Here is a 60948-nt window from a genome sequence, read left to right on the forward strand (position 1 = left end):
TCATTCAATAGGGTTTGTACATCAGAGAATGAAGTTTACAAAATTGCAGGCTGGACCAGGTTGCTTCTTTGTTTTCCTTATATGCGCCATCTCCCCTCCTTCCATCTGCGATAGGTCACATACCTAACAAGAGCTTGTCGCAACTTTACAAGAGGCGCATATTGATGGCGTGTGTCATTCCGCTGAGCTTTGGTTTCAACTCTTGCATGTAACACTTACGTGCCAAGGCTTGTTCTCTACGAATCTCCCTTATCCCGTGGGCAATCAGAAATTTTACCTTCAAATGGTAGGTGGAGGTGGTTGCCTTCAACTTGTTGAGAGTCGGACAACCGATGATGGAGTTGTAAGAGGAAGGGGTCTTCACTACCTAAAAGTCGACCATAACAAGAGTTGTGTAAGGAGCGTTGCCTGCCAAGACAAATCGGGAAATCGTCTCAACTAGCTGGAGTGTTTCTCCAGAGAAGCCTTTGAGTGGCATTGGGGCTAGTTGGAGTTGGGTGTTGTCTATCCTCATGAGGATGAACACTTTCCAGAAAAGGATGTCAGCCGAGCTACATTCATCGATAAGAATTCTTCTCGTGGTGAAGTTGGTGATCTACATAGTCACCACTGGCATGTCATCATGCGAGAAGAGAACACCCTCTTCATCAGCCTCCCCAATGAAGATCACGAAGGCAGGTTCGTCGCTCCTGTACTTGGTGGGCGGTATGTGGCTAAGTAGACTTCTCTGTAGCGACCTTTCTAGATGGTGTGCCTTTCTTCGGGACGAGGTCACTCCTCTACTAGCAAAACCCCCTACCATCATTTTGATTTCTCCCATTGGAGGTATCTTCCAGTGTGGCTGCTGAGGGGACCGCACAGAGGTTCTCTCTCAACCTTCCTTCTCCTCGTGCTTTCTGCTCTCCTTTGTAGGCAGCGTCTATCGAGGCTTCTTTCTCAAGACCATCCCCGCCATGCTTGCTTGCTCTTCTTGTCGAAATGTGGGATACCTTGGCATCGTTTAGTCTACCTGGTGTGAACGACACTCCCTGGTGTTGTGGGTGATTGACTGGTGATAGGTACAATAACAACATGTCATTGGGTCGTCCTCTTGAGTGTGCCAGTGCTCATCCCTCTAGATGGTGAATGCCGAGCGGTTGTGCCAATATGCCGCATTCCTAAACAGAGGCTCCTCATTTCTTGTTTCGTGTGGCTTCCGATAAGCTTTTTTTGCCAAATGGGCCTTTAGCCGGTGCTTTCCCCTTTTGGTCCACTCGCTATATATAGTTCCTTTTTCCTTGGTTCGGTAAGGCGCAGAGTGTGTCCTTGTTATTAATGAAGTTATAAGCCTGGTCCATGAACTCCTACAGGATTGTGGGGGTTCTCTTTGCCAACTCTGCCATGAACATGGACCGGGGCTACACTCCCCCTAGAAACGCTGCTAGGGTAATCTTTTTGTCCTACTCCTCTGTCGTCATGCATTCTTTGTTAAACCTGGCTAGGTAGGCTTTCAAGCTTTCGTTTTCCCTTTGCTTGATGATGAGGAGGAACACCACAGGGTGCCTTCTCCTTCTACTAGCCATGAAGTGGGTGAGAAACAGGCGGGCCAATTCTTCAAAATTTTCTATGGAGATAGGTGTCAAGAAACTAAACCACACCCTTGCTGGTCCTTTTAAAGTTAATGGAAAGGCCCTGCAAGCTACCTCCCTGGGGAACCCATGTAGGGTCATATACGCCTTAAAAGTTTCAAAATGCTCCACTGAGTCTCAGGTCCTGTCATACACCTCTATGGGTGGAGCCCAAAACTTTGGTAGCAATGGAACTCCCATCACCTTTGTGTTGTACGACAAACCCATACTAACAAGCAACTGGTCTATTGAAGATGAACTGCCCATCTTCTTCATCATTTCCTCATACTTCCCTTTAAGGTTATATAGTTTGTCTTGCATGTTCTTCCTCTCTTTTTGCTCATTGTTGTCTCCCTCCTCCTGCCTAGATTCCTTGTGCTCACTGGCGCTAGGATCTCTATCATGCACTGAGTCTTGATTGTTGCCATCGAGGGTCTTGTTTTCTTTGCGGAGGACATTCATCTCGTTAGTCAACCTTTCTATGAGTTGCTCCATCGCTGCTACTCTGGCCTTCATGTTGCTTCTTCATGGTCCTGAACTAACTGAGAACAGGTTGACATAAGCTACAAAGGACACATTAAATTTTTTCATATTCATAGACGGCACCATTGTTGACATCGTGTTTTGCATGCCTATAAGCCGAGCTCTTAGCAGTCCAGGTCTTCAATTTGGGTGGCCTGTAATCACATAAAAGAGATTGGCAGAGGGTGGCCCTATGGTGGCTGGGGAAGCCTTCGATGCCTAAGTCAACAAAGAATCCCTAGATAATTCCAGTAAAATGAAATTCAAGCGAGAGAGCTTCCAACCATCCAGATCGGTCCCCTTTACTTGATACATGAGGGTCCTTTATATACCTTGCCTTAAGGGCCAGGCGGCCATGCCCTACAACTGGGGGAGGGGTGTTCTCCTGGAGTCCCCTTCACCATGCTTTCTTTAATGCGGTGTGGCCCTCTAGGGAAGTAATTAGTGCAGCATGATTTTCTAGTGAGAGCTTTTAAGGCAATGTGATCCCCTGATGCTGCTTTCGAGTTCCATCCTGTCGATATGGAGTGTTTGCTTTCCCTTTCGTTGGTGTAGTTTTCCGCACCCCTCGGAAGCTCATGCCCAGTTTATGTGGGTCGGAAGTCCCCCATCGGGTTACCAATGGGCTTGACGGGCCTAGGCCTTTGGACTCTGGGCTTGGCATTTCGGACCCCTTTGGGATGGGAAAGACCCCCCTAACTTTTGGTCTAGGCCTGTTCTCTTGGCCCTGGAAAAAATCTCCTAACAATTAGGTTTGTGATTATGGTGTATGTTTATGGTGGAGGTTGGTTGAGATGTTTGTTATTTATTAAAAAGTTTTTTGAGTAGAATATTATAGACTTCTTTGGACAGTTTTTATGCTTTGATAAAAACTATGTAACTTTGTTGGTTCAGTCATGGTTGTTTTTATGGATTATTGCGTTTGTGATTATTATGGCGTGTGTTTATGGAGGATTTTGCTTTCCTAGACAATTTATGTGTGAGGAAGTTGTAACCCAAAGAAAAATATTCGAGTTATATTTCTTGGATAAATATGTTTAAGCAGAGGGGCATTTAAGAAAACATATTTTAGAAGCAAGATTCTGGTATGTGTGGTAAAGTGAAATGTTACATTTTGGACTATGAATAAATATTTAGATGGAATTAGAAATTACTATGTATAATGTTGTTGTCCGCTTGTTATATTTCTTTATTCTTAATGCATTTATTAAAATGGTTGACCAAATAAATGGATATTATTGGTTGTGAATTATGATGTACTTAAATCATCCATAGCCTTGAATTATACTTGTGTGGTGGTTTTGTCCATTTTGGTTTCCTAATCTATGAGCTAGAATTCATATATTTTTAATTCATAAATAATTGAAAATTGTTTATCTTGTCAAATAAAGGCTAAGAACAGCTAGCAATGCACTTACTTGCTATGGGGGGTTTTTCATTTATTTTTAATTTGGTGGTTTTTCTTATTGATAATTTGCTATAGGTAGGTTGGGTTGAAAGTTGTTGTATTTATTGAGGGTGGCGAAAGAAGTACCGAACCTAACTGGGTTTTGAAGCAACTCAACTTGCCCAGCAATGCTTGTCTATATTATCGAAAGATCATAAGTGTGAATTCAATTAGTGCTAAACAAACTCTTACCTAATCCAGCCCATTATGTACTTCAATAAATTCAACCTTTGAACTTTGGCTTGCACAAATTGGCTGAAATTAGTTCACTATTATTGCTCTTAGACTTGTTTTTTCACACTTTTTCGCTATGTTTTTAGGTGAATGCTATTATTTCTAAATTGTGATCAGTTTGATCAAAAGCCTATATACTCCCAAAAGTTTACTAGAAACGATTGTGGGATGATAGATCAGGTAGTTTTTAGCTGTCGAGAGGGATAGGGAAGCGATGATTTCAGATGATCAGTAATACTACTCATATTGAGATCATTCTCTCATAATCCCATGATGTAATATTAAATTATTAAAGACTATTTATTATATTTCATTTGTGAATCTATCATCTAATACCACATCATGGCCGGGATGATAAGAGGATGATTAAAAAATAAATGATAAATAGATTCTTTTCTTTTCAAATAAAAAAATGATAATTATAGTCGTGAATGTGCAAATGTCACGTAATCATTATAAAAAAAGTTAGTAAATATAGGATCCACATGAAAAAAAAATAATTTTTTAATAATAGACTTACTTTTTTTCAGAATGACTGAACGACGCTTGTGTACTTTACAACTATATGTAACATTGATATAGGGTGTTTGGATTATATATTACATAACATTATACGTAACATGGATCAAGGGTCCTTTAAGTTTAGACCAACAGTACAAGGGTCCATTAGATGCCCTCTGACCTCTTTATGTTTAGACTTCGTATGGTAAGGGTAGAAACTTTCGAGAGCATTTGGGTTGGGGCTCCATTCGAGGCCATTTGACCTCTCCAAGTTCAAACTTTGTATGGGAGGACTAGTGGCATTCAGAGTTTAGTTAAGGAAGATATATTTTGCTGGTAACGTTGGGAAACAATAAAATTGCAATCAACATCTATTGGTTGGATTATGGCTTAGAAAAAAGCTATAGGCAGTTGGCTTGTGCAAGCGCGGGGCAAACGAGATGACTCTCCCTCCTTCCTCTGTGTTTCTCTCCCTTGAAAATTGATTCTATGTTTCTCTCCCTCGACCCCCATTTCCCCAGATCAGATGGTGGATAGTAAAAGAATGACAGCTGAAACATAAACCCCTACAAAAAAAAAAAAAGTTGTGTTCTTCTTCTTGGGTCCTAGTAGTGATGGTAGAGAAGAGAGATCAAGGGTTGCTGCTTGCCCGTTGATCTTGAAGCTCCAGCCCAAGATGTTGTGTGAGCTAGCGAGTAAACCCGTTGAAGCAGAAAAACCAACAAACATATATTCTTGAAGGATTTGCGAGAGATCTACTTTAAGTGACAAGAGTGGCTTGCTGGGTTTTGAAGAAATGGCGAAACCGAAACGTTGAGGATATTTTCAGCTGAATTGTAGTTGATCCAAGCTAGAATAGCACTCCCGCTCTTGAGGTTAAGATCTTGTTTGGTTGAATCACTAGTGAAATTTGTTGCGGTGGTGAAAGCGTTGGATTCTAAGCTATTGATGTTGACACCAACATGGTTGTTGTTTATGTCTTCGAACCCCAGGTCTTTGACAGCAAATAGATGATTAGAGAAATTCTCGATGTCGCTAGTATTAAATAGTAAGCACTGCTCAGAAATCAAATTGGAGTAAATTCTAGACTGAACTCGATGGCATGAGTAGTGAAGCGGGATCAACAGAGCTTCAAAATAGAGTTTCAAGCATCCAATACTCTAATCATATCTCTTCTCCATTTGTAAAAACAGAGCTTCAAAAATTAACTAAGCTCTTGCCAGTTTGCTTACAGACCCACACAAAGAACAAGACGACCCACACGAAGCTCTTACCAGTTTACTTACAGACGACGATGCCGAAGACTGCAATGCAAAGATCCAGTTTTTCTTACTTTATTTCAAAGCACAATGTGAACCTCACGAACGAGGAAGACGACCACACACAATGTGAACAAGTCAAGCCAATTTTTATTTCGTAGAAACTTGAAGAAAAGCCAAGCCAAACCCACATTTCATCCTTCCCACTTTTCGTCTATTTTTATTTTTTATTTTTATTGAATATAATGGCTGACGTAGCATAATGCCTACAATGATTGTAAGGGCTGACTGCGCCTAGAAGAATTGTATAGTTTATGATCCTTTACAATGATTAGTAGACATCGGAAATGAGATTATTGGAAAGGGCTTTGCTACATGTAGTCGGGAAATGCAGTTGGCGTGCAGTCGGCTGTACGGAATGAATAAAAAAAATTATAAAAAAATTATTTTATATTCAGGGAGACCTGCATGAATTATAAAAAGCTATAAAAATAATTTTTTTTTTTCATGTAGGTCCTGTATTAATTTTTTTTTTTACAGCCGACTGCACGTCGACTGCATTTCCCGACTGCACAAATCATTTCTCTATTGGAAAAGTAGCAATTAGCAACGACATGGAAGTTGAATATATATTTTATTTGCAACGAAAGGAGTGAATTCGTTGCAAAAAAATGACGAAAGGATTTATCGTTGGGAGTGAAAATTTATGAATAATAAAATATGGGAAATAATAGTGCGCCGACTCAAGTGTATCGTTATATTGTACCGCTCATCAATTTGTTTTTTAATGATTAAAGAAGTAATTTTTAGTGTATTGTTGTATATTTTTATTTTTTTAAAATATTTAAATATATTAAAAATTATATAAAGAAAAAGAATAAAAAAATTCAAATTGTACTAAACGGCACACTCAGCTGGCAATGCTGGGCAAAAGCCTAGCATGACCCATAAAATATAATAGATAACTCATTTATATTCATAAACATTTTCAAAAATGAGAAAAAAAGAAAAAAAAAAACTTTATATAATATTAGGGCACAAGTAAATTTGTAGCAACTAATTAAATGCATTCACCTCTAATTGACAACTAGTGAACAAGATAATATTCTTTAAAAAACTTTATATTTGATTATTTAAAATTTTAGAAAATTTATATATTATGAAGAAGCTGTAGATGCTCTCAAAAAAAGTTTACCAATCGAGACAGCCGTCGAAACTATGCAAAAACATATTGATCACTGCATGACATCTAGTAAATAGTTTTCTCTAAACAATATTATTAAAAATAAATGAAGAAAAAAAAAGTAAAAAAGTAATCCTTAGGTTTTGAAACCTCGTTTGTTTTTGCAAATAAGATGAATTGAGATGAAAATTAAAAGTTGAATAAAATATTACTAAAATATATATTTTTTAATATTATTTTTATTTTGATATATGAAAAAAATTGAATTATTTATTTTATTTGACATAAAAATTAAAAAAATATATAATAACTAAATAAAATAAGTTGAGAAGAGTTCTAAAAACAAGGAAACTTATCGTAGGTGAATCTTGTAATAAGAAAAAGTGAGCATCGAATCTAAGTAGGTTAGACTATCTCCAATCTTACTTTTTTTTTTTTCTTTTATTTATTTATTTTTTAATTCTTGAATATGGATAGACAACAAAAACTACTTTTTGACCAAAGATACACTTAGTGTGTGACGCCCTCAAATTCCGTTTGGGATCGGACGGACATTTGAAGCGTCGAGACATGCAACACAAGGTTACCTGCCCCCGTTCATGACATATAAGATGCAATAATCCTAACATGCATCTAACATTATGCAATATTCGCAGCGGATAATTTTTTTTTCTTTAGCAATACTATGCACCAAACTGAAAATATCTCAATACTTAAAACATACTTCATACATAAAGATCCATTGAATAACTAAGATCACAGCACTATTCCAAAATAGTTATGATCCAAAAGTACTGGAGATGCAACTCCATCGTACAAGTAGTAATTTAACTACTATATTAACATTAACGACGCACCGTCGTTCAGTCGACTGTGTCTAGTTGGTCAGCTCCTGGTCCTCCTTCAAGTCCTGTAACAAGATCTACTATTCGGGAGGAATGGTAGTTGGGACTACCACAGTGAGATTTGATTACAAATCTCAGCAAGTTAACAAAAAACTTCCACACAGACTAATGATGCATGGATGACAGTAAAAGCATAAATGCATAATCAAATTCATAAGTAATTAAAGAATAACTTAGCATACAACATAGCATAATTGACATAACTTAAATTGAAACATGAACTTGATCTGAAACTTGACTTGGCATGAACTTGCTCTGAAACTTGAATTAACATGAAAAATACATACTCCACAGTTGTTGTGGCCCCATGTATTCTACGTGTAAATACATACTCCACAGTTGTTGCGGCCCCATGTATTCTATACAAACTTGACTTAACATTAAAAATACATACTCCACAGTTGTTGTGGCCCCATGTATTCTACACAAACTTGACTTAACATGAAAAATACATACTCCACAGTTGTTGTGGCCCCATGTATTTTACGCATCACAATTGTAGTTAAATACATACTCCACAGTTGTTGTGGCCCCATGTATTCTACACAAACTTGACTTAACATGAAAAATACATACTCCACAGTTGTTGTGGCCCCATGTATTTTACGCATCACAATTGTAGTTAAATACATACTCCACAGTTGTTATGGCCCCATGTATTCTACACAAACTTGACTTAACATTAAAAATACATACTCCACAGTTGTTGTGGCCCCATGTATTCTACACATCATAATGTACTCAAGATGAAATGTGACTGGAATACGAAAGGACTGAAGCCCTGACGTAACATAACGTGACTTGAACATAATTTGAATTACATAACCAACTTGAGATAGTAACATTTCGTAACATGGCATAACATATAACAGACAACATATTTAACATGACATATTTGTAATGTATAGTAATACATGACAGAATATATTGTGTAACAGATAAAAATTGATGACAGAATAAATTCTGTATAATAGACAATTACATGATAACTTGGCATGGCATGACATATGTGATAACATACATACATACACTGTAATTCTTTTACTTAGCACACATACACAGTAGACTGCTAGTAAGTTAAAAGCTAACTTACCTCGATCTCCGCGTTTCTTATAAAACTTCAAGTGCGATCACGAGGAACTGTAATTAGTGATTCTAAAAGTTAGAACTAAATCACTAATAATTTGAAATATGGAAAATACTAACTTAAAGAGTAAAATTTTCATTTTACTCTCTACATGTGGGAAAATGACCGTTTTACCCATAACTTAAGGATTTTGCATACTAACTCCAAAAGTTTCCAAAATTTACATTCCTCATGTAAATTTTGTCCTAAACTTAAATATCAACTCAGAAAAATTTAAAACAAAACACAACTATGAAGAACACATTATGGCCGAAACATCCATAGGCCATTTCCCTTGATTTTTGTTGCAATTCCTTCCAATTTCAAAACTCATGCTTAAACCAAAATTTTGCAACAAACATCTTCCAATCCTAAGTTCAAAATCATACTTAAAACATCCATTTAGAAAAAGCTAATAATTAACACCAAACTTTTTTGTAAAAAGATCCAAGTACTTGAATCACAAGTTTTGACCTTAAATCAAAACATCTCCAAGAATTTCAAAAATCAAATCTTACTTCTAACATATTAATAATATCATCCTAACATCAACCATGATTTAAATCATCGAACTAAAGTCACCAAAATCACAAAATAACATTTGGAGTTTTTGGTTTTACACTTAGTCCAAAAACATAAACTTTTTCCTCAACTAGTTTTGATAAATCTCTTGATCTATGACTTATATTTATATGATCTTCAAACCAAACCATCACATGGTTTAAAAAGATGTCCTAAAACATATATAAGCTTCTAATTCAAATCACATGGTTAGAAATTAATCAAAACATAAATTTAGCCAAGAATATCCACACTTTGGCTTATCTGAATATCTCTTTGCATAAAATTTCATATCTTTGAAACTAACATCAAATATCTTCAAAATAATAATATAACATGTATATAAGATGTTTAGGATCCTCCAATAAAATTATTAAAGTCATTAGAATAGGTTTAGACCACCAAAGAGTTAAACTTTCTCAAAACAGAAACTGTTTTTCCTCTTCCAGTTTCTAAGTTTCTAAATCTAAGAAAATCTTTCATCAAAACCTTTAATCATGCAAAAATCCTCAACCAATAGTCATATATACATGTTAAAAATACTCCATAAAAATTTCGGACCAATATCTATCCATTAGCTTGGTCAAAAACTCCAAACTATAACATACTCTCCAGATTCACGCCCAGAATGACCTTTCTATGGTTAAAAATACTTTTGACCGACCAAATGACCATGGAATGATACGAAAAATACATCTACGGAAACTAGACTCAAAGAGGAACAACTTATATGAAGAAGACTTTATGATAAAACACTTACAAAAGCTTCGAAATGGGTGTGCAAAAGAACTCCTAAAAGCTGTCCGAGAGAGAGTGTTTGGTATTCTTTCAATGGAAAGCATAAATGAAGATAATTTCGTGGAGAGGGATGGCTGGAGATATTTGTGGATAAGATATGGAAGAGATGAGGCTGGAGTGAGAGTTAAGTGTAGGACTCTCTTACCCGAAGTGAGAGTTAAGTGTAGGACTCTCTTACCGGAGTGAGAGTGGAGTGTAGGACTCTCTTACCTAATAATATCTACAAAAATCAACTCAAGATATTTTTACCCAATAATATCCACGAAAATTACCTCAAGATATTTCTTTTTATCCAATAATATCTACAGTTTTAAACAGACGTTTTGACCGAAAATATGAAAAAATGTTATTGCGCCATAAGACTTTAAATAACCCTCCGAGTCTAATGGCACAAACCATAATACATTTTGACACTTCTAACTATCTCCAATAATCAAAAACACACTTCTGATACTATAGTAAATAATAACACTAACTATGTAATTAGACAAAAACCTATATGATTAATGGATTCGTGAAAACTTATGGGGTTTTCACTAGATTCTTAAAGTTAATAGAAATTTCACAATTGAATTTCTAGCGGGCTGTTACATAGTGCATATTTGGGGTTATAGTGAAAAATTTTACTTTTAACTTAAGACTTATAGCTTAGAGCTTAACGTAATAAGCTCCACTATTAAAATGTTATTTATTGTTTGGGATCCTTATGTTTAAAGCACTTTCAAATATATTAGATTTGTTTAGAAGCAAATTAGAAAAGTACTTTTTGAGATAGAAATTACATAAAAGAGCATACGCTTGATAAAAAATCAAATATTATAATAAAATAATAACAAAAATAGTCTAGTAGTTTTTTACTAATAATATATAATGAAAAAAAAAATCTGTTCAACGATGCATAAGTGATAGGAGAAAATAAAAAATATTAATGGGTAAAGTCTTAAGTATATTATCCAAGAATAATGAAAAATATAGATGGGCAAAGTTGTCACTATGTTAAAATAATGAGAGTCATTTTGTAATGTATATAGCACGGTAAAATATGAATTACTTTTTTAGAAGTACTTCTGACATAAAACACCACTTTGATACTTTTGTTGAAACGTAATTTTCTACTTTTTCTTGGTTTAGAAGTATTTTGATGTAAAACTATTAAACGTGCAAATTTTTTCATTTAAGTATTTTAGACTATTCTACCGCACTTTTTAGACCTCTCACTGCAATTCCAAATAGATCCTTAATCTTAAACATAATGGAGGGAGAGCTTGATACTGATCTAGCTTCCAAAGGCAACCATAAAAATAAAAAAAAATAAAAAATAAAAAAGATAAAAAGAAAAAAGAAAATTAAAACAAAGAGGAAAATAGAGACTATCTTCTACTCGTTTGAAGGTGAGGAAAAGAAGTGGAGTTTTTTGGGGTGATGTGGGGGCGACTCTTAGAGTCTAGTATTCATTGAAACTAGTGCGTGTAACCAACACATCTATCAAAAGAATGGTGGTGTATGCTGGTAGAGGGAAGAGAATAATGCCAATAATGGAATATTCGAGTGTGAGCCATCTAAAAAAATGAGCATTTGAGTGGTTTAATGGATATATATTCTTTAGAATTAATCTTATCTTAATTCTAGGACTAGATACCCATAAAAACGAATCATATCCTATTTATCGATTATTTAATATTGTTTTAGATACTTTCGCGGATAGCATTGCAATAAAAGTTGTGAATACTTTTAGGAAAATGCTATTTGTACCTATAATTTTTACTTCTATAACAGTACATACTGACATGTCAGTTATTGATAAGTTGAAAATTATTAAATTTAGAATTTAAAATTTGAGTTTAAAAATAAAATTGACAAAATGGTTCTTATACATAAAATGGTTTTTATGCATTTCTCTCTTACTATAAGCATAAACATTTGGACAAAAGTTCAAAATACCTTGATTCGATCCTTGTTTGAGACCCCTAAAAGGCCATGTATATTTTCTCTCTTTGTTTCTTCACTAAAGATGTAAATGAATCTAGTTTGAGCTAATGATGGGTGGTCATCCACTGCTTATTTAATTTTTATTTGAGCACGAATCAACTCAAGCTTATCACCAATGTACGATTTATATTCATGAATAATTCATTTATTATTTAAGTAAATTTGAGCTTATTTGCGAATTATTTAATTTTGAAAATATAGATTATTTATGTAAATTATAATGTCTTATAACTTTAACTACAAATTTTTCTCTAAATATCTGTACAAGCAGTATGATTTACATGATTTTCTCTCTTGTTTTAAACAGAAATACTAAACCACTGAATGTTGGTCCTGAATTTGTATCCTGATTCTTTTTTTATACTTAATGATTGAGAAAATATTTTTAGTAAAATTACAAATTTTTTTTAATTTTAAAAAAATATTTAAGAATATAAAAAAATAATTTTAAAAAAATGCTCCTTTGATTCTTCTCTAAACTGAGCTCGTGCTTTTAAATACTTAAAAATGTTTTAACTATAAAGTCGAAGATAATACTATATAAAATAATAACTACAAAGTTTAATAATTATCTATAATTTTATATTTACAAAAAAAACTGTTTAATAAATAAATAGAGTGGATCCACTTAAAAAATCGGTCTCTTAAGTATTGGTAATGGCTTATGCATCTTTATATTCATCTTTATATTTATATAATATTCATCTAAATTAGTTTATATTGAATTATGCATTTTTAAAATTTTTTATAGCTATGAATAGTATTTTTTGAAATTTGAAGAAGTATTTTTTAATATATATTAATATTTATTGATGAAATTGATCATTTTGATATATAAAATTAGTAATATTTAAATATATGAAATTTATATTTTTTAGCACATTGTGTTAATTATAAAATATATAAAAATAATAATTTTAAGAAAAAATAAAAAATAATAATATTTTATTATTATTTAATTTAAAAATATATAATCTAATATGAAAATTTTTTTATATAAAATTAATTTAAAAAAAAATGATTTTAAAAATATTTAAAGAAAAATCGATACCAGTGCTATATGTGCAAGACAGCTAGCTCTCTCGAGGATAACGAGAGTTTTGCGTTACATAACGACTTGTTGGCGCTGACTGGCCGTTCGTTGATTGGGGAATACTTGTGCAGAACTGCCTTAGCCGTACTCACGCAATCCGTTCACGCCACGTCATCCTCACAACGAGCTCAGCCTCTATTTCCCTCTCAGTGACTACACGAGATGCTACCCCACCCAAAACTGTCACATGACTCACATCCACCTGTAAGCTGTCTTGTCAAAAGTGCCAGACTGGCAACGTGAGTTCGGATGCCTCCTCCAACGGCCGAAATCTGTAAGCACATGATTATTATTGATAAATTTCAAAACCCTCCCCAAAGTTTGGCTTAATCCCAGCATTCACCCTCAAGTGATACAAAAATGACAATAGAAGAGAGATGGTCATTTGATTTTTGAATTTCAAAAGATTTCACCAATCATCACAAGTTTCCGTTGAGATCCAACAAGGATGAGAATTTTGAAGGATCGGCATGACTATCCATTCTTATTGGATTATATATTTACAATTCTTATTTCTTAATATTTGATTTATAAAATTTAAAATTTAAAATTATTTTATAATTAAATTATGCTTTATTATTGACGTAGAATGTGTATTTTCCGCAAAGATCGCAACGACTTGAGGAGTCTTTTCCTGAACTTTGACTTTAGGTTGGATTTTTTTTTTTTGGGAATATGGATAGAATTTTATTCATTATATACAAATCAAATCAGTCATTACATGAAAAGCTTCACTCAAAACTAAATTCAAGAATGGCACAAGACTTTCCTATATCTACATTTTCTCTTCTAAACATGAGAGTAACTTTGTCAATTTATGTGCCACAGTATTAGCCTCCTGATATGTAAAGCAAGCACTTTAGCTTAGTCCTTTAGTGAGCATGCTACGAATATCAATAATCACAATTCTATAATCTATGTAAATTTCTTCCATGATATTTGTATTCTTTACAATTGTTGAGAATCTCCTTCCAGCATCACCCTTGACAGGAAAAAATCTACACAACCTCCCAACACCCCAACATCTCACTATTTTTTAATTTTTTTAATATTTTTTTAATTTTTTTTAATTTATTCTTTTTAAATTAATTTAATTATTTTATTTATTATTTATATATTAAATATTTAATAAAAAATAAAATAATAAAAATTAAAAAAAATGTGAGTTGTTGGGGTGTTGGGAGGTTGTGTAACAAAACCCCCCTTGACAGTCCCAACTCAATATAGAAATCAATAATTTTTCTCAAGGTCAGTGCCTCTACTATAACAAGTTTTATTGCTTGCTTTATATTGAACGAGTAATACTACTTATCATTCTATAATGTGATATTAGATAAGTTGATACTATTTATTATATTTCACTTGTGATAATGAGAGAATAATGAGAAAATAGATTTATTCTATTTGAACACATAGTAGCCAAAATATCACCTACAATGTCTCTGATTATCACTCTAAAGTCGAACTTTCTTTCACTAATTATCCATAACAACATCCCAGCTAGCCTTACAAAGCAAACCAATTGGTTCTTTCCAGTTACTTAAGGGTCTCTCAACTACTCTTGATGGCATACTCTCCTGTTGATAACTCTATGCTAAAGTAAAATCTACTAGACATTTTGCATCCAGAAAAACATTACTCGGATGCTCAAATTTGTTCTAAAAATTATGAAGTTTCTTCTTAACCATATTTTTTTTCATTGAATAAGCCACTAACTCAACATTTTTAGCATTTAGTCTCTCGTTCAATTTCTTCTATAGATCCATGAAAGTAGTTTCATTGCTAGACCACTTTTGCATTGGGCTTCCGATTTCAACCCAAACATTTGAGATTGTAGAATAGCTCCACAAAGCATGCACAAATGACTCAACCTCTCTTTCACAAGCTAGGCATAAGCTATTATCAGTCGTATTCTTCTTTAAAAGGTTCAATTTAGGTGAGAGTAATTCTTGTCCATGTTTCCCCTTTCATCAATCTGTTTCTAGTGTGCTCTAAATGGTTAGCACTTTTAATAGTAAACATCCCAATATTAGTATGTATCCACACAATTTTATCATCAACACCCAATCTACTGAAGGGATGCAATTAATAATCTTAGCTTTAGCCTTGTTGAAAGTCTCATTAATCATATTTTCCTTCAATCTACCAATCCCTTGCTCAATAAGTTCACTTACAGTTTCTTCTCTACCTAAATTTTTAATAGGGAATTGAACTTGGTATGATGTGAGTATCGGCAGCCACTTGTCCTTCCAAATACTAAAGTGATCACCCTTTTCCACTCTCCACATCAAACATGCATTAACTAGATCTATAGAGGAAAATAGACTCCTCCATATTAGTGAAGGTCCATTGCCCAGTTTTGCATTTAACAGATCACCTTGCTTGAAATATTTCTCCTTTATAACTTTGGCAACCAAGGAGTGAGGTTATTTTAGCATTCTCCAACATTATTTGACAAGCATCTTTGCTAAAGCATTCAACATCTCCAATGCCTAATCCCCTTTTTTTATTCCCTAATTTTAACTCAGCTCTTCCAATGTATTATATTCTCACTTGTGACCCCTACCAAAATTTTGACATGAGTGTAGTGATTTCCTTGCATAACTTCTTGGGCAGCTTGAAGAAACTCAATGGGAATGTAGGTATTGCTTGTATTATAGCTTTGATCAACACTTCATTCCTTGCCTAAGACAAAAACTTATTCTTCCAGCTATAAAACTTTTTCCCATATTCTTTCTTTGAAATATTTAAATATATTATACTTGGATCTATCCACATTCCTTTAGTCCAACTGCTGTATAATTTGGCTTCTAACTTTCATAGCAGTATTTGAGTTAAAGAAGTCAGTCTTCTTTTGCTTTTTCAAAAATTGACCTGAATCTTTCTCATATCTGCTCAGTAACCTTTGTATCTTAACCCATTCTATTAGGTTAGCCCTTCGCTCTACGCTATCGATGTGGAAGCAAAGTTAGAATTTGGCAACTACCCTATTTTGAAAGAGAAATTACCACATGCTAACAATATATGGTACTTGGCATTTACAAGTTCACATTTTTCATGAAAAATTATGTGAAAAATAAGTCATATTAATTTATAAATTTTTATTTATTAACCACGTATATCTAAGAGTATATTATTTAACAAAACTAATTCCGTGCTGTCTAGATGGTGATGCATCCACATCTATATCAACGGGGCAAGTACTCAATTAACATCCCAATGAAAATGTGTACGAATTTCCCCCCTTTATATTTTATGTGTAAACTCTTTTGATGATGCAATTTACTTTGACTGAAGTGAAAAGAGGGGATGGAATGTATAGATCAATGATTGATACAATTGATTAAGACATCGTTTGGGAATATAATTATTTTTAAGTATTTTAAATTCAAATTCTTCTTTCTAATTTTTTAAAATTTAATAAAAAATTTAAACTCAAGCTATTTTACTATTATTTACAAATTATTTTATTATTATTTACAAATATTATGAACTATTCTTAATATCCAAATGAGTTTTAAATGTTACATCTACCATTAATTTCCTCCAAGACTATCTCAATTTGTTACTTTTCTCCAAAGACATTTGACCAATTTTAGTAAGTGCATTGAAAATTCCTCTTTTTCCATTTTTTTAAATAAGATGACAAATGAAAACGTAATATCCAAACTTCTAGAATGGAATAAATTTTATAAAGACACAAAATACTGCATGTTGATTTGTTTTTATAAATAATTTTTAATATTAATTATTAATAAAATTACATTAAATATAAATTTAAAATGTACAAGTCTAGACAAGCGCTGGCATAATTTTAGTATCTAAATAAAGAAAAATGACGGTGAAACAAACATAAATAAAATAAATAGAAAAGGGCGAAATCAATGAGGGAGTGAATGTGAAGATTTTCTGATTTTGAGGGATGGAGCTTGACATTCGGCTAAACCTTGGGGAGGTTTTTGAAATTGACTATAAATATATATATATGCTTCCCGGTCCGTTATTCTCTACTCCACATACAGATAGCTGGCACTCAAGACCTCTTAATACTCGTACCCAATTACGGCCGGAGGAAACTTCCCCACGACCGAGTGCTGGTTGTGGGCCGTCTTCTTCTGTTGGATTGTGATCTCACCTACATTGTGTTTTCTCCGGTAAGTTCTCCTTTCGTTCTCTTTTGAGTTTTCAGGTATATTTGTAGATCTGGGTTGTTCCGTTGTTTTTGATTTTTCCTTTTCGTTTTACAAGTTTTATTCGGGACATTTTGTAGATCTAGGTTTTTATCTGTGTCTTTATTTTTCTTTTTCGTTTTGAAGTTTTCTTGGGGAGATTTTTTATTTTCTTGGGGAATTTGGTTTGATATTGTTTGTTGGGGTGGATTTTTGAATTACATTGTGGGGTTTTGTTCCTGAATGCGTTTTATGCTGCTACTTGCTCTCTCTCTCTCTCTCTCTCTCTCTCTCTCTCTCTCTCTCTCTCTCTCTCTCTCTCTCTCTCTCTCTGTAGGCTGGCCTAGAGTATTCTATCGAAACCTGCCGTTTGATTACCGAGAAAACTTGAAAATTGAAGAAGATAAATATGAGGATTGTATATCTTCTGATTTATATGCTGTGTTGTTTTGGATTCTGAACCTTGGTCGATAAGCAATCAAATCTTTATCTTTTCTTTTAAAAAAATAATTTTCTTGGGGATTTTGGATTGATTTGTGGTTTTGGAGGATGTTTACATTTTTGGCGTTTTTTTGAACGGCGTTCGTGGTTGCAACTAGCTCTTTATTTGGTTGCTGAAAAAATATTGGAGAAGGGAAGAAAATAATAAATCTTTAAATTTTGTTGGGTATTGTTTTTGGATTTTCCGGATATTTTTACGTATCAAAATTTAAAAGAAGAAGAAGATTTTAGTTGAATTTGACATCATAATAAAGAGGCATGATTTGTTTTCACAAGCGTATTTGAATTAAGATTTTTAACGTATTTGATTTGGAAGGCGAAAAGCGTTTTTTATTTTTATTTTATATAAATCAGCTAGCTGCTACAATCTAAAAAGTTATATGAGTTGTGCTGTCATGCTAAACTGCTTTAAGTTCACTTTTCACCCTTTTTCCTTACCTTTTATGTTCATTTCCCTCCAGCTATCTTTAAAATCTGACAAGATGGTTGCACAGGAGTTCACCGTAGATTTGAATAAACCCCTCGTCTTCCAGGTACAGTTACATGTCCGCACAGATTTACCTTGTATGAAAAGGCACAAGTGTCAGCTACCTTAAATATGTTCTTGTTCTTTTAGATGCTTTGGCTTTATAGCTTATCTAATTTTTTGGATGTAGCGTGATAAAAGCTTTCCATGTTATAATCCAGAAGTTACCACTTTTCTGTTCTCATCCAATTTTTTCAGTATACAGTAATTTATCTTGTTGATTTTTTAAAATGACACCACATTTTAATTCAAACATTCTCAATAATTGCCATGTGCTTATTGCCGTGCTGTACATGCTTACTTATGGCAATCTTTCACAGGTCGGCCATCTTGGAGAAGCTTATCAGGAGTGGGTTCATCAACCCATTGTTAGTAAAGAAGGCCCTCGATTCTTTGAAAGTGATTTTTGGGAGGTAAAAATATCCTTGTCATAAGAACCATAGTGCCATTATGTCTAGGTTCATCACACACATATCTATTTGTCAGTATTGTTTATGCACTTATTTAATCAATAGTTGAATTTTTCATTTTTTGAGAATGTATAGAGCCACAAAATTGAGTTGTTGCTATTTGAAACAGTTCTTGACCCGCACAGTTTGGTGGGCAATTCCAACCATTTGGCTTCCAGTTGTATGTTATTGCATCTCCATGTCAATACAAATGGGCCATACACTTCCTCAGGTAGCTCTGTTGGTGGTAGCTGGCATTTTTGTGTGGACACTTGTCGAGTATACCTTGCATCGTTTTCTTTTCCACATCAAAACGAAGACGTACTGGTTGGTTATTACATTACTCTCTCTCTCTCTGACATATTCAGAATTTGTATGATGTTCCAGTATGTTTACCCAACTAAGTTGAGTTAATTCAAAATCTGATAGTAATAATTCTGTTTGGCATTTACTTAAGGGGAAACACCATGCATTATCTTATTCATGGCTGCCATCATAAGCACCCAATGGATGGCTTGAGACTTGTTTTTCCACCTGCTGCAACAGCCATACTTTGTGTACCGGTATGTCTATTCTTTCTTATCCTATACTCTTCCATACGAATTCAAGCTGATTCTTTTCATCTTTTCTGATTCTGTAGACTTTAACGGACAAAATTTACATGAGTTTTAGTATCTTTTTCATCTTCTAGATAGGTGTATATTTTGCACTATGTATTTGAGTTTCTCTTTTTACACTAATCAATGAAGAATTATTCTTTAAAAAAAATCAATTAGTGGAAAGAAAAACTTACATGTCCAAAGTATACAGACTGTAATATATTGTCTACGTTAAGTCATTGACTGGATCATGTTGGTCTTTTACTGAAAACTTTTTATTGTAACCGACTTGCGTACTGTTGCTTATTCGTTATATGTGGCTCAATAATCTAGCATTCTAAACGGTTCCATGTGCCTGTATTGAAATTGACGGCGTATATATTTATGAATTCCGGGAGGTCGAGATGGGTGAAGATTTAGGATTCAAAAATTAAGTTTGGATTTACAGAGACCACCATGGTAGAAAATAAGATTTATGGTTGACCCGCTGGTGTGCAGCCTAGTTATCAAAGGGTGAGCTAGGAATGAGCTATAGACTCAGACATCATTTCTTTGGCTATGCCTATTTTCATATTAATAAATGCTTTCTTGCTTCTCCAAAAAAAGAATCAGACATCATATGCTGATTTCCAGCACTGAGAGTTCTCTTTGATTACCCTGATACATGGTTCTAGCAAATGAGATCATGTGTTTGGGGTTTACTCCCTAAAAGTAGGTTTGAAGGGTTATAGACTGTTGATGATATTTGACGTCATCAAACAAATTAAATGGGTGGGATCAATATTTAAATGCTACATGCCATGTAGATTTATGAGCGTTCATGGTGTACATACCTTTATATTGGAAAAGACAATACAAACTTGTCACTGTTCCTATACTTATTATTCTATGAAGTTCAGGCAGTTGAGATTTTTAGTTGTGATAAGTTTCTTTCATTTTGCATATTGAGGTTTGTATAAATCTTCTGTCTACTGATTTGAACTGTTACTTCCCACCACTGCCAGTTCTGGAACTTCGTCAAGCTTATATCTACTCCTACAACCACTCCTGCATTGTTTGGAGGTGGTTTACTGGGTTATGTGATGTATGATTGCACCCATTACTACCTCCACCATGGTCAACCATCGAGCGATGTGCCTCGAAATCTCAAGGTAAGAGCAGCTCAGTTCAGATTGCAGAGTGGCACAGATATTTAATTATTAAACGTGCTGCTAATATGGCCTGATTAGAATGTCCATGTTGTTCAATCATGTATATATTTTCGCATGGTCATAAGAATTTAAAGAGGAGTTAGCTGTCAAGTAGAGGATATGTAATTACATTTGAAAAGTCATCCACCAATAGTAAGTCTGGAACTTCTGCTTCCGGAAATTTTCTTTTGTAGACTTAGCTAACGATTGATTTTTTTTCTTTTTTCTTTTTTTCCTCTTTTGTTTGGCAGAAATACCACTTGAATCATCATTTCCGGGTTCAGACAAAAGGGTTTGGGATCACATCCGCGTTATGGGACAAGGTGTTTGGAACACTTCCTTCATCAAAAACAGCTGAGAAAAGTAGATAATATATGGAATGTAGCATTTATTTCATGGGCTATGAGTAGCTAGTTTCAGGGTATTCAACAAATATTTTTTTAAGCGATCTTTCATCTGCTGTGAATTTATTTTGATATTGTATGTCTCTGCTTGATGCCTTTTAACTGTGGTGGAAAGTACCTTATAAATGGGATGTCTGTCATCAGGTTTGTTTGTGAAGGGAAAGGTCTCATACTTGTCTAGTTACCAGTTTGTCTAGATTGCTTGTTCATTGTTCTGAAATTCTCTCATTGGTTTACAACTTTTAGAAGGAAAGAAAAAGGACTTTGGGATTTGTTGTCAAGATTCTTCTGGGTAGTAAGCCTTTTTTCTTTCTTTCTTTTCTTTTCTTTTCTTTTGTGTATGCTTATATGCTCTACTTTCATTCTTTTTTGATAATATTTTTTTTTCCCGGATACATTCTATATATTATTAGTCGCAATGGTGCAAGTTTTGAGAAAGGAATTTTCCATTTAACACTATATAGGTTTTGCTTATGATTGTTGTTATTATAATTACAGAACATTATTTGTTTTTGTTATCCGAGACTAATTTCAAGCCCATAAACCCACGACATGTGGACCTACAAAGAGACCCAACAAAGATGCTGTGAAATTAAGGGACAGAGACTAGACCGAGTGGAGGAATTTCGAACATACAAGAGAAGGAAAAAGCTAGTTTGCCCAAGTGTACCAAGGAAAAAGTTTGGCATGCACTTCGCAGTAACCGCTGGGCGGTATGGTAGATCGGTCCAAAAGAGAATAACTTTAAAGAGAGAAATCTGAAGGAAAATCGAGAGAGAAGAGAGGTCCCATTAAAAAGAAAGTAAACAGAAAACCTGAGGAAGATTAACATTCGCCATGAGCACCATGGCTTGGAAATCTTCTCTCAAGTCAAAGGAAGAGAGCGCGTGTCATGCGCTAAAATAATAATAATAATAATAATAATATAAAATAATTATGCCTATTCAATTGTTCCGTGCCTTCTACAAGACTTTTGTAAAAATATGGTTCCGTTATAAAATTAAAAAAAAAAAATTTGTTTATTTTTTTTTAATTGTGGAGTTTATTTTTTTATAAAGGACTTGCACGCAATTTGTGCATTTGAAATTTGTATATATCATTTCTTTATTTTCATCTCTCCTAATTTTTTAATATTAAGTATATGCAGAGTCAACAATTTCTATAGACGATTGCGGAACCTTTTTTATAAGAGAAATGTTTAGGCTACATACAAATTTTATACAAGAAATATTACATATAGTGCCATATTTTAATGCGATCTAGTATATTATAAAACTCTTTTTGTTGTAAAATAAATCTAATGTATTTTATTAAATGATATCAATATATATATATATATATATATTTAATGTAAAACTTGTGTATGGACTTAACATTTCCCTTTTAATATATTAATATTATCTTAGAGATTGTTTTGAAACATTTTTTTAGTCCTAATTTGGATAGCAAGAGCCTATCATCCCATCTCATCTCAATATTTAAACACTATAAATATAAATCTTTTTACTTTCAAATTTTTAACTTTTTAGTCTAATTATTGTTTAATCATTACAACTTTTCCAACCTTTCAAACAAAATATAAAAAGTGATTCAACTTTTTTAAATTTTAAAATAAAAATAAAAATAATAAATTATAGCATAACAATATCTTAACTTTATAATATTTTTATTTAATTTTTTCTCTTTCCTTATTTAAAACTTCATAAAATATTTTAATTCAAATTATTTCATTATTATTCACAAATCATCTTATTGTTGGGGGGATTCATGAAGGCCAGTTTAGGCTCAACATCAAGCATATCCTCCATACCTCAGATAGCATAAGGTGGCTTGGCCCAAGCTCGTGGGGGACCTCCCAGTGGTTCAGAATCAACCTATGACTCGCATAGATCAGGCATAACTGTCCGCATTGAGATGAGATGTTGCAAAACAAGCATGGGAAACTAAGTTGGAGGAAGGAAAAGGAAGCACCCCAAGGGCAAAAGACTAGACTACCTAGCGATGCCAAAAGACCATGCATCGCATTAAATGGGTTTACCAGATAATCACGTTGCATTAAATGGGTTCATTAAATAACCACATTGTATTAAATGATTGATTTCAGAGGGCCACACTATATTAAAGACAGCAAAGCGGAAGGAGTTTCAAGAGAATTTTCCATTATCCCAGGTCGCAGGACATGGCCACTTGACTCTTCGAGCCGAGCATAAAAGGCCTCTTCAACTACCAGATAAAGGGATCAAATCTTCTAACTAAAAATACATTAATGCCCATCGTCTTCTTAATTCCCACACTACTTAGTAAATCCAGGCTAACTTAGACATCGGAGGTTCCTTGGGCCCCCTTAAGGCTACCTTTCTCAATCCCATCTTCGTTGTTGCAGGCCCTTGAAACAGAAGACCCGGACCGCTAAGGAACCGGTCTAAAAGTGTATGAAACACATGCATCATATGTGAAATTAGAACCCACGACAACGTGGTTTGGTTTAACAAGGACCAAGACGACAAGAGGACCCCTATCTGGCTCGGTTAAATAAGGAGTGACTGATTGCAAAGGACCAAGACAAAAAGATCACCCTAGCAGCACTTCTCGGGGAAGTTTGGTCCTGATCGGCTTCTTGGCAGAACTGGCCAAAAAGACCCCCACAACCCTTTGAGAGTTCATGGATTAAGCCAACAACTTCATGAATGCCAAGGATACCCTCTACGTATTGGTCGAATCCAGTCGACAAGAGCTAGAATGAGCGGACAGGAAAAGGAAAACCTAGACCAAAAGCCACACTTAGGGAAAGGCTAAATGAAAGCAACAGGAGGTAAGGAAAGAAGAGCCCGTTGTAAGGAATCTGCCACACTGGCACGACCGATCAACATTCACCGTCATGAAGGAGGATAAACAACCAAACTCGAAGGAGCGTCATTACTGCACTTACTATTAGTCGACCACCCACAGCACGGGGTAGTGCTGTTCACACTGGGGGGACTGGGCTCTACCCCAATACTCTCCATCCTAACAAGTGAAGCGGTTGTGGAGGGAGCGTTCTTGAGAGAGGAGTCTCGACAGAGGATGTTAGAAGAGGAGGTTGGAAAGCCAAAGAATGAGGGAAGCCAAACCAAGAGGTGCCCCTAATAGGAGAAATCCGCACCATCGCGGGAGCCTTTTTCAATGGTGGAGCAACTTCATCTGGAACGAAAGCGCACGAGAGAGGCCTAATATTGGGAATTTTACTTAGCTTCATGCCGCCCCACTAAGTATCATAGGGGTGAGCTCACTCCCTTGATCTCCTTTGGAGAAACTGACAAGGAGGGAGTCTTCTACCCTCATGATGATGCATTAGTGGTCACCATGCAGATCGCTAACTTCACCATTAGAAGAATCCTCATCGACAACGATAGCTCGACAGATAATTTGTTTTGGGAAGCGTTTGTCCTTATAGGAATAGATGTAGCTCGACTCCTACCGGCCCTAATGCCCTCAAAAGCTTATTGAGGGAAACGATTCAACCAGTGGGGACAATCAGCCTATCTCTCATGATCAACTTCTTAATAGTAAGAGCTCCCTCGTCCTATAATAACATCATCAGCCGACCAACGCTCAACAAACTGAAGGCAATTACCTTCACCTACCACCTAAAGGTAAAGTTCCCAACGACCCAGGAGGCAGACAAGCTCTGAGGAGAACAGGTCTCAACAAGAGAATGCTATGCATAGGAGATATAGCCAATGGTGAGAGGAGAAACGCCTAGCACGAGTATGCGCCACTCATAAAGCCGCGACAAACTCTTTTCATCACATGAGCTGTCCCGACTAGGGGGAGGAAGAGGGGCACATAAGAAAGAAAAGGAAGAAGGAACTCAGGTTTTTAATTCTCTTTTGTATAAATTCGATCCCCTTTTTGTATGAACTCTACCTAGTGAAAGTGTTAGTTATTTTTTCGGGAAGTCAATGAAACGAGTCTCCAGCTGCAATTACTTCTAAACTCCAACTCTACATCAACCAATTAGCTCTTTGCGGGGTAACAAAAGGATGAGTGTAATGCTAAATGGTTGCTCTACCCCTCTCGCGGCGGAGTGTAGGTTTGTCTTTAAACAGCCGACACACACTACCTTCCTCGTGGGCGTTGACCAATGAGAGTGGGTCTAGTCAGACATACTGTCTGAATAGATGATCTCCCCTCGGGTTAGCAAAGGGCTGGATGAGCCAGAGGCCATCTCGATCCTCCCGTGGGGGAGAGCGGGTCCAACCCTGAGGTTTCCGGAACATACCCCATTCCACCATGACGAAGAGTGGGCACAGAGCTAACTTGACCCTTATCTACCTTTCCTACAGTATCAATGGATGGGAGCGGCATCTAGTTAGACAAACTGCCTAAACAAACTACCTCCATGTAAGGGTCAATAGGTGGAACTAACCCCAAATTAGACCAGCCTCCTTTGCAGAGAAGAGAGGGGTTAGCCCTGAGGCTACTTGAACATTGACAACATCCCGTCGCGGCAAAGGGATGACAACCTCCTTGGGGGCCTAAAAGGGGAGGGTGTGGCTTGAGACACCCTTACCCCTCCCTCGGTGGAGTGTGAGATAGTTCCAAGATTACCCGTCTCAACCATAGAAGACGTCACATTCCCTGAGCAGAGACCCCAAAATCTCACCACGTCAAACCATCAAGGTAGGTTGGTAATTGTCAAATAAATTATACATATATCTGAGCTTTAATTTTGCAGCACGTCTATAAAGAATCCTGGGTGAGTGTAGGCTCACGCCACTCGCCCCCTCTTACCTAGTGCGAGGGTTAATGAGGTGCTCCCTGTCTTATATACTGCGCGACCTCTACAAAGAATCTGAGTGAGTGCAGGCTTACATGCCACTCGTCCCCTCTTGCTTAGCGCAAGGTTCAACAAAGCATCCTCGAACTTACATACCACCCGACTTTCACAAAGAATTTGGGCGAGTGCAGGCTTACACGCCACTCACCCCATCTCACTAAGCTCAAGGGTCAACGAGGCTTCCCTAGTCTTACATACAGTGTGACCTCTACAAAGAATTTGGGTGACTTCTACCAAGGTCTCACTTATGCAACGTAGAGCCTCAGCATGAGTTAAAAAGGAGTAAGACATCACCTAAAAGGAATTTGAGCAGGTGTAGGCTTACACGCCACCCACCCCTTCTAGCTAAGCGTAAGGGTCAACGAGGTGCACTCGGTTTTGCATATAGCGTAACCTACACAAAGGATCTGAGCGAATTCCGACTTACACGTCACTTGCTAAGCATGAGGATCAACTAAGTCAACCTAGTTTTACATACTGTGAAACTTCTGCAAAGGCCTTGCATGCGAAACACAGGGCCTCAATAGGAGTTGAAAGTGAACAAGACATCACACAAAGGAACTCAGACAAGTATTCAGTCCTCATAGAGATAAGCAGATGAAGAAGTCATTATACTTAGTAGGGTGCCGCACGAAAAGGTCATTAATTAATCAAGATTGAAAGGAAAAAGTCAAGTCTCAACAAGCAACCAACATAATACCGCCCAAGACAGGCATGCGCAAAGCATAGGCAAGCAATATGGAAAAAGGTGAAGTTTGAAAGTCTAAATGGAAGAACATTTTATTCATCAATTGTCAGAACGATTACAACGAAAAGATTACAACACATTCGCAAGAAACCATACAAAGAGAAAGTCAAAGTAATTCGTCAGCTACATCGGGCTCGGCGGGGTACCATACAGTATCATCGGTAAAAAAAGGTGGCGTCGATAGGGTTGCCTGAGAGACACCATCACAAAAGTATAGAGGGGCTGTAGGACAAGAATCACCTCGAAGACAAGCTTGATGGGGAAGGGGTCGGAAGTAGCCTGAGTCAATTCAAGCTCTCGAACCACACAAACGTCGAGGACAATCAAGGGGAGAAACCCACCTCAGTCAAAACCATTTCTGCACAAGCTTGAGGCCCATATGGAAGTGACAAATAGAGGCCACCCCTTAGTGCATAGAAGAAGGTTGCACAGCAAAGAGCTTAAGTTGAAGGTAAAATCCTCCGCAGTCTCTATAAAAGCACCTCCAACCCCCCCGGTCGACACAAGAGCCTCCTCTTTCTCCTTCCCTAGCCGGCGAGAAAGTGTTTGAGCCTGAGCAAGCTCAGGATGTTAGAAATCTCATTCAATAATCGGGACTAGGGGAGAAGCCCATCTCCACCTTGGATAGGGGGCGGGCTGAGATGTAAGGACGGAATGTGAATTGCATGGGGAGTCCTGAGATAGAAAAAGCCATCGAACGGCCTAACTGCGAGATTGAGAGCATGCCTTCTTTTCAAGGCATCTTCTGGTGATTAAAAAAAAAAAAAGACACAGCTTTCGAAAAGTCATTCTTTGAAAGCCCCGAGAAATTGCCAAGCACATGTCTCCACAAAAGCCCACCGCAAGATGTAATACTAGGAGGCTGGCCTAAGGTCGGAAGATCCATTAGAATAAGAAACGACCAGTAATAGCACAAAAAGATGGAGCTACAAAGTGCATGGAAAGTAGGCAGGGAAAGGTGATGACAAATAACAAAGTCCAAGAGGGCTATTTGTAGGCAGGGAACAATGGTTCACTTTCCGAAATTCAAGGAACTTGTGCACCAAGGGCCTCATCAAATCTGGTGCGAATCTCGCAAAGAGCCTTTCATGAATCCCATGACAAACAGGGGGCGTTATCCAATGCCATAAACGTGAAAAGACCAATGAGCGTACATTAAATGGCCGACTACTTAAGATCATTGCAGATTTACAGACGACACATTGGCCATCGAACTATTCTCATAGGAAGACTAAAAGACAGCATACAACAAGGGAACCAAAGGGGCAAGAACACAAGGCATCTCCTTAGAAGAAGAAAGGTCTACGGTAGACAGACGGAAAAATGGATAAACAGTGTGAAAAAGGAAGCACAAATATCAGGAAGCAATCAGGGCATAAAGAAAATATTTTATTAAATTAAGAAGGCATGCGAGAGTAAAGAGACACGTGGCGTCCATAATCCCTATGGGCACAAACCCAGAGTAAAAAGCTATAAAAAGAAAAGCTAAAGAAAATAGCGCCAAGTGAGGTCAAGGCCGGGAAGCTTTGCAATCTTCCCCAAAATCAGAAGGGCCCATCTCGATAGAGCTCGACCCCTGTCCAGACTCAGCGGGGTTTAACCTCCTCCAAGCTCCCTTCCCCTAAGTTGGCACCGGCATCATCTCCGGGAGGGAGGTCGAGGGGATCATCATCCTCCAAGCGAAAGGCATCTGAGATTAGCTCTTGCCCTATCTTGCCAGCACGGTTGAGGGTAGCCATGTCAGGCTTGAGGGCTCTGAATTCAACCGCTCGTAAGTGTGCATCTAATGCCTTGAATCCTTTTGGGGATTGAGGATGACATAATCGCACATCCTCTTGAGGCCTTCCAAGTACCTGTGAGACCAGGCTTCATCACGGATGTAAAGAGCCTTTCCCTGCTGCTGGCTTAACTACGTGACAACCTCTTGCATCTGTAACAAGTCACTCTGCAGATCTCGGATGACCCACATTCTAAGAGGCAATCCTCTTATGGGCCACCCCAGGTTAGCCAGAACCTCCATCTCAAGAATCTTGACTGCAGACAACAAGGCCCTACAGTCCTCCTCAATGGCCGACAAGGCTGAGCGCTCCTCCTCTAGCATTTTGAGTCGTTGGGCATTGAAATCCTGGAGGCCCCTTAACTCTTCACTTTCTACTTGAAGAAAATCTTGCAACTCCTTAAACTTTCTCAACGACTCCTGTGCTTTCACAACCCACTCCCTAGCCATAGCTAGCTTTGCCTCCAAGCAGATCCTTTTTTCCCTCTCCCGCTCCACCAGGGACCAGAGATCCAGGTTCTCTCTCTCTATAGCCTCCCGGCCACTCACTATGTGCTCAGCTGACCTCTTTACTCCCTCTAAATCTCAAAGTTAAAAAAGGAAGAGAGCAGGCTAGAACTAAAAGAAAGAACACAAAGCATCGAGTATGAAGTAAGAGAAAGGACCATAGTGAGGGATTTCAGTAGCAGATCGGCCTCTCGTAGTTTAGACTGTCCTTGCCCCCAAGGTTACTCTGGTCTCCCTCTTTGGGACTCTTCGCTGCCGTCACAACTGTTCTCGAGCTTAGTGGGGTCAAACGGAAGGTTCGACCACTATGGTCCCTCTAGGACTTGACAGGGTAGGAATGTCGTGCTTGGTCGCCAACTGACAGCTCTTGGTTACACCGATGTCTGATTCCAGCACTGGCCCAACAATGGTGGCAATGGACGGAACACTAGCCACAACAATGTCAGTACCGGGAGACCTACAAATAGACGTGCACTCATCAACAGGTCCCAAGTCCACCCTAATATGGCCCAAGACTTCCTCAAACTCAAAAGTCTTGACCAAGGATTGAATAGTGGAAGCCAAGGAAGGAGACATATCCACATTTAGTTTTGGGAGCTGTGTCACCACTCGAGTTTGGCATGGCGCCCTGTCTAGAAAAGCACCCCAAAAGTGCATGCTGACCACGTTCGCCCTTTGAGAGACATCTTGTGCCCCCGCAGAGGTTTTGGGACACCTTGGTCTAGGCTTAACGACTTGGGCCACGGAATGAAAGGGTGTAATGGATGTGCCCAAATTCTAGAACTCCCCGTCTCCATGCATTAGGCTAGCATCATAAAAGAAGAAAGGACAAAGGGTCGCCTGGACCCAAGGTGTCCTGTACTAACGGCCCTCGGAGCCAAGGCCTTCAGATGTGACAGATCATCCCCACTGGGCTCCGAATGGGCTCTCTTGCCCTTGCCTTCAAGAGGAGACGCTGAGATTCTTTTCCTTGAAGAATCTAGCGGTGGACGAATGACAATACCCCATGAGCTATTGGAGGAAGAAAAGCATCGAGGTTGTCCTTCCAAAGGAGAACCTCTGAGTGTACAATGAGGGGGGTTTTTGGTTGCCTAGTCCCTAATGGTCGCGATATGGTGCAGCTCGCCTGAGGTGGTGGTTAGACTCATAGCCTTGTTGCTTGGCACGACCCACCCCAAGAAAGCCTTAATTGGAAACTCAGCCCAACTAACTTGGCCCACAAAATACAACATCATATCAGAATTCGCTAGGCATTCAAATGAATTTGAGTGGGAGCCAGTCCCAGGCGGTATAGGATTTTGCTAATCGAGCGGGGGAAGGGCAGTCTCAGTCTGCAGGAAAACATGCTAGGGAAGAGGGCAACCCGCATCTCTGATTTGTCTGCACTCACGACCCCTTCGCGTAGCATCAAAAATTCGAGAACCACTGAATCCAAGATATGGTAAGTTAGGGCCAGCAACAGAAGAAAGTCAGATGTGGCCTCAAAAAGCTAGGAGTGACCTGCGTAGCCCGGGTCCGACGATCCAACCTCAGGGCAACCGCTGTAACTCACAGGATTAGTAGATTTTTGGGAGGCCATCCGAGTAGTAAGAGGTGAATTGTAGTAGGAGAAGAGTGAAGGGTTGAAAGTAAAGAGGAGTAAAGAGAAGAAAGGCAACGAGAGTATTATAGAAGCTACCGGTTCTCAACGTATCACGAGTGTGAAAGAAGAAGGATTTATAGGCCCCGTGTGGCAGCATTGTTGCAAAAAAGAGGGAACGTTTGACAATCATCATTGAGGAAAAGATAGAATGACAGCCCTTGAAATGTCGAGATTACATCCCCGAAAAAAGCAGCAGAAGAATCAGAGTTGGGCACGTGGAATCATGAAACTCCTAATGTTTTCATTCAACAGCGAGAGGAGTAATTGGCAGCACTAAGAGGGAGCAAAGGAAATTCCCATCGGTTAACACGATGAGAATTGATGAGGTAACTGTTGGGAGATTTTCATCAGGGGCCTCAAAGCCCAAGGAGGCCAGCTCAGGCCCAACATCAAACATGTCCCCTATACCTCGGGTAGCATAAGGTGGCCTAACCCAAGCCCGCGAGGGACCTCCTAGTGGTTCAGAATTGAACCATGACCCACATAGGTCAAGTATAACCGCCTACATTGAGATAAGACATTGTAGAAGAAGCGTGAAAAACCAAGTCGGAGGAAGGAAAATGAAACACGCCAAGGGGAAGAGACTGGACCACCTAGCGACGCCAGGAGATTACGCCGCATTAAATGACTGATTTCAAAGGGTCATGCCGTATTAAAGATAGCAAAGCAAAAGGAGTTTCAGGAGGATTTTCCCTTCTCTCAAGCGAAAGGAGTTTCAGGAGGATTTTCCCTTCTCCCAGGTCGTAGGTTATAGCCACTTGACTCTCTGAGTTGAATATAAAAGGCCCATTCGACTACCAGGTAAAGGGATCGAATCCTCTGGCTAAAAATACATTAACGTCCATCATCTTCTTAATTTTCCCACTACTTAGTAAATTTAGGTTAACTTAGGTTAACTTAGGCATCAAAGGTTATCCGGGCCACCTCAGGGCTATCTTTCCTGATTCCATCTTCGTTGGTATAGACCCCTGAAATAGAAGATCTGACTCAAAAGTGTACGAAATACATCATTAACAGTCATTTTACTATTCAAACGAGGCCTTAATCTCTATGATAGTTTGAAAATTAATCATATCCATAAGTGGCAAAAATAATTTAAAATAATATTAATTTTATAAGATATATTACAAAAATACCTCTCATTTTAATGGAAAGTGTTACGAAAAGTATCGTGTGGTTATATTTTTTAAGCAAAATGCGGCTACGGATATGAAAGTACTTCAAAAAAAAAAAAAAACCTTCCTGCACATCAATCGCAAAAGCGTCTCTTTTGATTAAAAAAAAAATAATAATAATAACGATCTGCGAAGAGTAACTTCAAAAGACCGTCCGAGCGGGGTCCAACTATACGTGATTGCGAATATTTTTCGGTTGATTCTGTTAAAATTGTCATCTTCGATTACTCTGTCTCGCGCTTTCTCCCTCCCAATTTGTAGAAGAAGAGGAGGAGGAGGAAGGAGCATAGGAACATGTTGAAGTTCTTGAAGGGAGTAGTGGGTGGATCTAGCACGGGAATTAAAGATCTACCCTACAACATTGGCGACCCTTATCCCTCTGCTTGGGGCTCCTGGACACACTTCCGTGCCACCTCCAAGGTTCCACACCGCATCTCTCTCTCTCTCATCCCTACACATATAAGTTTGTGTTTGTTTGTTTAATCAATTCCGTGGTTTTAGTGGCTTTAATGATCTGCTAGGGTCAGGTTTCGTTGATTTGCACCCCTGAAACGTAGTTTCGTTTATGGTGTTTGTTATGGGGTCCACAATTGGATTAAATTCTACTGGATTTTGTTTCATAGAGTTGATTTTAGAATTCACTAGGAGCTACAGTTCAAAATGAATACTTGGATCTTATAGTTGCAATTCTTCTACTTTTTGAAGATAACATGGCTTAATTACTAAATTGCTTTGCATTTTGCTATGTAATATTGCAAAACTAGAGTTCTTTTGCACCAACTTTGAGATCTGAATTTCACATGAATTATTATGGAGCCAGTATGCACGTAAAAGATATACAGAGCACTCATGTAAATTTACTATATTCACTTGAAGTGATTGTAATAATTTCCTATCTATAGTATTTAGAGGATTAACTTTTTAAACTCTAAGAAGTCAAAGTTCCTTTATAACCCCTAGGGATTGGCTCAAGTGGTAAAGGCCTTGAGTTTTGGAGTATGCTCTCCAGGTCTAAGTTTCAAATCCCTTTGGGTGCAAACAATTTCTAGGGGCCCCTTGGAATGAGGGATTTTTCTCTTGAATTACCCAAAGTGCATTTGCGGGAAACTCCTTGCTGAGGGCCTGTGCATCTATGGAATTAGTTGGGACGTTGTTCCTAGGCACCCGGTGCCAATTAAAAAAAGAAGAAGTCAAAGTTCCTTTCTTTCTTTTTTGTTCATCATTTTCATCATTTAAGTTGAAGAACTGTCTAAACTCTTGCTTGATTTTCAGGATGATGGGTCTCCAGTGTCTATATTCTCTCTATCTGGCAGTAATGCCCAAGATGGACATTTAGCTGCTGGTCGAAACGGTGTCAAGCGTCTCCGCACTGTAAGCTTTTTATAGCTATGGGTTAGATTTAATTGAATGCTTATAAATTTTATCCCTTACCAGTTTTACTTTTTGATTTATATTTTCCTTTCTATACAATTTTTTTTAGGAACATTATGCAATGTAGATGATTTTGTTTTCCAATTTCTGATAACCTTGCCATTTGTAGAAATCTTTTCATGGAATAGGTACATTTGGAGAGTGTATGTGATATTCAACTTTATGCTTGTGTCTCAAAACTACATTGAAACAATATTCTGATTGCACCTTAGCAACTCTTTATATGATGTGAAGTATGAATTCCATGACTATAGGCTGGATTTGCATTCTCCAAGGCTGGATTCAGGGTTTGGGTACTCCTGTATTCATTGTTTCATTGGTTGTATTCTTGCCAGAAGGGGTAGGAATAATTGGTCGGAATGGTATAGAATGGTTGATTGCTATAGTGGGAGTAGCATTAAAGGCGGGGAGAAATATAGATTATACAAAACACTTGCGCGAAGGTAATAGAGAATTCATGGCCCAACGATGCTCCAACAAGCATGGTTGGTATCTAACTGTTATAGAATATGGTGGAGGAGGCCGACGGAGTAGTGTTGTAATTCCTGAAGGGCATGAAGGACAAGATTGGGAGAAGTTTGCAGCGGAATTACGCATAGCCGTGGATTTGCTCTGTGACGAGGGGTCCAGAAAGGAAAAGAAGATTGAGAACACCAAAGACCCAAGCACATCCATGGTGGTGAAGCGATTGTATGCGGTAGCTCTGAAGATGGGTCATGCTTCTGTGGCTCAGAGTAAGGGGAACGATGAAAGTGGTCTGCAAATCACACAAGCTTAGAATCAGCTTGAAGCGATGCAAAATTCTCTAAAGGATATGGAAACCTAACTTGTCGAGTTGAAGACAGCGATAGCCTTCTTGTCTACAAAAATAGACACGCTTTCAGCTGGAGGCGACAGGGTTGTTAAGATTAAGACAGGCCTGATTCCTTTGAATTTAGACAAAGGAAAAAGGAAGAATAGATTCGGTCCTATCCCTATAACCAGATCCAGGAGAGCGTGGCGAGTCATAAGGAAATCTAGGTTATTTGAAGTGGGGTTTGCGTCAGGTGTTGGTGTAAAGAATGCAGTAATGGAATGTCATTCGCCTCAGGTAACACAGGATAAACCGTTAGGCGGTGTTACACCCTTGTACGAAAATGGTAAAGGAGATGTAGGATATGCTGAAGTTGCATGTATAGGGTTGCCTGAGGTGAAGGGACTTACTGTCACCCCAGAAGCTCTAATGGGGATGGAAAGAAACAATGGAGTTGATGAGGAGGTACGGGACTTGTCGTTGGTGCTTGCGTAGAATAAAGTCCAAAATTGGGAGTGCAATTGGTTAATGTGTCTGAGGATAATGTTGCTCCCCTGGTCTCTTTTCCTCCGATGGCGGATTGGATTCTGCTTAAAGTTAACGAGATTTTGCCTTTCATGGGGATTTCACATGGAGGATGCGAAGACCAGTTCAATGAACTAATCACCGCGATTGAGGCAAGCCACGCGCTTGAAACCAAAAGTTTCAAGAAAAACTGGGAGTTACAGCGTCTTTCTTAGGCAATTAACTACGACACTAAGGGAGGTAACTCAGTTGGAGGGAAGTCTAAAGGGAGGGCAATGTGAAGACGGAAAACACAAGGGGTTGGGGTTTGGCTTGGGTATTAGTTATATGGGAAACAAGGGGTTGAGGTTTAGTGTAATTTTTGGGTATTTTGGGTAGTTTTGAGATTAGTGTATTTTGGGTTGTTTTTCTCGGGCTTTTTTGGATCATTAGGGGCGCTTTATTATGGGCTAGGTGTTTTCTTGTATATGTTCAGTGTACTTGGTTACTTTTGATATATAAAGTATTTTTACTTATAAAAAAAAAAGTTATTCCTGCCAATTGTTGAGGTTTTCCATATGCAATTTGAGAGATTACATGTGATAGTAGACAACATAATTGAGATGAGGTGTTAGAGAAGATAGAGTGAAGGTTGGCTAGGTGGAAAAGGTTGTATTTGTCTTAAGGGGGTCAGATTACCTTAATAAAGAGTACCCTCTCAAACCTTCCCACATGTGTTATCATTATTTCCTCTCCCAGCTAGTGTTGCCTTATGGATTGAGAAGCCCTAACGAGATTTTCTGTGGCGTGGACTTGGTGACGAGTTTAAGCTTCACTTAGTTGGTTGGGACAATGTGTGCTCTCCAATGAGGGGTGGCAGGTTGGGGGTTTGCAATTTGAGGGTCTTCAATAAGGTTCTCATTGGGAAATGGTTGTGGAGATATAATTATGAGGGGGAAGCATTATGGAAGGTGGCGATTGTACTAAGTATGGGGGTATAAGGAGGGGTTGGTACTCTAATGAAGTTAGGGGAGTATATGGAGTGGATTTATGGAAGCATATCCAGAAAGGTTGGCAGTCTTTCCCTAGCTACACTAGGCTGTGTTTGGGGGATGGTAATCGAATCAGTTTTTGGCATGATGTTTGGGTTGGAGATATGGCTCTTAAGGATGCTTATCCCCCTCTATATTCAGAATTGCATGGGAACAAGATGCTTTGGTGGCGGACTTGAGGGAAATTACTAATGGCTCACAACAATGGAATGTCAAGTTCATTAGGGAGGCACATGATTGGGAGGTGGGTGTCCTTGTTGAGTTCTTTAACTTGTTATACACCATTGGACCTGTTGATACAGTGGTGGATATGTTGGTTTGGTCGCCTTCCAGCAAAGGAAAATTTTCTGTACGCTCCTTCTATGAGGTTCTCACTACTCAAGCTAGTAATCACTTTCCTTGGAATAGCATTTGGAGGAGTAAAGCACCTCTTAAGGCTGCTTTTTTTTGTTTGATTTGCATCCTTAAGGAAGATTTTAACCATTGACAATCTAAGGAAGCGTGGGCTTATAATTGTTGATTGGTGCTGTATGTGCAGAAATAGTGGCGAAACAGTGGAACATTTACTTCTACATTGTGAGGTTGCAAAGGCCTCATGGAATTACTTTTTCAGCAAAGTGGGATTAGCATGGGTTATGCCCAGGAGGGTGGTTGACCTACTAGCTAGTTGGAGAGGGATCATGGGGATACCACAGATTGTAGCTGTGTGGAAGATGGTTCCCATTTGTCTACTTTGGTGCATTTGGAGTGAAAGGAATGACCGAAATTTTGACGATCTAGAGCGCTCCTTGGAAGAGTTAGAGTATTTTCTGGAAGACTTTATTTATGTGGGCCATTGACCATTGTTATAGACTTTAATGGTCTCAACTTTCATGATTTTCTTGTAACCGTTTCTAATTCCTAATTACGTGTAATCATATGTTTATTTTCTGTGTACTTGGCTATGCCTATTTCTAGATCAATAAAATATCTTCTTACTTCTTAAAAAAAAAAAAAAAAAAAGTAGGCAACATATTTGAGAGCTCTCAGAGCTTTGTAGAAACAATATTCTAATTGCAATTAAGCCTCCCTTCTATGATATGAATTTTCAGTTCCGTGACTCGAGGTTAGAGTTGCATTCCTTTTTATTTTTAAGAGTAAAATTTTATTAATATTAATAGGCCTAGCCAAGTACACTAGATGTTATAAGAGAAAAAACCTTGCTAGACTTGTATGCTTTTTTGATTGGTAATCAAGAAGTTTTATTCATAAGAAAAGAAGGTATATCTGAAGTCCACAGGACGTATATTTTCTTTGACCTGTTTGGTTGTTTGAGATATTATTGAATCCTTCGTGTAGAAACCTTTAATTCTACATTATTTTTTTTTTTTCGATAATTTATAAGAAATTTTATTACCAAGAATAGGCACAACCCAAGTACACAGGATGTATACAAAAGAAATACCTACTACACTCTAGAAAGCAGGAAAATTGAAACAGAAACAGATTCAGTAGATTATCATCATTCCTTACAAAGATCTTAGCCCACAAACTCAATGTACAAAAGAAAAAAATTCCGAAGATCTTCAAAAGAACACTCTTTGTTTTCAAAACATCTCCCATTTCTTTCCAGCCATAGATGCCACATTAAACACAGAGGTATCATTCTCCATCTGGCAGTTACACATTTCCTTGCCTCAAAACCACGCCAAAATGCAAGAAGATCCACAACTTCCTTAGGCATCACCCAATATAAAACTGTCTGACCAATAACCTCATTCCACAAAGACTTTGCTACCTCACAATGTTAAAAAAGATGATTTACAGATTCACCATCCTTCTTGCACATGATACACCAATCAGCTATACACAAACCACGTTTTCTAAGGTTATCTGTGGTCAATACTTTCCCTAGAGCAACCACGCAACTGAAAAATGCCACCTTAGTGGGAACCTTCACCCTCCAAATGCTTTCCCAGGGGAATACACAGCCAGAATGACAATTAAGCATCTTATAAAAAGAACTGATTGAAAACCTGAAATTTCCAGCATGGTCCCACGGTAGCCTTTCCTCTATTCCCTGCATCACTTTTGAATTATAAATTCTTCCCAAAAAATCTAAAACAACATTCACTTCCCAGTCATTTGCATCTCTAATAAAGTCAACATTCCATAGAATATTATTATCCGTACATTGAAGATAATATGCCACAGCAACATTTTGATCCCTTTCAATCCTGTAAAGAGATGGAAAATCTGAGTTAAGAGCTGATTCCCCACACCAAATGTCATGCCAAAAGATAATCCTCTTCCCTTCCCCCACCTTAAATTTAATATCTTTAGAAAACTCCCCCCAACCTATCATAATAAACTTCCACAAACTCAGCCCATACACTCCTCTAACTTCATTAGAATGCCAATCCTCCCACCACTCCCATATTTAACAGCAACAACATTCTTCCATAAAGCATCTCTCTCTTCATGATATCTCCAAAGCCATTTTCCAGGGAGTGCTTTATTAAACAACCTCAAATTTCTCACCCCCAATCCTCCACAAGAAACCGGTTGACAAACTTGTTCCAACTAACCAAATGAAACTTCTTTTCCTCTCCTATTCCTCCCCATAAGAAATTACAATAAATTTTCTCAATTCTTCTAGCAACCCCAGCTGGCAAAGGAAAAAGTGAAAGAATACACAAGGCATTTACCAAGTACATCGGGTGTATCCATGACAAACACCTATCATAAAAATGAGAAAAGAATACACAAATCATGAAAAATTTGAAATAGAAAAACCAAAACGAGCATGCGCCCAATGATAGAGGGTTTTGAAGAAGAAATCTTTTAAGGGTCACTATCCTCTTTTCCAATTAGAAATTACAATAAATTTTCTCAATTCTTCTAGCAACCCCAGCTGGCAAAGGAAAAAGTGAAAGGATACACAAGGCATTTACCAAGTACATCGGGTGTATCCATGACAAACACCTATCATAAAAATGAGAAAAGAATACACAAATCATGAAAAATTTGAAATAGAAAAACCAAAACGAGCATGCGCCCAATGATAGAGGGTTTTGAAGAAGAAATCTTTTAAGGGTCACTATCCTCTTTTCCTTATCCCAATAGTCATGCACTGTTTTTTTTATGACAAGGAACCTGGAGACCGTGCACACATCATTCCTTTTACCCCGTTAAACCCCCAACCCATCTAACGTGCCCTCGTCACATGAATTGGGTAAATTATCAAATTTTCATTAATGGAATGTGGCACTTGGAAACTGTTGGCACCCAAGAGTTTGGACCTTAGAACCAGGGGAGAATACCCCCAAGAAAGCCTTTATCACTTGAGCCAACCCCTAGGGGTTAGTCATACACTATTATTGGCTAAATATATGTATCGCTTTTACTATAATTAATTACTTGTAGTGCCAGACTAACTAATATAATTGCTTAGCATGAAAAAAGAATGGAATTGGTGCTGCTGTTGCAGTTATGTTTGTAAAAAGCCTCCCATGTACATTAATCTATGGGTAATGCAGTTGGTTTACCCCTCCTTGTGGTTGAGAGAACTCATTTCTTTTTGTGTAACTTAAAAAACTGAACCCAGCACAGCACTCAGTGAACCATTTATTCTGTTAATGTTATTCACATCTTAGAAAATGTGAAAAGAAATTATTCAAAATCTTAGAATTTGTTTGATTGCCATTTTTGGGATTTAACCAGTTATTCATTGATAGTATAGGCCGATCCAATTTATAGACTTTTTGAGGTTTAAAACCCCCTAAACAATTTACCTAGGCCATTTACTTTGAGGCATCTCTTTTTATATTGCCAACTGAAGTTGATTCTTCTCATTCTCACTTCCAGCATGGAAAGTGTTGCCAACATGCTGCTAATGCCTATCAGAAAATACTTTGCATTTTTTGAAATATTCATTAGAATTGTTTTTATTTTATTTTATTGTATTATTTTATTTTTTATTTTTAATCTTGGTTTGCCATCTATGGAAGTTGTTTTTTATTCTGTACCTTCAAGCATATAAACCTTCCTTTGCTCTTTTTCCAGGTCAGACATCCCAATATTTTATCATTTCTTCACAGTACTGAGACTGAAACATTTGATAGTTCTACTACAAAGGTTACTATCTATATTGTCACAGAGCCTGTTATGCCACTGTCTGAAAAGATCAAGGAACTAGGTTTAGAAGGTACACAAAGGTACGGACAATCTACTCAGCTGATTTATTTTAGCTATTGCCATGTCTATCACTCCTAACAGGATCATCTATTTTTATTTCTTTTCTGCATAGAGAAATGCTTGAGGCACATGCATTACATGATTGCACATGGATAGTTTCAGGTCTATTTTTTTATAAGAAACAAAATTCATTCATATGAAATGAAACAAATACAAATGAGTTCAGTTAAAATACAGCATCCAAGATCAATTACAAGGCAGCATCCAATAGCAGCCTAGACAATAATAAAATCTGGGCATTGATGCAACCATTGTACTGTATCTTCCACTGGGTAGCATGACAAACAAGCAAGTGGGCAGCCTCATTACCCTGACGACCAACATGAAGAACCTCAAAGTCCTGAAATCTTCTAAGTAGGAGCTGAATTTCCATAATTAACAGACCCTGCTTAGTGAGATTAGGTTCTCTGGATTTCATAGCTTCAATAATAGATAAAGAGTCGCCTTCCAATATCAAACTAGATGTACAAAAATGAAGAATCATCTGTAAACCCCAAAGAGCTGCCAATGCTTCAATATCATCCACTTCAAACACACCCACTTCCTTTCTACTCATGGCCAACAGAACTCCACCCTTATTATTCTGTAGAATAACCCAAATTCCAGCGGTTGAAGAATGTCGAAATAAAGCCCCATCAAAATTGAATTTAACCTTACCCAATGGTGTAGGCTTCCAAGAGAGAACCCTTTCCTTATTAACAATGGACTGGTTTGGTCTAATGGTAATGAAACTTTCCACATCCCCAAGGCAATTATCAACTATCTCTTGAAGAACATAATCTGAATGTTCAAAGATGCTAAGATTATTATATTTCCAAATCCCCCACAAAATAGTGAGTACAAAAGGAACAATAGGGACATTAACCTCCATTACAGTCCATAACAAGTCCTGAAACTCCATTTCAGCATGCAAAGACTGAAAACCCAAGCGGCATCTAGTTTCCCATACCTTCTGAGTAGACAAACACCACCAGAAAAACGTGATTACAACTCTCCACGTCCTGCTTGCATTGATCACAGATTGCATTGGGTAGAATGTGCCTTCTCATCAAATTTAACTTAGTGGGCAAACTATTAGTACAAGCTCGCCAAGCAAAATTCTTCACTTTGTTTTGTAACTTCAGGTTCCACAATCTCGTCCATAACTCAAGGTTATTTTGTGCACCAGAACTCTCAATTTTACCTTCTTTATCCAATAAATTCATGGCGGAGTGATAGCCTGAGTTCATGGTATACACACCACGTCTATTCTTATCCCAAACAAGCTGATCGTTAGATCTTAAAATCAAAGGAATCTGAACTATCTGGTCTTCCAAATATGTGGGAAAAACAGAATGGATTAATCCCTTCTTCCAGGTACAAGAAGCACTATAGATCAACTCCCTAACATTGGAATCCATCTGTAAAAATTGATCAGTAGCAAGAAAATAAGGTAACAAATTTGCTAAAACTCAATTATCTTGCCAAATATTAATGGAATCCCCTCCACCAACCTGCCATGTGCACCCTTAATTGAGAATTTTCTTTGCAGTATAAAGACTCCTCCAAATATATGAAGGATTATTACCCAAAGTTGATTTAAAAAAAGTTGGGTGAGGGAAATGCTTCACCTTAAAAGCTTTGAACAATAAAAACTGAGAATCATGCATAAGTCTCCACCCTTGTTTAGCAAGATAAATTGAATATTTCAAGGTTTTTAAATACCTCCATGAAACTTAGAAATACACAACTTATTCCATCCCACCCAATGCATCTTATGTTCTGTGCCACGTTGTCCCCACCAAAATCTAGCAAACTTATTTTCCAAATCCTTACAAAAGGATTTAGGTAACTGAAAACAACTTATAGTATAAGTAGGTAGAGCTTGAACCACTGTCTTTATTAGAATTTTCCTCCCCGCTTGTGAAAGTAGCTTTCTTTCCATCCTTGCTGTTTATTCCAAACCCTTGTCTTCGACCCCCTAAAAGTAGCATTTCTGGACCGACCTATAAATGATGGGAGCCCCAAATAACAATCGTGATGCTGGACAGAATGTACATTCCAAATTGCCTTAATTGCATTGACTTCCTCGATCCCGACATTGTTACTAATCAACAATTCTGTTTTATCTAAATTCAGTTTTTGCCCTGAAGCATGTTCATACTGTAGTAAAATCTGCCGAAGACACTCACTTTCAGACTTAGTAGCTTGGCAAAACAATAGACTATCATCTGCTAAAAAAACAAGTGGCTGATTGTTAGAGCACCATTGCACTCCTTCACACCTTTAATTAATCTTCTCCTTTCAGCATCTTTAATAAGACAGGATAATCCCTCAGCACATAACACGACCAAATAGGAAGATAAAGGATCACCTTGGCTCAAACCCTAAGATGTTCAAAAAAATGAAGTAGGCAAACCATTAAGGTTAATGAGAACTTTATAAGAAACTGAACTTATAGAAGATAATATCAAATTCACCCATTTTTTAGCGAAGCCTAATTTAAGCATGACCCTTTCAAGAAAACGCCATTCAACCTTATCATCCCTCCTCCACTTACAAATAGAATGGATAGTCTCAAAAGCAACTAAAACATTATCAGTAATAAGCCTCCCTAGAACAAAAGCACATTGGCTATCAATAATCACTTGTGGCAAAATAAGTTTCAGCCTATTAGCAAGAACCTTAGCAAGGATCTTATAGACCACATTACACAAACTAATAGGTCTATAATCAGTAACCTTCTCGGGTTTTTTCTTTTTGCGAATTAAAACAAGGTAAGTCTTATTTGACTCATGAGGAACCTTACCTTGATGAAGGCAAGACAGCACTGCCTTAACTACCAAATCCCCCACAATATGCCAATATTTCTGAAAGAACACAGAAGGCATCCCATCCAGACCCGTTGCCTTCATAGGTTGCGTTTGGAAAAAAGCTTGCCACACCTCATCTTGGGAAAATGGCTTCATAAAATCATTATTCATAGATTCTGAAACTTTAGTCTGTAAATTTTCAAGTACTAAATCCATACCCTGTGGGTTAGAAGTGGTAAACAGTCCTGAAAAATATGACCCGATAACTTCTTCCATATCTAACCCTTTAGTCCACACACCGGAATCATCCTTGAGCTGAATTATGGTATTTCGAACCCTCCTTTTTGAAGCATTGTAATGAAAGATTTTTTAATGCTGATCCCCCGAATGTAACCATAAAGCTCTAGAACACTGTTTCCACATTAACTTCTCTTTTTCTACTAACAGATTGATATCGTGTCTTATGGATTTCACAGCAGACAAAGAACGTGGTAAAGAAGGATCAGCCATTAATCGATTTAGCTCTCTCCTTTTAACTTTCAATCGAGTCTGAATATTACCAAAATGAGAATGCTTCCATTCAGTTAAGTTACTACGACGATTAGAAATAGCAGCTGCCAATTTCATAACATCATCAGATTCCCCCCTTCCAGACCAGGAATTAGAAACCACTTCAGCACACCCTTCAGCGGCTACCCACATTGCTTCAAATCTAACAGGTTTCTTACCCCTTCTTGGAATACTAACAAAACCAGTAGCGTTGAGGATTAAGCAATTGTGATCAGAATAAGATGCAGGTAAATTACTAACCTTTGGAGATGGAAACAATGCCATCCAATCTATACTTGCAAAAAACCTGTTGTCAAGCCTTTCCTGGATATGAGCTTCCCCTACCTGCATGTTAGACCATGTAATATCAGAACCTTCCATTGATAACTGCTGAAATTGACCGTAATCTATCACATCCATAAACTCTTGCATCTGTCCATCCAATCTAACCTGACCTCCCTTCTTCTCCTTATCAAAAACTATCTCATTATAATCCCCAAAACACAACCAAGGACAAGCAGAAAATTTAGATAAATGCTTCAGCAACTGACATTCCTCTTTGTGACACCCTGTCTCTGGATGGCCATAAACCCCAGTGAGCCTCCATGTGCATACCTTATCAGCATCATAAATCCAAGCATCAACATGATGCTTTGAATAAGAGCTAATTTCTAAATTGACTTCCTTTCACCAAAACATATTAGGCCACCACTTTGCCCCTCAGAATCAACAGCAAGACACCCATGAAACCCCAAAGAAAATTTCAAATTGAACATACATCGGGATAAACGTTTGGTTTCCATCACAAAAACCATGCCGGGAGCTTCTCTTCAGACTAGATCCCAAAGAACACAAAAACCCCCTGGCCAAGCCCACGGGAGTTCCAACTCATAATTTTCATGGTTCTTGGTGGGGCTGAAACTCAGCCTCTGCCGATAACACTTCCACATCCACCAAAGCATGATCATCAGATTGTTTAACCCTCTTGAAATCGAACAAGGAAGAGGAAGCAGGAGGAGAACTAACCTCAGATTATGTAACTCACATTCGCATATTGGGGCATCAATGCATCATGATTTCGTTCAAAGCCGTGGGGATGACTTATTTATATTGTAGCTTGCCCACTATTCTCCTTTTTTTCTATCAATTCAATGTAATTGGTCCAACTCTATCATCGTATTTTAGATTTATATTTGGGCAGCCGATGCCCAAAGTCTTTTGTTCTCTATATATGATGTCAAATGCAAAACGTAGGATTAGGACAGCTGTTTGAAGCATCATTATCAACTGGTTTGTGGATTTTATTCATCTTGACTTATAATCTGAGTTGGTTACAGGGATGAGTATTATGCGTGGGGATTGCACCAGATAGCCAAAGCTGTGAGCTTCTTAAATAATGACTGTAAGCTTGTACGTATCCTAGGATTTGGATTTATATATAGATATCTCTCTCTCTCTCTCTCTCTCTCTCAGACTTTTTGAGTCACTTTTACTACAGGTTCATGGTAATGTAAGTTTGGCAAGTGTTGTTGTCACGCAAACTTTGGATTGGAAGTTGCATGCCTTTGATGTTCTGTCTGAGTTTGATGTCAATAAGGAAGCATCCATGGTACCAATGCTGGTAATCTTTGTGTTTGGATTTGACCTCTGAGTTTTAATTTCTCCATGACTTAAATGGTTTGTATCATACTATTTCTGTGAACCCAAAAATTCTGCATTTTTCATTCGTGGAACTTAATTTGCTTAGCCTGTTTTGCCACTTAATTTAGCTTACACAAAACCAGGTGCTGTCACTTTTCTGCACTTACTCAGTTTTCAGTTGGGACTTGTCAAACAGCATTGGCCAAGTGAAGAAAGCCACTTTTTCTGAAAACATAGCCTGCAAAATATTGTTGGGAGGAAATCGAGCTCATTCCCCTCTTCAAGACTCGATGAATACGTTTTAACCTCAAAATCTGGTTCCTAAATGATTTTTACTTCAATTAGTGAATTTGGATTTCAGGCTAACCAACCTTAATGAACTTCTCTAAAGTATCCATATTTGAATCCCTACCTTCAGCAGTGCATCACCAATCCCACCCAACCCACAAATTTGAAAGTGTGATTCCTGTAGCCTATCTATATGTGTGAAGTCTATTCTTAGTTTTCATGGTTTGTGGTGGATTTGATAAAAAATGGCTTAGTGAGAGTTAGTTTGGGATTTTTTTCTCACATATTAATTTATTATATTTTTTTCAGCCATATGCTTGGCTTGTTGGAGCACAATACAAACCAACAGAGTTGTTAAATTCCGACTGGGCCACGATCAGAAAATCTCAACCATGGGCTATTGATTCTTGGGGCTTGGGTAAGCCTCTCATAGATCCTTTTTTGGGTAGAATAAAGCATGACTGTTTGGTACCTGAGGTGGATTGTAAATTCCCTTTTTGACGTTGCCCTAGCATGATTGTTGGTATACATGTCTTTTAATCCATGTTGTGAGCCCATATATGTTGAGCTGATCTGTATAAATCAAACTTTTAGAGATTACATTTTTTCTTGCATGAACATGTGAATGGGAGCTGCCATGGTTATGGCAAATGACAAGTACTGATTGTACTGATAGCAGCTGAGACCAGATTGCTTTGTAGGCTTCTGTTTATATGCCTCTAGTTCTCTCTAATTTTGAATTATTTGTTCGTCATCATAAATTAATCTTACTGTTGATAAGTAAATGATTTATGAAAAAAAAAAAGAGACAACCGAGTATGCAGATCTGTAGATTAGATTCCCTAACGAATTACCATCTGAAATTCAATCCTTTATAGAAATCAAGAGAAGAAGCCAATAATAAATTAATAAGATTTAACCCTTAGAGGTTGTTTCAAGTGGTGAGCACTTTGTTCTTGGGGGTATGCTCCCCTAGGTCTTAGGTTTAAACCTTGGTTGCAAATAATTTCTATGGGTCAATCCCATTGTTGAAAAATCCGATGATTTACCTGATTTGGTGATGTGGTCGCTTTACACGGGTCCAAGGTTGAACCGGGTAAAAGACGTTGCATTTTCATGGTCTTTGAGGTCCACGTTATCAAAAAAGTAACTTATGTAACAGGATTTTCAATTCAAAGTTTGTTTGAGTCCTTGGCTGGTTTGGGTGGTGAAGTATTCTGAATACTTCACTACTATTCATTATTTTATTATTACTTTTCACCTATTTTTTACTATTTTGTACTACTATTTATTACTATTCAATACTTTTTCATTATTTTTCATTACTTTTTCACCACTATTCATAGAGTATCTGAGATCACCTCACTACCCAAACACAACCTTATCTTTGGGCACATGAATTGCATAATATGGAGAAACCAATCTGAACCTCTACTAACTTATGCAAATTCTAGAGCTTCACTAGATGTTTGTATATGTCATATCTTGTTCCTTAATTATTGCCTTTCTTTGGCAGCCTTCTGTAAGTCATCTAAGTTTATTATTATAATTAACAGGCTGTCTTATATATGAAATATTCTCTGGCATGAAGTTGGGAAGAACAGAGGAACTAAAAAACACTGCTTCCATTCCAAAGGTTAGTCTCTTAATTTTTGGGACAAGTAGATTATTGCTTATTTGCTTCTGGAGTTCAAGATCCCTACTTTTTCCCGATCCCTACTTTTTCCCAATCCCCACTCCCTCTCTACCAACCTTTACTTTTGGAGTAACATACTTTGCTGTGGCTGCTCTAGTGTGCAAGCATTTGGTTGCTCTGATTTGATTTTCATTTTCGTCTATTTATTTTCTTGCCTCACAGTCTCTGCTTCCAGATTATCAGCGGCTTTTGAGCGCTATGCCTTCTCGTAGGTTGAATACATCTAAGCTTATCGAAAATAGTGGTGAGCTTTTAACTGTTTTTAATGGTGCTGCAGAAACTCTAGTCCTAGTAAATGTGGTACGCCTCCTGATTGGAGATTTCTCTGCATCATTATGCTATTATAATGCCTTATCCTGGATTCTTTTCTTTTTTCCAATCTGATAATATATTATCCTCGATACCTGTTTATTATAGTATAGAGTAGAACTTATGGTAGTTTGTTTTGATCAAAATTGTATCTTTCTTTTATATGTAGAAGTTGGAGCAGAATTTCATGGGATACTTTATTTATATATACGATTATTTTTGTGTCCAGCTTTGGTAGGTCCTATAAACCTCATGTAAAGTTTATTTAAAATCATGTAACGTTTATCTTTTTGTGTCCAGCTTTGGTAGGTCCTATAAACTCATCTTGTCATCTCTTTTTATGTTTGTGTTTTGTCTCTAATATTTCTGCTGTAGTATTGTTTCTTGGGTTTTCTTTTCTCTGCCATTTTTTTCCTTGTAATATGAGGTCCAATGGATTGGCAGAATATTTCCAAAATAAGTTGGTGGACACAATACATTTCATGGAAATTCTAAATTTAAAAGACAGCGTTGAAAAGGATACTTTCTTCCGCAAGCTTCCAAATTTAGCAGAACAGCTTCCTCGCCAAATTGTCTTGAAAAAGGTGACTCAGAAATTCTAATGTGATATGTCAACTTTAAATATGTCATCTATATTTTGAACCCCCATTTCTGCTTGTTTGTTTTTTCCACAGTTGCTTCCTTTACTAGCTTCTGCCCTTGAATTTGGTTCAGCTGCGGCCCCTGCTTTGACTGCGGTGTTGAAAATGGGTTCTTGGCTTTCAACTGACGAATTCAGTGCCAAGGTCATGCTCTTTCTGTACCTTTACAGTTTCCTTATTTTTGGACTTTTTTTTGAAGCATGTGGAGCTCTTTTTTGCTATATTACCCCCCTCCTTTCTTTCATTGTAGATTTTTTTTTTTCTTTTTTTCACTTGACTCGAGCTAATTTCTTACTTTTCTATATAGGTAACACCAACAATTGTGAAACTCTTTGCCTCCAATGACCGAGCTATAAGAGTTGGTCTTCTGCAGCATATTGATCAATATGGAGAATCATTATCTTCACAAATTGTTGATGAGCAAGTATGCAGTCAATGACAGATTTTAATGACTCTTTCTTATAAATGCGAATTCTAGTTACTTTTCTTCAGGTTCCAAGTCCTGATGATATTATTTAATCAAATTATCAAGATGAAAATCCTGAAATTCCATTTGGTATTTGGAATTAGGTTTACCCTCATGTTGCTACAGGGTTTGCCGACACATCTGCTTTCCTTCGGGAACTGACTCTCAAATCTATGCTTGTTATATCTCCTAAGGTATGTGTATCATATTTTTAGGTTTTAGACTCTTATTTCCTGCTGTTCCTGTGTAATAGATGTATCGATGAAATCCACTGTTCATGCAATGAGAACCCTTTACTATATGAAATTTACCACGACAGTAATGCTGATTCTTATTATTGTTTTGTTTTGTTTTGTTATGCTCAACATCTTTTCTGGTGCTGAATGATGTGAAGATTTCATGGTTTAATTTTACCACTATTACTATTTGAAATCAGGCAACAGTTGGCACACTTGTGCTTTTTTTGGTAGGAATTGTTTTTGGCAAGTTTTTCTAAATGTTTCTATTTCACTTATCATTGCAGCTTTCTCAGCGCACTATTTCAGGGTCACTTTTGAAATATCTCTCAAAGTTACAGGTAATAGCTTCAACCATTTCCATAGAGATGTGAAGCCTCTAAAGATTAGTTATTAATTTATACTTTCAGCACACTGTTTAATTCTTGAAGTTGGCTTTATTGATTATGAAATGCGTCAGTTGAGATAGTTTAATGCATATTCATAATTTTGATGTGGTGCTTTTGGAGGGAAAGAAATGACCAGAATTTTGGGGATCTTGAGAGGCCAGTGGATGATCAAAGGGCCATCTTCCTTAATTCCCTCTGTTTTTGGATGTCTGATTATTGTTGGTTTATTTCTAGTTTTTAGAATTTTCTTGTTTTTTCTCTTTTCATATAGATGTATAAGAGATACTCTGTGTACTTGGGTAGCACCCGTGCTGTTTTTTTAAGTACAATCTTCTACTATATCAGTGCAAGTAGAATAGCTTATTTATACGGAAGTTAAAGTGGCCCCTGCATGATCAATGATCAGAGAAATCAATAGAAAAATTTAAGAGATATTTTAATCCTTAGAACTTGATATTGTTATATTGTTGCCCCAGGAAACAAACATGCACGAACTGTTTAACAAAGTATTATTAATAAAATTTTTAATTTATAGAATAATTATTTTTCTCTTTATATTCTATTGCTTCTCAATTTGTAAGTCTTGCAGGTTGATGAAGAGCCAGCGATTAGAACTAACACTACCATTTTGCTTGGGAATATTGCAAGCTACCTAAATGAAGGGGTTAGTATCCACAAGTTACAGCTTTAACTGATTAATTGATTTCCTAAGTAACTTGAATGGGTTGTTTCTTTCTTTTTTAAGATAGTACTAGTGGTCATTCTCTGATCAACCCTGAGAAGATGTTGTGTTGAATTTCCTTTTGTGAGAATCTCAACTGATGGGTTCGGATCTACAATGCAGACAAGGAAAAGAGTTTTGATTAATGCATTTACAGCTCGTGCATTACGCGATACTTTCTCTCCAGCAAGAGGAGCCGGTATATTAGAACTCTATATGATGTTCATCTCTTTCACTTAGGTTTTCACAGAGTTCTTGGCACAAAAAAAATTGTGGGTTTTGGGTTCATCTTCCATTCTCTGTGTTGGATGTTTATTAGTTTAAATATCATTTTATCATTTGTTCATTCACCAAAAAGTATACTGTACCAGGCATCATGGCTCTTTGTGCCACCAGTTCTTACTATGACATCACTGAGATAGCGACTCGGATTCTTCCAAATGTCATCGTACTTACGATTGATCCTGACAGGTTAATTATTATTCAGATGAATTTGTCTATTATTTTTTGTTTTTTTCTTGATGTAAATATTCTAAGTAGTTATCATGAATCAAATCTTAGTAGTCAAAGATGGAGTACACCACTGAATCAAATGCACATTTCTTAGTGCAGCAACAGGCCACTGAGCAAGAAATAAAAAAAACCAGTCGAAGAAATCACGTTGGGAAAGAACTTGATAAAAGAAAAAAAAAAAAAAACTATTTTGATAACCACACATTACATTATAGTTCTTAAAGAACTCTTCTGGTGGATTAGAACACCAACCTAATTTGATGTTTATGCTATTAACATTACTCCTGTCATCCTGGGACTTTCTATGTCATAGAGGTGTTAGGCTTAAATAGTTTTCTATCTGTAGACAGTAAATAACATTCATATTCATAAATCAAGATACGGCTCAAACATATTATAATTTTTTACACAAACTTGAAATTTTCTTGAAAATCTTTTGTCAATTTTCTGTAAGCATCTTGGGGACATTTGATTTTAAAGATATTTGTTTTGAATGATTGTAAAGATGGGGTCTGTTCTTTACTAATTAGTCTATTGAATAGTTTGTGTGTGTGTGAGCGCGTATTTTTCTTTTATAGGTCTTAATGAATTGTTTGTTACTCTGCTCTAAAGCTAGGAGGAAAATGATATTTAAGGCCCAATGTGGATTTTAGAATGAACGAAGAGAGGGGGAAAAAAAAGGATCCTGGAACTTGTTTATGATTCTTTACCACTTATAAAAGAATTGTTTCTTTACCTTGTCATTTGCTATTTTAGGTGTTGTACCATCACACACATATGGATTAAGTGTTGCCTGACCTAACTATATTACTATAGATTTTTTCTAACTATATTACTATAGATTTTTTCTTTATTAAGATGAGAAGTTAAGCAACTCGTATGATACACTTAAAAAAAGTGGTCTAGATTAATAAATTAGGGATCCTGAAAAAATCACACACTTTAGGAAATGAACTTGATCAAGTGTTATTTTCCATAGTTCTGTCAATATATTTCTCATTGTCAATGTATAACTTGAATTCCTCTGAGATTTCAAACCCCCCTTCTATCTCTCTCTCTGTGATCCCTTTGATGCAAATCTCATGGTTGTAGTTTCCTAAGAATGTGTACTTGTATTATTGTTGTACCTTAAAGGTGTTCGTTGTTTGAGCTATTGAATTGCCTTTTAAAAAAAATTTAAAAATGAACAGTGATGTAAGGTCCAAGGCATTTCAGGCGGTTGATCAATTTTTGCAGATATTGAAGCAATACCAAGAAAAGGTATGTATATAAATCCTTCGTTCTTTTGATTTGAAGTACATCTTCTGTTTCTAAAATCTGCATGTAGATATTTGAGAAGAAAAACATTGCTTGAGTTCATAGCGGCTTATGTTTATACTCTTTGTCTTCCACTTATTTTGTGAATTAATGTTTCTTCTGTTGACATGTCACCTATGATGGAACACTTGGTAAATTTGTGGTTCGAGACATCATTTTTGTATGGCATTGTGGTACAAATATCTTTGCTTCTACACAGGCCTCCCCATCTCACTCTTCCCTTGGTTGACCATAGCACCCTCCAAGCTGTTGTCGTTTGTTCTGAACTCCAGCATCCTCTGTTTGAAGAACAGCACTTGATACAAAGTGATCTGAGTCATTTTTAAGTCAGAGTGCTATTGTTGTCAAAGTGTTCCTTGCTTGTTTAAGTAAATCTATCTCTGCTTAACAAAAAGAACGGGAATTATTTCAATTCTGTGTATGATGCTTAAATGAGTGTGTGGCCATTTACATTATAAAACAGGGTTTCCTGCCTTAACCTTTTTGCTATGCCGTGGGTTTTATTTTAAATGTGATCATAGATGATGTTCTTGGCAAAATGTAGAAAGGTACATATTCTATTTGAGACTCAGTGGCTCGTGCATTTCTAGTGGTGCTTTTGATATCAAAAGAAAGTTTTATTTCTATCCTGTTCCTTCTCATAATTTCTTTTTGTCCTCTTCTTTGTTTCGTTTGTTTTATTTGTAGTCTGAAATGGTTGAATCTTCAGGCTAAGAAGGCTCCAATAAATTTCAGTGATGAACATGTTTCGTTCTGTTCCTTTTGTTCCTAGTGTTTAATGTTGATTTTTTACCTCACTGGTCCTTTTTAGGAAAATTCAGGAGATACCACTGGAGCTGCAGGCCTTGGAATGCAATCAATTCCAGCGAATGCTAGTTTACTTGGGTGAGTTATTTTGGAATTCTGAGTGTATACTTGTGTGTGTATGTTTGTATGCACGTGTGTTTCTTACATTCAAAGGAATACACGTGGTTATGTTAATTGGAGGCAATTGGCTAGTTAGAATGATTCTGGGTGGGTGTCTTTTATGTGAGACTGGGAAGTAAGGGGGCATGAGTGAAGCCATCTCGTGTAATTAATATCTTTTTTTGGAATCTTCTATTTTATCTTGCCGATCCTAAGTGTAACTTGCAATTGGGATTTTGTCTTATAAAATCAAAAATTATTTTTTCAGAGACCACAAGGTATCCAGACGTCCAAACATGCCCTTAATTTACTAATCTCAATTGCTTCCAGATAGTTCTATTGAGATCTTACCTGATTCCATTCTTCCATATTTGGTTCTCAACTAGGGATAGTAGAAAATTCATATTTAACTTACTATTGTCTTGAAACGTGTGTAAACTATACAGATGGGCCATGAGCTCCTTGACTCTCAAAGGCAAACCTTCTGAACAAGCTCCTGCAACTTTGAGCGTACCTCTAACTTCAACTTCTTCCAATGCCAGCTCAGGTAGGCATATTGATAGCAATTTTCATTCTACTTTATCAGCTTATTGTAAATCTGGGCTGTGTGATCTCTTGTTTTACTCTAGCACACCTCTGGGCAGTTGAATATGCTTGCCTTGAATGTCGATAATTTTTCAAAAATTTGGCAGAAAAGATACTTATTAAGTTATTATGGCTGTTAATAGAACCATAAAGCTGGCTTTATTCAACTTTGTTAATTGGATAGCTTATAGATCTTTGTCATATTGTCAATATATATATATATATATTTTTTGATCAGTAATCAAACTTTTTTATCATAAAAGTAGGTAAAACCCAAGTATACAGGGAGTATATATGGGAGATACCTAACTAGAGTTTACAACTAATAGTAAAAGGTCATGGACACTTAGTCTGTTACAAACAATGGCCCCACCCATGAGAACAATGTTTTAAAGAATAAGACTTTCAGCTCCTCCATTGTCTTCTCACAGTTTTGCTAGAAGATACAAGATACTGAAATGTCTATATGTACAAGATACAGCCTTGTGTGTTTATCTTTTGCTAATTATGAAGGACCAGGGTAAAAATGAAATGTATTGGTTAATCATTTGGGATATGCATGTGGATGTAGGCGCCTTTTATGGTGTTGTTGAAAGAAAATGGGGGTGGGTCTGCCAAGAAAGGCTTGCTTTATGCATAGTACATTTCTAAGAAGAGGATAGAGCAAATATATTTATCATACTCATTTTATCTTTTATTCTGGAAGTTATATTTGCACACTCTGCACTAGTATTAGATGGTGCAGTCAATTTATTACTAGTTCCACTGTATGCATATTTTGACACGGATGCATTTACTTATTATTATTATTATTATTTTTTCTTTATCAAAAAATGCATGGATGCATTTATTCAACTAGGCATCTCAATAATATTAATTTTCTGCGATTATCCTAGTGATGGATACTCCAAGTACAGCACCTGTCCATGAGCATTCCACCTCTGATTTTGCTGATCAACCTGTACCTGAATCCCCTACATCAACGGATGGTTGGGGAGAGCTTGAAAATGGAATTGACGAAGCAATTGAAGCTGACAAGAATGGGTGGGATGATATTGAACCCCTTGAAGAGCCAAAGCCATCTCCAGCTCTTGCAAACATTCAAGCAGCTCAAAAGCGGCCAGTCTCACAGCCTGCTTTGCAGCCAAAACAAGGTAGATTGTCCATTCAACTAGCCAGCAAAATTTTGTGGGAAGTGGATTTGAGAGTTGAGCCGCTGACCCAAATGTCAAGCAATTGGTCTGTGAACCGAAAATTTACATATGGAATTTCAATAAGCATGCTTTCCACTTGTGTCACCACAAGATCTGCAAAGGCTGATCAATTGATGAATTTGGTGTAGAGTTGTTTGTTGTCTCCAAGTCCAGCTTTGAATATGATGGTTGGTGGTAGGGAATCTAATGACCATTAGAAGTTCGAACTAAGATGCTCCATTAAGCTCCTGTCATTTGGCATGTCTTATATGGACTAAGTCAATTGAAATCTGGGTTAGGATTGTCATTTTTAACTTGGATGTTCTGTTAATTGCACAAGACTGTGTTTCTTCTCTAGATTAATAGCAGCTTAGATTTGCCATGTATCTGAACTTCACATGTTAACCGAATTTAGCAAAATATTTCCTTTGGAGCGGGTAATAAATCTGCCATGTATTACATTTTCTTTTGGCATTATTGCTGTCTTGTGACTCAAAATATACACATTAGCAACTAAAGTCTAAAATATACAGTTGCATAATCTTTTTATATTTATTAAGTAACTGTTGTAGAATGTTTATAACTACTGTTATTGTCTTCTATCTATTTTCTCATTACGACTTGAAAATTCTTCTTGTCACCTGTGGACATATATTCAAGCATCAATCCTTCCCCATATATACAATTTTCTGTTTATTGTTTTGTTGTTTAATTTTTCATTCAAGAAGGCTCTCAACCGGTTTTTGTTGTTGTTGTTGTTTACCTATAGTTGCAAGTTCACAGCCTAAGATTACAGCCAAGGTCACCAAACACGATGATGATGATTTGTGGGATTCCATAGCTGCCCCTGCTCCTAGAACAGCATCAAAACCGTTAAATGTGAAAAGAGCTGGGACAGCCGGTGATGATGATCTCTGGAATGCAATTGCTGCTCCCGCACCTGTAACCAGAGCCCAGCCTTTGGCTGCTGGCAGAGGCCGAGCAAAGCCTGCTTCGCAAAGTTTGGGTGCACAGAGAAAAAACCGGACATCCTAATCTGGCATGGGAATTACAGAACAGAAAAGAGTGAGGGAATTATTTTGTACATTTTTTTTATTGTTCTAGTGACTGACCTTCACATCATTATAAAACGGATCCATGTCACTGTGAGTTGTATTTGCAGTCTGCTGTGAGTGTTGATTATATTATTTGATTTGTAATAATGTCCTTTGGCTTTTTTTTTTTTTTTTTTTTTGGGGGGGGGGGGGGGGGGGGGGGGGGGGGGGAGTGTTTCAAAATTCAAATAGATGCCAAGTAAGCCAAGGAGTTACGCAAGGAAGAGGCAGGTTATGCGCAGCAATATGTAATTTAGATTTTAGCTGTTGAGGAAGTAAACTGTTCCTATAGCGAAGAATATTGGTATATCGAAGCAATCGTTGAATTTTTATATGGGAAAAAAGTTATGGACTCTCTTTAATTTGATTTTGGTCACAAGTACCAGGTGGGTTCACAGTATGGAGTAGTATCCAATGTGAACTTCTAAATCCAAGTGATCGGTAGCAGTTGGTTGGACGATCTTCAGATACCCTAATCCGGCCACCATAAAGGTTGCTTCCTCGGGCAAGGGCCACCTCCCCACGGCTCTCACTAGTTTACTGGCCCAATTTTGGCCCCTTGGATGATGGCTATCCATAGAGGCAGTAGGGGGTCGCCCTCTCGCCATGGAGCCACCCATTGAGACTCTTTAGAACATTGGCAATGGTTTAGTTAAGGGTAAAAGTACAATTTGCCTAAAATCACATGATTTGCCTTTTGTCTTTGTTATTCAAGATATAAATCACATTAGATTATACATCTATTAGTCAAAATAATAATAAAATAATACTTTTTTAATAATAATATTTTTTATAAATCTTCTTTTCCATATTTTATAATTATACTAACCATATGTTAATTAATAACTTAATTTTTATTATTAATTAATAATTTGTGGGGACTTGGGAGCGAAATCACGAGGGAAATGAAATTGGAGTGGTTGGAGATAGTAAGATTTGGAATAAAATAATTATTTGCCTATGAATAGTGTAATGCCAAAGATGACATTCATTTTGAATTTACTGTAACTCAACGGTTTAACTTCTTCTTTTAAGCTAGACCAATGCAATAGTTTTAAGGAAAAATTAAGCATATTTTTGGAATGATTGGCATTTGGCTAAGTTAATGCTATTACTCTAAGGTGGTAAATACTTTTTTTAATTAAATTTTTTAAGTTTAAATCTTCTAATATTAACTGTTTTTTATATTTTTATCTTTTAAGTTTATATTTAAAAAAAATTCAGAGAAAAAAAAAATTGTCACGTTTTTTTAATTGAGTGTTTCTTAGTTTATTTTCTAAATTCAATTTAAGTTTATTTTTTCCCCAAATTTCTAAGTATTCTCTACTTAGTTAACAACTATTTTTAATCTCCTGCCCATTTCTTAATTTTATTTATTTTTTCTCATTTTTTTTACATCATGATTGTGCACTTTAGTATCTTTCATCACTTGATTAGTTTTAAGCTGTCAAGTGGGCTCGGCTTCAGCATTTCGACTTTTCGAGTCATATTACTAACGAAAATTAGATTGAAGGAACACTCTTAGATTTAGCTGAGAGAGTAAGAGTATTGGCATTAACTTAACCAAATATCAGCATATCTAAATTGATAGGTTTTTATCTCTTACATTCATTGCATTGGAGTAGTTATAATTTGCTAACTTGACATCTGAGCTACAATATAGTAAACTCGTCTCCATCTTTGACGTAATATTATTCATAGCTAAAATAATATTTTATTCCAATAATTTAAGTTGAGGAAAAATAATAGTTGAGAAACAATAATGTAAGTAAAAATTAAATTATTAATTAACATATGGTTAGTGTAGTTGTAAAATATGAAAAAAAAAATTATTATTAGAAAATAATATTATATTCTTCTTTTGATTAATTCAATATGGAGTTATATCTTAAATGATTCTGATTTTATGTGAAATATGTATTTTTAACTAAATTTTAAATCTGGCTTTGGCTGGATCAATATGAATGCTTTATGGAGTTTCTTTGTTTAAAAATAAAATAAAAAATAAAAAAATTACCCTATGAACTCTTTTAATAATGAAAATATTAGATTTATCTTTTTCAAAAACTTTAAACATTTTAGTTAACATTATAACAAAACTGGTCTAAAATAATCTAACATGAGATCCTTATAGTTTATTTTTCTCCGTCTTCTTTTATGCTTTTATGTAATCGAATAATAATCATGACTTTCTCTCGCTGATATTATTAAGGCCCGGTTTGGTTACCAGATACATATGAGATATTTCCATCCCATTTGTATCGTATAATAGTTTTTTCTATCTAAATATATTATATTTCATCTCTAAATTTTAAACATATCCACTTAAAATAAATAGTAATGAACAATTAAAACTGACATGAACAGTGCGTAAACAGTATATGAACAATGCACAATTAAGCTCTCTATAAAATAATGGGACCCAAACCTTTTTCAAATCCTAAAAATTAAAAACCATATCATCTTATCTCACTATTTAAACGTATATTTTTTTACAAACTATTTCATCTCATTTTAATTCAAAAATTTTATTACTATTCAAATATCTCATTTTATCTGAACTGTGTATCCAAACAAGGTCTAAATCACCTATCATTTAATTTCTAAAATAAGTGAAAGTGTCTATTTTTTTAATACTAAAAAGTAGAGAAATTTTTGCATGTTAAACATATGAAGACCTCGTCTTTCTTCTTCTTCTTCTTTTTTAATCATGAATTTCTATTAATGCAATTTATAGCGATGCCTTTTACTCTATCAACCAGCAATTGAAGTGAGAGTCTCATGAAACTTTGTTGCTTACTCTACCAACCTACAATCGAAGTGAAAGTCTCAAGAAACTTGGTGGAAGATGCATCTGATAGTTAAGTTAGAGAGGGAATTACTTTTCTTCATAATCAAAACCAGAATCCCTTTATAATGTACCTGGTAGGTATATGGGTTGAAGTATTTTATTGTGGCTTACCTTTTCAAGGGCATAATTCTTGGTGCCTTGTTAGGAATGTTTCCTTCATGAGCTCGATTTTGCCATTGACAGTATCCTTCTATTTCAAGTATCTCGCTGCCGACAGTGCCCATCAAGTGCGAATGTCTCGTCGTTGATTATTTATTTTCAGCTCGAGTATCTCATTTGAACTTATCTCTTTGTATCATGAAGTTATAGGGATACAGTTGATTGAGCTTTCTTATCGAGCATGATGTCTTTTTAGACTTTACTTTGAGCCTATGTGGTGTGTATGGCGTTATTTTATTCTTTGGTCATTTGTTGTCACTTGAATTTCTTACAACTTTGCCTTTTTCTGCCAACTAGCCTTTCCTTGCCAAACATATATATTCATGCCCAACAGTTACTCCTCAAGTTCTCGCCACACGTGTGTCCCTTTTTGTGCTATGCACAGTTTGTCTCCCTAGGCATTTTTCTTGCTTGATGGTTTGTTGGACACCCTTACCCCTACCTCACCATGCAACATGAAATTTGATGTCTCGTTTGACAGATATCATTCTTGTCTCTTCATGCAACACAAAATGCAGGATTTTGTTTTGTGCACTCTCTCTCACTTGCCATGTGGTGTCTTTCTCTTGGGTTGCTGCCTGTATCCTTATGTTGTCCCCCCATCTTCCTATAACCACCATTCTTTCCTTACTTATTTTCTACTTTTGACCATATCTCCTTATTTCTAGTTTTTCATCTTCGATCTTCTAGTTCTTTGCACTTCTCCTGCCTTAATGGCTCCTAAAAACCTTTCTCATAATACTTCTTGTTCTTCTCGTCTACGTTGGTCATTGGACAGCTCTCACAGAGTTTACTCCTCTTGACTATAAAGTCCCCATGGTTGTTGTTGTTGTTATTGGATCAACCAACACCTTATGGGGCGACAATGCTTATGCCAATCCCTTAAGGGCTCAACTTGTGGTTCCTTCACCAAACAAAGGAATGTCCTTCGAGGATGGCCTCGCTAGTGGACCTGCTGAGCAAGCAGAACTTCCTCACTCGAGGTAGTTCCTAAGGGGCTTGGTCCTACTTTAGAGGCTTCTAGTTACTCCTAGGTTATCCTCACTCTGTTTAACCTAGAAGTGTTTTAATCTTCTGATCCTTTAATCACTCGAATAGCCAGGGAACTTGACTAATTCTTCTCCCCAATATGTAACTCTGCTACTAGCGTACGTGTCGTAATCTTCTTTATGCTTGTTATAAATTACCTAGTTTGTTTATTGCAGAATTTATTTTCTTTAGCTCAATGGTTGCTCGACGTCAATCTAGACTAGAGGAATAGGTGCAATCTTCTTGCTCGTTAATGAAAGATGTCCAGTAAGCCGCGTCTGAAGTGGTAGGGGAGAGGAAACAATGGGAGGAGGCTTACTCCCTATTAGGCGCCCACTTATGTGTGCAAGAGGCAGAAATTGCCATGCTAAAGGCTGAGGTATCAGACCTTTGGTGCACTTTGGCCTTAGAAGGATCTTCGTTGGTAAAGGCCTAAGGTGAGCTGGATTAGGTCTTAGAGCACGAGTAGGGGGCCCTATAAACTGCATAGTTTCTGGAAGATGAGTTGGCTGCTAAGTTTCAATCCAATGGTGAGCTGTGAGCTAAATTAGAGGAGGCAGTGAGGGTTGCTCTCGAGCCAAATTGCTTTGCCTATGCAAAGAGAATTTCAAAAGCTAAGTCTCGCAAAAAACTCCATATAGACCTCAACATTGCCTGGGGGTAGGTGGTGCAAGTTGATACTAGCTAGCGAACTATTAGGGAGGAAATTTGCAAGGCAAACAAGCTCTATATTAAGTTATTCAAGATTAGTGAAACGTTGTGAAAGAAGCTCACAAAGGCTAACAAATATGCCAACAAACTAGATGCCTAACTATGGTTAGCGATTTACAAGGTAATTCATCTTTCTCCCCAGCTATCCATGACCCTTCAAGTTCACAATCGGGTGTGGGAAACCAGATATAACCTTGGTCTTTGGATGCTTTAAAGGTTCATGCTAGCTCATCCTAGAGAAGACTTTTGGTCCTTGGAGCTGCGTAATGTCTTTCTCGATGCAATGGCCTTGACCATCTTGAATTCTCTAGAAGCCAACGTGATGCCTAACTCCTTTGCTTCCTCCTCCTCTTGATGGTAGCTGGAAAACTTATCCTTAAGGCTAGCTCCTTCTTTTGTTTGCATTGGCTATAATGTTATTTGATATATATTTTGTAATGAACTTATGTAAGGGATATACGTTGTTATAGATATATTTTGTGACTAATGGCTATTGTGAATTTTCTTTCACATTTGTTGTTACTCTTGTTTTTGCCCTTCCTCTTTCTTTTTCTTTTTTCTTTTTAATTGCTTTTACCTTGCTAGTTTCCTCTACCACAATGGTTGCCAAAGCTCAGCTTGGTCTTTGGATACAAGTTGGTCGCCAAGGTGCTTGTCAACCTTGGTCGCTAAAACTCAGCCTCCACTCTACTAGGCTTGGATTTTTGGATGCACATTAGTTGCTAAGGTGCTTGTTAGCCTTGGTGGATGAGCTTTGGATGTGAGTTGCTCACCAAGGTGAGTGTTAGCTTTGGTCACTGAAGCTTAGCTTGGGTTTTGCTAGAAACTATTGATGCAATTTTTAGTGGTGTCTTGCACCAGTTCCACGTACTCTACCAGCATGGAATTAGAGCAGAAGTATTAGGAAACCTAGTAACCTGGTGGAGGATGCCTCCGATGGTTAGTTAGAAATTGAATCACTTCTCTTTGTAATCAAAACCATAATCCCCTTATAACATATCAAGCAAGAGATTTTATAAATGTTGATATGTTCTTTTGTGGCTTTACCCTTTTGGGGGCTCAATTCTTGGCACCCATTTTGGAATGTTTTCTTTCTTAGCTTGATTTTGTCGATG

The 60948-nt window shown here is 36.9% G+C and overlaps 2 protein-coding genes across 2 annotated transcripts; both read left to right on the forward strand.

Annotated features, from left to right (window-relative positions):
- Positions 1 to 17170: 17170 nt before the first annotated feature.
- Positions 17171 to 21344, forward strand: LOC122277783 (dihydroceramide fatty acyl 2-hydroxylase FAH1). Its single transcript, XM_043087923.1, has 7 exons — positions 17171 to 17379; positions 18357 to 18428; positions 18742 to 18834; positions 19001 to 19197; positions 19328 to 19433; positions 20474 to 20620; positions 20911 to 21344. The coding sequence occupies exons 2-7, from the start codon at positions 18378 to 18380 to the stop codon at positions 21028 to 21030; spliced, it is 714 nt and encodes a 237-aa protein (XP_042943857.1). The 5' UTR covers positions 17171 to 17379; positions 18357 to 18377; the 3' UTR covers positions 21031 to 21344.
- A 10464-nt stretch (positions 21345 to 31808) lies between these two features.
- On the forward strand, positions 31809 to 55191 carry LOC122276174 (probable inactive serine/threonine-protein kinase scy1). Its single transcript, XM_043085734.1, has 21 exons — positions 31809 to 32151; positions 33004 to 33102; positions 39556 to 39707; positions 44426 to 44498; positions 44587 to 44709; positions 45327 to 45435; positions 46574 to 46653; positions 46876 to 46957; positions 47467 to 47606; positions 47697 to 47807; positions 47971 to 48087; positions 48234 to 48323; positions 48653 to 48706; positions 49344 to 49418; positions 49599 to 49674; positions 49847 to 49946; positions 51179 to 51248; positions 52117 to 52190; positions 52658 to 52758; positions 53693 to 53950; positions 54759 to 55191. The coding sequence occupies exons 1-21, from the start codon at positions 32026 to 32028 to the stop codon at positions 55022 to 55024; spliced, it is 2376 nt and encodes a 791-aa protein (XP_042941668.1). The 5' UTR covers positions 31809 to 32025; the 3' UTR covers positions 55025 to 55191.
- Positions 55192 to 60948: the final 5757 nt, after the last annotated feature.

This window comes from Carya illinoinensis, chromosome 9 (assembly GCF_018687715.1).
Source record: "Carya illinoinensis cultivar Pawnee chromosome 9, C.illinoinensisPawnee_v1, whole genome shotgun sequence".
Taxonomy (NCBI): Eukaryota; Viridiplantae; Streptophyta; class Magnoliopsida; order Fagales; family Juglandaceae; genus Carya; species Carya illinoinensis.

Excerpts from the sequence above, each read along its gene's own strand:
- LOC122277783 (XM_043087923.1), top strand. The coding sequence starts at position 18,378 with ATGGTTGCACAGGAGTTCACCGTAGATTTGAATAAACCCCTCGTCTTC. Across the intron at positions 18,429-18,741 it reads ATAAACCCCTCGTCTTCCAG|GTCGGCCATCTTGGAGAAGC; the intron begins GTACAGTTACAT and ends AATCTTTCACAG. Across the intron at positions 18,835-19,000 it reads TTGAAAGTGATTTTTGGGAG|TTCTTGACCCGCACAGTTTG; the intron begins GTAAAAATATCC and ends TATTTGAAACAG.
- LOC122276174 (XM_043085734.1), top strand. The coding sequence starts at position 32,026 with ATGTTGAAGTTCTTGAAGGGAGTAGTGGGTGGATCTAGCACGGGAATT. Across the intron at positions 33,103-39,555 it reads GTGTCAAGCGTCTCCGCACT|GTCAGACATCCCAATATTTT; the intron begins GTAAGCTTTTTA and ends CTCTTTTTCCAG. Across the intron at positions 53,951-54,758 it reads TGCTTTGCAGCCAAAACAAG|TTGCAAGTTCACAGCCTAAG; the intron begins GTAGATTGTCCA and ends GTTTACCTATAG.